Genomic DNA, 72089 nt, shown 5'->3' with positions numbered 1-72089 from the left:
AATGGTATGTGGATTAGCTGGCATTTAAGAGTTAATTAAATATCAACTTTGTGTTGTTATTCACTGTTTCCATTCAACTTACAACTGTCCAAATTTATAAAGTCGGCTTACGTAAAATGTATGGAGCTTTGTATAAGTTTTAACGAAAGTTTTCCGAGGAACAAATTACGTATTGACACTCCCTACCCGTGAGGCAATTCGTCCTCGTATTGCAGTAATAATTACACCATGAAAATTCTATATTCAATAATAATAATAATAATAATAATAATAATAATAATAATAATAATAATAATAATAATAATAATAATAATAATAATAATAATAATAATAATAATAATAATAATAATAATAATAATAATAATAATAATAATATTGTTATTATTATTATCATTATTATCATTATTATTATTATTATTATTATTATTATTATTATTATTATTATTATTATTATTATTATTATTATTATTATTATTATTATTATTATTATTACAAGTTTAGGGGCTATAAGTATTATATAGAAATCTAAAAACAATTCATTGAAGCTGTGGGACTTCTGAAAAAAAGGTGTTGTTACTCCTGAATGGTTGCCATGGAAACATCTCACATTAAAATGAGTGTGATTTTTTGGTGTGCTAACCAGAAAACCCCTTATTATCATTTTTTTACATCAATTAATAGTTCTTTAATAGGAATTAGGGAAAAAGTAACATTTTCAAACCCAAAATAGTTACTATGGCAACTCGAAACATTAAAATAAGTCTGGCATTTGTGTTTCTCTGACCCGAACTCCCCACTAGATAATTTTCATTTCAATCAAAGTAACTTTTCATGGGATATTAGAAAAACTGAAATTTTCAACCCCTAAAATGGTTACCATGGAAACATGGGGCAGTGAAATCGATATCATATTTGGTCTTTTCGACCCAAAATACCCTTATGGTGAAATTTTCACGGAAATTGAACCTATTATTATTCGTGTTATTATTTCTATATAATACTTTATTAATTATTATTATTATTATTATTATTATTATTATCCTTATAATATCTCTAACTGTCCCATCACAAAAAAACTTACAGTAAAAATTATTAAACTATGTCCATTACCAATAACCGGCAACAGTCGTACTTATATTTGATTCCATCACAGAAAATGTTGTTAATAATAATAGGCTTAATAAGAAAAAAACATATACTGATAAAAATAATCAAATACATGTGTGGCACCTAAATAAACTACTACACATTTATTCTTCTTCGTCTTCTACGTATATTTCTTGTTACACCTTAAAAATGAACTCATACTTCGCTCGATTTTAAATAAATTTTAGGAGGGGTATCGAATTGCCCGACGGCCTCCACTACAAATTCTAGATTTGAAGATTTTTCCGACTCCTTCATTTCAGTGAGTGGAATCTCTTCATCAACAAAATGAACGCATTTCCTTTTAGTCGCCTGAGCATGCAAAACTTGCGATATAGGTACAATATCGGTGTGCATGCTTTCGTGTAATGGAACAGATGTCGATTCTTTCGATTCTGTGGCTTGTTTAATATCAGGACTTAGAGAACGTCTACCGTGCTGCAATTGTACCTTTTGAAGCAGTGTTGGAATATTACGATATTCATGGTTTTTTTCAATCTTCATACTTCTCTCTTGCTTCTCAGCTAACTGTCGTTTTCCCTTATGACGTTTTCTTTTAACGGAAAAATGACCTCTTTCGATTTCGGTATGATAAAGGGTTGTATCGCTATCATACTTATGAGCAGGATCATTATAAGCAGAAGGTGTGTCCAAAAAAAATTTAAGTTGCATGATTATGTCTTGTAGTATTAACAACTCAGAATGAATTTTGTCCAACTTAGAAGACGCATGATCAGGAGAGGCTATAGGAACATCGGTATAGAGAGCGTCGTCAGAACGACCAGCTAAAAGTCTAATTCGAAGGCCTGGTTTCAACATTGTTAATATCTTCCGATAAGATAGGTAAGATAAAGGGATCCTTGGACGAAGTTCACATTGTACTTCAAAGAAGGGCGTGCGCTTGTCATTTTGACTTACAAGTAGAGGATCCCATTGCACACATAAATAATTCCTGCAACAAAAACTGGAAGAAACTTGCAGATCTCTGCTAGTTAAACTTGTCGTTCTTAGGGAGCATGGGCAGTAAATAACGTCCTGAACGAAAATAGTAATAGTTTTAGTATGAGTGGAAAGCTGGAGAAATAATTTCGTTTTAGGGGTTTTATCAAAAGGGTTTACCATTGCGGGGATAGAAGCGCACAATAAAGGAATTTCTATACGCTTACAGAATTTTAGGAATTTGTACAAAAGAAATAAAAGTAAGACGGCAACAACTATGGTGAAAAAGACGTCTATGCTAAAACTTTGAGAAATATCTTGCTTAAAAACGTCAGTAAAATTCTGAGGCATCTCGGTTATTGTGAGCTGCCTACTGGCTTGATTCGGAGTTAATTGGCCCTTAACAGTACTTAAAATTTGAAATAGTACAAACTCTTGTTGCAATTTCCCCACCTTAAGAATTATATAAATATTAATTGATAAGGATAATACAGCAATAACCCCTGTGGGTATGATTAAATGAAGAGAAAAACTAGAAGATAAAATATCATCCCAGTCATTCATGTCGGCAGCTTCATCTGTGGCGGAAATAAAAACACGCTCATGATAACCAAGCACATCGGCCGTCCTCTTTGTCTTTAGTTTTATAGCTTTGTCAACGGCCAATGAACGTTTCAAGCTCCTTTGTTTAAGTAAAGTGTCGCCGGGTATATGCGCCGACCAAGGGTGATCAATGGTAGTTTTTCCCGTAAAATCTGCAACATGCTTCAAAAAATACAGGGTTGTTAAATAGACTACATTTTTAGCAGCGTAAGTTGTTGACAGAGAAGAGTGTGGGTGACAATTGATAATGACAGGTGGTAGGAAAAGAACATCAGAATGAATTTCACAATCACACGGAACCTCGACTATGCAAAATTTGCATTGGGTTATAGGAATGGAAGACTTGTTACAACATCGAAGGTCCCAGTCGTATGTGGATTCTTGAACTAAGACTTTAGAATATGGCAAATGAATAATATCCGCACTGACATTAGGACTCAAACTTAACATAACAGGAAACACGACTCGAATGCTATCGGCACCATTTACACTCTTATAAGTTGTTCCTGAAACATCAGTTCTTTCATGTCTGACACATTGAGCATCTCTGAGTACTTGAACTGTCTCTCTTTGATAAGACTTAATAGACTGCCAATGAGTGGAACAAGCAGAGGATAATGGAGGGTTACTACAAGGATAGTTGGTCGGCATTTCTATTATAATTTTATTGAGACCGGTAAAGTGTAAGCGAGGAATTGTAAAAGTTACATGCCAATGAGAATTAGCTACTTCCAATAATCCTACAGGTACAAGCATAACTCCAAAATTCTGACAAATGACCATATCTGGATCTATTCTTTCACTGAGCACATGGGAACACAATAAAAGAACCAGGAGAACTTCTAAGCACAGGGGACCCTACAAAAAATAAAAAAGAGGAAAACTTCTCAATAACGACATCATGACTGTTACTTCCTCGATATATATTTATTTTCTGCATAAAATCAACTGTTCAAAGGTAAAGGCCGACATCTACCCTAACATACATCGGGCCTTCATCAGGATGAATCCTTTACAATTACTATGCAATTACAATTACTATGTCAATCATTCATCACTCTCATTCACATGACAGGAGGGAGGACCTCAACCGTTTTTGGTCTCTCCGAAATTGTGAATAGTACTGGCTTTCCTGATATTTTATTGGAACTTGCATAAGATATTCTCATATGCCATCATTCAAATTTTCCTCATCTTTCTTCATATTATTTTTAAAATAAGAGAAAATACCCTCCACGTCACCAAATATTGCAATGTATTATTTCTAAAGCGACATTTTAGGACTCTCTCTACTATGTAAGATGGTTCTCTGGTTTTTTCACTGACTAAGAAATTTGATCCTCGGTTACTCATCGAGACTCGAGGACTTCCATAGCAATTACTTAATCAAACAATTCTAAGCCACGATTTCGGCTTTTGCGTGTTTGCGTGTTGCAAAGGGAAGAGGAATTTAAAAATTAATTGGTAAGTGATTTCTGATAGGATTATATATATATATATATATATATATATATATATATATATATATATATATATATATATATATGGGTATTGCCCACATGTATTGAAATAATGATGAAATCTGCAATTTTGTATTTTGGAGGTAATTTTTGCCATTTTCGATCAAAAAAAATTGTTTCTCAAAAATTCTTGTCTTAAAGCTTTTCTATTTGGTATACATGTTTCGAAAGATTAATTTAACGTGATATATTAAAATAATGATGAAATCGGCAATTTTATATTTTTGTGGCAATTTTTGCCATTTTGGTAAAGAAAAGTTATTTCTCAAAGAGTTCTTGTCTGATTCTTTGATATTTGGTATACAGGTTCCCAGGAGTTAGTTGTACAATTGCGTAATGATGGCCGCGAGTCGGATGACTTGCTTTTCTCAAGCACGGCCGTACATGTTTAACTGCGGACATCTACAAGCTATATGACCCGGCTATTTACAATCATAACACATTCTTGGATTAAAATATCAATTGCATTACTATAGGATAGTATGGACCATCTAATCTATTTTTAAACACCGTTTGCAGCGTACCTTTGCGTTGTTCATAGCTCGGCCTCTATCGGTACGGGTTGGTACTCGCCATTTTGCTTCTCTGCGTTGATACTCCATTCGTTCTTGATGTTCTTGATGTCTTTCAGCTCTTCCTTCAGTCCGTTTAAATGTCCAAATTTGTATTTCGGTGATTTCCTGTGGCTCTTTTGGGACGTTGGTGACAACTAACACTCTTTTTGCATGTACGTCAGCAAAATCACCTGGTGTTTTCCAAGCGACAGAGGCTTTGATCTCAGGTCGCAACCAATTGATGAAAAAAGAAAAGAGACCATACTTTCCAAATGGAACCATGAAAGCAGTTTCTAAAGCCGCATAGTCTTTCTTTATAGCATCAGACAAGTTTTGGTACAATCTGTAAGCCTCGCAAGCTAAACACAGACCAGCCTCTTTTGTTTTCTTGTCAGCTGGCCAACCTCGGAAATAGGCGAAGGCGTTGTATCGCTGCAACCATCGCTTTACATTCTCGTCCTCCCGGCATTTGAAAGTACGGGGAGCCAACCTATCCGACGCATCTCCGAAGGCTTGATATATCTTTGCTTGTAGAGCGTAGACTCCTCTTTGCCACTCGTTTGCGGGGTTTCCTTGTATCTTCTAGCACTTCTTATTGTTATAAATCAAACAACAAGCTTATTTCGGTCACCATTCTGTTCTCGACCACCTATCACCACGAAATCTTCGATCTTCGTACGGGCAGGATACCAGAGATCAAACTTACTAGAGACTTGTGGATGACGAATAAAAATCTTTATTTCTTTGACAAAGATGCTTACAGAAGAGCCCGCTGATGATAAAATGTGGCTTTACCAAACCTACTAGCTAACTTTATACTTTCTTAATTCTAATTGCATATTTAACCCAACCCACTAAACTACCTCGAGGTAAAACTTTACCTTACATCAAGGCTAAAACAATCAGAGGGCAATAACTCACATATCTTCACCATCAGTGGGTAATGATTCACATACCTTTATTAGTGATAGAATGCATTACGCGACACTTCTGAAACTTCTAAATTAATTACACAGAGATATCATGAGAAACAGAAATTATTAGAAATGTCTACCCTTAACTTTCAGCTTGTTATGCTGACATTAGCATATGCTGACATCAGCTAATGCTGACTTCAGCTCTTGCTGACATCAGCTCGATGACTTTGTGAAAGTTCCCAATCGAATGTAGATACGCTGGCATTTAATGGCTAATTTACCACAACATCAACAATTCAAAGGAATCAACTGAAAAGAGCTTCACAAAATTCTGAAAACATAGCCAAAAAGATGTACTCCTGTTTGAGTTGAACGCTTGCTTGTTTCTTTCTTTCAATGTTATGGTACAAAACCAGTAGTAATCTGATTGTCCAATAAACCCAATTATTAGACCACAATTCAATTATAACAAAATGAATTGTCAGACAGAACTGAGTGTAAAATTAAGTGGAAAATTCAAGACCGGTACTATTTGTTTCTTCAGTCTACTTGTAAGGTGCAAGTGCACGCTAAAGCTTTACTTTGCCTGATTGTTGATCACTGTTGTTGATTTTTCGCATGTGTATCAATCTGATGATTGCTAAGGTAGCGTTGAGTTCGGCTCTGTTCAAATGAGTTTATTTCATTACTAATTGACTGAAAGTATTCCTCAACTGTTAGTCACGATATGTTAGAAACAATTTTAAAAAGAATACTTAGGGTTAGAAGTATCGTCGCCATTGTATAATACCCAGCCTCACTGTGACATTGCCATCTCAAAATCGATTGCTCTTTTCCGTTTATTGAAATTGGAATACCGCATAAAATGTATACCGTTGATTCAAAACTGTTGACCGATACAGCGTTGTTTTACTCCATCAAAACGATTTGCGCCACTATATTTGTTATATGTTTTATTTTGCCCCGTTCTCAGACTGCAGATCAAAGAAGGACGCCATTTCTAGGATTCTGTTTCTGTTCGATGTACAATTTACAAAAACTCCGAATTTTCGCTTCAAATGCAGTTCAAAATCTGAGGCAAGGTAGGTTACCGATGAATGGTGATTCAACTTAGTTTTATGAGAAAAAACTTAACTTACGTTCTCTATCGTATGCGGACTCGTAGTTAATGATGTCCGAAGGAAAATGACAAATTGGTATAAACTTTTCGCTTTTTGATGGATTTTGATCGCCATATTATATTTAATGTCAATCCTCATTTCGCAGTTAAAATTCACAATTGGAATCTAACAGTCAGACATCTTAAACTTATGCGGCTGTTTTTGAGCACCTACAGCGGTACGGAGGTCTCATGTGCTCCGTGCAGTTTGTGCGTGAAACTTGCAAATTTTTATATAACGTTAGGGAAAAGCGCAAAGTCTGTAGTTTTGGCGCCAAGCGTTGATTAAATGTGGACGTGTGACAAAATCACGGAGGAGTATATATAACTATCACTAAATAAAATGTATCAACGTGCTATTATGACTTCAAATTCACTGACCCGACGACCTGCTCAGTCGAGGCCATAAATCTTATTGATGTAATCTCTTAAGCCGTGCAAAGGATATTTTACAGGATATATCACATCAAGTATCGAAAGTAACCACTTGAATTACAGAATTCTTATTTAGGAAGCCTCGGATGACCTCACGATTTCACACATTGACCCTCAGTAAAACTCATACTTTACTCGCTGTTTAATACCGTCCCCAAATGTTCGTAGCATTACTGGGAGAAACTGTTTGAGGCAGAAAGCCGCGATAGATGAGGCCAAAGCCAACATTAGACAACTGTGATGTAAGTTCGACAGAATAATTAAGATTACGACGTATCCTGGCAACGGTCAAATTTGACCCGGTTGCCTTTAACTGTACGTTGCGCGTAAACTCCCATGGTCAGGACGACAGAAGAGAATAGCCAGCGTGAAAATCGTATACCAGGGACATAATATGCTAATTTCTGCCGGGACAGAGAGTAACCAATTGGAGTGACTTCAGGTGGTTTAAAACACCTTCCCTCTTAAAAAATCCGATTCATAAAAATACACTTCCTAATTAAACTTCAAAACCGGGAGTAGTTTTATTTGTCAGTGCACTATTGTCGGCTGAATTTTGTTCGCTTACTGAAAAACAAAATTGTAAGCGAGTGACACTTCATTCCTTCAAAGTTGAAGCATCAAGACCACTGCAGTGTACTTTTACTAAATATAATGGAAAACCTGTATGTCCTTAAACCTTGCCAGGAACATGTTATTACTATTTTTATATTAAAGGGTTTGCTATAGAAATATATCATTTAACGGGGGCAAACCTTGCACCCCCTTGCAAGCTGTAGGCTTGGCCTGACACCGAAATAATATTGTCCAATATAGTTGTACCTCCTACTTCTTTTGAGGAATATCTAATACACTTCAATCACTTGTAGTGACCACTTATATTTAAACGATTCTTTTGCTAAGTTTTTCCAATATAATAAATCTGAGCAGAAATCGAAAAAACGGAATTGTTTTAATGTACATTTTGCTCCACACAATCTGGCTTCTATGGTAGAAATGCTTTCAGTAACGTTTGATCTCGATGTCACTACTACAGTGTAAATTTTGGAAGCTGCTGTCTAAAATACAGAAAGTACGAAAGAAAAATATATTGCAGTCGTTCATGTTTATCATTGACGTGTGTCCTTACATTGATTTCCGCAGGTCTAGGCCTCGACTCAAAATAAGACAAAGGCAGAAAAAATATAGTCAGCCCTGTGCCAAAACAAGATAGCTGACGGAATTTTACAATGGAACTCTTTCTCAAGCTATATAAGGTTTGATCTTGATGTATCAGATATCAACCTGCAGTTGCCGCACAGTTAGGGGAGGTTGAATGTTAATTCTCAAAGCTACCCTTTTGTAAACAAAGGCACCAGACTGAAATATGGACTCTGAACTTCGGGTTAAATAGATTAGGCGAATTCATCACCAACCTGTCGTTGTAACGTTATTTTTAGATTCTACAACGCAACGCCGTCTACATAACCCAACCCTAAAGAAATTAACTCCCATTTTACTGAGGTATGTAGAATTGAGTTTTATGGTTAATAAAACAGATTGCTGTCATCTATCAGGCGATGTTTTCTCAAGTGCATAGTAGCACCACGTAGAGTGGTTGTGATGCGGGTAGTTATGGTCAGCTTTTATTAGCTGAGTAAAGTACAAATTACACGGCAAACGTTTATGACTTACACTAGTCTAACGAAAATCTAGTGTCGGTCACGGTCGAACGTCGTCTCGGGCTTCTCAACAGGTTCTACCTCTAACACACTAAAATGCACAGTTTAGATTGAGTGAGGATCTGACTTTAGTATGCGTACATAATGAAGAACCCCACTCAAATCTAAGTATAAGGTTAACAGGATGTGAGTATCTCTCAAAGCCGAGTATGGCTGAAACTATCTGTCAACATAGCGTCCGGTCAATGTTAATGACTTAAGCAGTTGTCAAAACAATTCATTCACTAAAAGAGGTCGGTTCTTCAGAGGTCACGAAAATAAACAAGGGAGAAGATTCTCTCGATGTACCACGGGCAGGGGGCCACTAATTTCAAGGGTAAAATTCTAAGCAATCGTCGGAATATAACACAGTAGAATGAAAAGGCAATGGGGAGGTTTACACTTAGATGGCAGAATCAAATTTCATCTGGTATAATGTAATAATAGATAATTTTTTCAAATATAGGTAAGGGTCTAACGCATTTCTGAATCTGAAACAGGTATGGTATATGGTTTTGTATGCCTTTGTTTAAAAATATGTAAGATGTTCATAAGTCGGTCGAATTGAAATGTTTTAACTATTTTCGATAGAACAATAAATGCTGTATTAAAATAATTGAGCTTGTATGAAAATATGTGTATGCCTATTTTTAAAAACCTGTAAGATTTTCAAAAGTTAGTCGATTTCGAAATTCTTAACTGTTTTTGATAGAACAATAAAAGTTCGTATTGAAATGTATTTAGGTTGTATGAAAATATGCAACGGGAGTAAAACGTTTCTTTTTTAACCAGAGTCTGTGACCTCTGCCCCCTAACGACCATATTGAAACGCTGGTAGGTTGTGTATGCCTATTTTTAAAAACCTGTAAGATGTTCATAAGTCGGTCGAATTGAAAATTCTGAATCGTTTTGAAAAGAGTAATTAAAGGAATATTGAAATAAATTCAGGTTGGATAAAAATATGCACCGGGAGCAGAATGCTCCCATTTTAATCCGAATTCATGACCTCTACCTAAAAAGGATATTGAAATGGTAGTAGGATGTGTATGCCTGCTTTTAAAAATCAATAAGATTTCAATAATCTGGTCGATCTGCAAATTTTTAACTATTTTCGATATAATAATGAATGGTGTATTGAAAATAATTGAGCTTGTATGAAAATATGCACCAGGAGTAGGATGTTTCTTTTTCAATCCCACTTTGTGACCTATCTAAACAAAGACCATACTGAAAGGCTGGTAGGTTGTGTACGCCTATTTTTAAAAACCTGTAAGATTTTCAAAAGTTAGTCGATTTCCAAATTCTTAACTATTTTTGATAGAACGAGAAATTTATTTAGGTTTTATGAAAATATGCAACAGGAGTAAAACGTTTCTTTTAAGCAGAGTCTGTGACCTCTGTCCCCTAACGACCACATTGAAACATTAGTGTGTTGTATATGCCTATGTTTGAAAAAGGTGAGATGTTCCTAAGTCTGCCGAATTGAAAATTCTGAATTTTTTTTAAGAATAATGAAAGAAGTATTGATAATAAATAAGTTTGTTTAAAAATATGCACCGAGAGCAGAGCTGCTCCTTTTTAATCCTATTTCGTGACCTCTACCTAAAAAGTATATTGAATTTGTACTTTATTTCATAGTGATATAACCATGCAAATTTCTCTGGTCTTGCCCAGGTTAAAATGCCTGTTTTTAATAATCAATAAGATTTCCATAAGCCGGTCGATTTGCAAATTCTTAACTATTTTCGATTTAACAATAAATGGTGTATTGAAAATGATTGAATTTTTATGAAAATATGCACCAGGAGTAGGATGTTTCTTTTTCAATCCGACTTCGTGACCTCTCTTAAAAGGACCATACTGAAAGGCTGGTAGGTTGTGTATGCCTATTTTTAGCTACTATTGACTCTAGTCTATAGAAGCGATTGGATGGGTATCCGTCTGGCGTCCGTCGTCAGTCTGTATGTATTATATATGTATGTCCGTTTGTGAGGCGTCCGTCCACTCACATATCTTGAGAACCGCAGTACTTACTGATTTGATATTTGTTGTGTAGATGAAAAATATGATTTTGAGAAACTTTTTTTTTTAAATTTGTGATATTGTTGAAAATATGCAAATTAGTGCCTAAAAAGGCGTTTTTGCTATAAAATCTTCTTCATAAACGCTGGTCAGACAGCTTTGTTATTTGGTATACAGGTCCCTAGGGATAACCCAACTTAGATTTGCTCAAATTGTGATGAAATATGCAAATCTTTATTTTTAAGGAATTTTTTTGTCATTTTGGGTCAAAACTTTATTTCATCAAAACGGCTCGTCTGACAGCTTTGATATTTGATATACAGGTTCCTACAGATGAACTTAATCTGATATATCGAATATATGGCGAAATCTGCAACTTTGCATTTTTGGCGCAATTTTTGCCGTTTTTGGAAAAAAATGTGTTTCTCAAAAACCACTTGTCTGATGCCTTTGATATGTTGTATACAGGTTCCTAGGGGTTGTCTTAGAGAGGTATATTGAAATTTGATGAAATCGTCAATTTTTTTATTTTGGGGTCAATCTTTGCTATTTTTGGTCAAACTATTTGTTTCTCAAAAGTTAATCAACTGATAGCTTTAATAGTGCGTATATAGGTTTCTTGGCTTTCTCTTAATGTAAAATATTGAAATTATGATGAAATCATCAATTTTGTATTTTTGCAGCTAATTTTGCCATGTTTGGTCAGGCCATCCTGAAATTAGCTATCAAAGATATCCACCTTCTTCATCAATACATGTGTCACAAAAAGTTATTCTCTACATAACACAGCAGAGCTCTGTCAACTGTGGGGTCACTTGTTTTTTCAAAACCGCTGGTCAGACAGCTTTAATATTTTGTTTACAGGTCACTAGGATGACCTTAGTGAGATAATTTCATACAGTCAGCAAATACTTAATTTTGTATCAAGTGTTTCCCCCAAATGCTCTATATTATTTTTGTTCATGAAGGTGAAATTGCAATTAAGTCGATGAATTTACTGTCATGAGAACGTGAAATTTATAATGGTCTTATACTGAGTAGATTGTACTGTACATCCATCATATTAATGTATCATTTCCATTTGATTGAAATATATTATTAACCTCTGACACTGATGCGCCAGCTTTAACTTGATCTTGTAATATTCGTAGAGGTACCTGTGGCATAGACAGACATTCAACAGGATTCACCGTTCAAATTCAAAGGCAGTAACGATATGTTATATCGCAGAATATTAAAACATTTGTCAAATTTTATACTGGAACATTACTGGTGAAATTTTACTTTGTTACACATGATATCATGATCTAGACTTACTTAATATAAAATACTGATATGTTTATAAGCATTCCTTTTTATGATAATGGTAAGTTTAAATTTCCATCTGATAACGATTCCATCGCCTTGCTGAGTTGTACTTTATTAATTGTAATATTTTGCATTGACAAGGTTACTGACATTGGATGAATGTATCTTGCAATATTAGATATATCCTTTGTATTTGCAGAGAATAGCAGATATAGGAGAATACGTATGATTAACAAAGCTCCATTGGTAAAAAGTAGATTCTGCTGAATTAATTTGCTGTTTCCTTCCACAGTTAATACTTTCGCAACTTATGATTCCGTTATTCATGTATGCTTCATGTATGCGTCATTTTATGAATTATGAATGATTATTGTAGTCTTATCTTTAAGTTTGCAGTTTGTCTCCATCAGGAGGTAATCATTAGGTCTAGAAACAAAACAACAAAAATGTCAACTTTATCAAAGTTCTATGCATATCCTCAGTTTCAGTAAAAATGACAAAATGATGCACTTCTTTCTGGATAGTGTTTCACTTGTCTCCTGCCACTCACCATTACCAGTAAGATCTACACTATCATATCATCTGTTTCAGTGCAAACCTTTCCAACAGAGAATACCCTGAATTGTTTTAGTGAAGAATTACTTTAGAAAACAGGCAATGAATAATATCGCGGAAAATGTAGGTCATTTATTAAAGAGAATTTTTACACAATTTTTGTAAGAGTTTTCATTTATTTCGAATCACCTACCATAATAAACTGTCTGAAGACAATGGTATAAAATATATGATCCAGTGAGTGTCTGTATTATGTAAATCATTTGTGTAGTGACTGCATAGCTTTTTGCAGCTAGCCGTTTCGACAATTGAGATGTTCTAGAATTTACTTGAATTTGCTGAAAGTTTACTTGAAACTGTAACAAAATCGTATTGCCTATCAATGTTAGTGACTTGCACTCATATTTCATCAAAATAACACGTACAGGTTGCACATTAAAAAGTACTGCATCAAATATATGTGTGGCGCTTTCATTGCAATGGCCATTCTCACCAAGGCTAAAAGTCGCTACAGTTTCAAGTACACTTATTCACATATTTCAATTAAACTTTGATCATACCGACTTTCAAGTCAATATTAAACATCTCACCTGTCTAAACAGATTGCTGCAATGATTTCTGTCGTTGCATGATAGGGCAGTTTGCTGTTCTTCAAGTGACATTGCCTTAATATTTTGTAAACATTCAATTTTATATGTATTGAAATCTGCTGCAGAGATGGCGACATTTGAACCTCTTCTTGTTCTTTATTGTTCCCACCTTGCTACATCAGACAAAAGCAGATCCCATTCAAATCTCTCACTTTTACAGGAATATAAAATGTATTAACAGGATGTTTCGCACTGCACTTCTCAATGATATATCTCCCGAGTATGTAGACGTGTGCACTGTCCAAATGATGTGGGAGCGGAGGTGTTCAAGGCCACCCCAACCGACAATCCTACCGAAAGAGTATAACCTCTGCAATTTTGACACCACCTTTTCTTCTGATAATGTACATATTCCCTGATTTTGACTCGAGCATGATATTTGAACCCACATTGGCACATTTACCTATAATTTGTACAAGTGGTTGACGAGCGTAAAGTTTGCTTCATCCCCATCCTCAGAACCAGCTTCCCGTGACTTCGGTTGCGACGTAATGGCTATGATTGTGTGAAAAATGCAATTCTTGAATCGGACGAGCAGGTACCAGAGGCTTACCAGCAAACGTTCAGAACTGTTCACAAACAAGGCGATCAAACTCATGTTGAATTTGACAAAGAAAGGGAAAGATAAATCGATAAATGGTTGCAGGCGAAACGAATAAATCGGAATTATGATAAACTAATTAGGAAGCTAATATTGGATGAAGAGTTTAAACGATGTGTACATGTTGATATAACAAGTCACTTGGATGAACACAAAGTTTGAAATTTGCAAGAAGCTGCCACAGTGAATGGCTGATTATTATTCTTTGACCTACAAACCGAGCTTTAATTGAAGCAGTCAAAGCGATCAAATCCTTGTCAAGTGATTTTCTATTTCAAAATCAATATAAAAATCTAAATACAATTCTCTATCTTATCATAAAGTCAAGGAAGAATACTAATTTCCATGTAAAAGGTAATGTTCGGATCTTAAAGACTACCTGTGCCTGATGAAAAAAGAAAGGCCATGTCATTTCACGATGGTGGGTTTTGAAAAGACAGGTAATTAAAGTAAACATTGAACTGACTGCTTACACCATTGCAGGGAGACTTCCAAAAATATCCAGAGTGTTTAAAGTTGGAAATTTGTTGAAAGGTCAAAGTCGGATGTGATAGACAATTTTAAACCCTTTGTCTTTGAGGGATTTTTATTCTTAATTAGGGATGAAACTAATCAACGACCCATAAAGATACTGCGTGACACAGCAGCGTCACAAACTTTATTATTATAGAGTGTGTTACCTTTGTCTGGAATGAACTCTGCTAAAGTTGATGTGTAAATAAAAATTGTAGAATTGGGTTATATGAATGTTGATGTGTAAATAAAAATTGTAGAATTGGGTTATATGAATGTTAAATTGCATTCGATAAATTTACAGTCAGACTTAGTTTCATAACCTGTTACAGTGTGAGTACGACCCACTCTACCTGTTGAAGGTATTTCTATGTTACTAAGAAATGATTTGGCTGGAGGAAAAGTGTTCCCCAATGCAATTGTAACTGAGAAACCTAATTTGATGACGGGCGTTGTGATCATGAAACCGAAATATTTGCCGTTTGTGTTGTAACTAGGGCCATAGGTCAAAAGGACTCATTTCATAGTAAAGATGTGACAGATAGATTTAATGATGATGTTGATATAGGACTAGATGACACCTTCTTTTCTCGACTTCATGAGAGTCACTCTACTGTTAATAACGGCAAAGATGTCTCCAATGTCAGTAATAAAATGCATTCTAAAATGAGGACTCTATCAAGCAAAATTTCAGTCGTAACAGACTTATTACAGAACAGCAAAAGGATCCTGAAATTGTGAATTTAAGGGAAAGGTCATTGTCCCTCAGTGAAATTATAATAAGTACCAGTATATTTCTATACAAAAAAATGGCAAACTTATAGGATACTGACGGCTACCTGATGCATCAGCTGAAGATAAACGAGGAATTGTTGATCAAATAGTTGTGCCTTAATTATCTCGTACAAATATAATTAGTTGAGCCCACGACAATCTATGAGTGGGCATCTTGGAATAAATAAAACTCATAATAAAATTACGACAACAATTTCTACCGGTCAAACGAGACGGGATGTGAGTAGATGTTGTAAATCATGTCAAATGGTAGGCAAAAAAGATCGAAAGATTCAAGTTGCCTCCAGCCTATACCCGCTTTTTTCTGAACCATTGTAGTCAAGCTTTGATAGATGACTACAGCTGCTAACTATGTCAGGTTTGACTGAGTGCTTGTTTCATACTCTAGAACCTTGACAACCAAACAACTTTCAGGCCCAATGAAAGCCAAAAGGAGGAGAAGACGAAAGTGCTGATTCCAAGATGTTAATTAAATGAAATCCTAGTCAAGAGAACATACAATTGTGTTCCGATGTTGCTCAACAAGGAAATAGCTGCCAGGTATTGCTTATGGCCAATGCCTTAATTGTAGTATATATGAACGTAATGAGTTATGATTGTATGGCTACAATGAGAGTTTATATACATCGGGTGTTGGGGTCGCAGTCAGAAAAATTTAACAACTTAGTTCAGTTATTGAACCAATCTTTTTAAGTTTGGGGATTTGGCCGAGCGATTCTGTCTGGGGCTTCTACGCTAGGTTACTGGGTACCGTACGTTGTGAGTTCAAATCCGATTGAAACAACCGTAATTACTTCAAGTAGTGTCGTAAATATTGCGAAGTCATCTCTACTAAATTATAGGAGCTTAGGTAGTAATGTACGGGTTTACAGAGGTTTCACACGTAATTTACTGCGACCCTTGTTGTAATAATAACTTATTCTGCCATTAAAAATAAAATTTAAATATCAAATCCGCTCTGACATGAAAGAGCTCTATTATAGTAAGTGTTTGAGAGGAAACATCATTCTCTATCTTTGCTGTAATAAACAAGTTACCAGTAATGCTCAGTAGACACCATGGCTAGTCTGCATGATGTTTGTTTTTCTTGTCACTTGTCTACTTCGATGTTTCAACCGTGAAGGAAAGCATACTACCAAATAACATTAGCTTCCTGTGACGTATGTGTGCAGACATTCCATTCGACCAGTCGAAGCACACTTTGGGCGCCATTTATTCGTGGTGAAAGGAGAATCGCGCAACTTACATGATGCCCGACTTGGAGCTGTAAATAGTTGCTTGAAAAGAAACTATATACCAACATCACTTTTCTGTAAGTATCAATCAAGATTTTAATTCACTTAGTTTGTATTGCACTGGCATGTTCCAAACAAATTTAAATTCAAAAGAGAAAAAAAAGACAGCTGTACGTAGACCATTGACTGCCAGGTCTGATTTACCATGAGGAGTGGGCACATTCCAGTATTCGATTCATGTTGCTGATGAGGAATCGTAACCTATCGCTTAACGTTAACGCATTTGTAAAATTACTCCAAAAAACAGCACTTTGCAAGCTAATGTAAAACTTACAAGTCTTTATGCCTTGTCCATCTGGACTTGCCACGTTCTCATGCTTTTGGCGGCAATACAAAATTTGGCGGGAAATACTGCCCGCCATTTCAACACTGGTACAGGTTGACCCATTAAGATGTGTCAACAAACGAGACAGACAGTGTTACATGCATCTTCACCTTAATGAATCAAAAAAACCTCGGTCCAGCGATTAAGATTGGATGGGCAGCAGGAATTGGGGCAATGCCGGTGTGCTTTTCAAAAATGTATCCTTTCCCCGTCCCGTTTTCAAAGTTAGACTCTCTATTTTATCTGAAGCTGTTAAACTTGATCCGACTCTCACAAATAGGGATGAATGTACAAATACAGCCAATCAGACACATGCACAATGCCTCAGTGGGAGTAGTTCGATTTCAATTGCCTTGGCTTTGGGGAAAGATTACATTTAAAGAGACGCCTTATCGAGAGGTATCTTTGTGTGTCACCGTTGGAATCCGTTAGCATCTGTCGTCAGTAGATTTTTATTTATCTTTCAACTACCCTCCGGACAACTGCCCCCCCCCCCGACCATAAGTGTCATCGCGCAAGTGGCGGTTTTTAATTTTGTGGACAGTTTAACAGCTCCGTGATTGCCAAAACTGGGCCATTTTGAAGGGCGCTTAACATAATACAGCAATTTTATTGATAATTTGATTTTTACCGATATCCTCCCAATGTCTCTTTTAGTAGCATCGTAAAGTAAGTTGCGTAGACAGAGAATGCCCATGCTAGGAGTGAGAATCCAATATGCCAGCTCTCAAATAAGACGTGGTGATGGTGGGGAGGTGGTGGAATCCGGGATGATTTGAAATTTCTTGGGATAGTAAGGGGCATCTGTAAACCGTCTGCACTTGTTCATGGGGGTTCTGAAAATATGTTGGTTCCTATTTTTACATCTTCAGATTCCACTGTTTGGTAGGAATTTCAATTAAAAATGAACGAATATTACACACTGTCAAGTCATCCAATGGCTCTAATGTTAATAATAATTAAACAAATTATGGAATCATTATGTATCGTTTCATGACAGCTGATTATAAATATTCTAAAATAGTATGAACACAAATGAATTTTAAAGTAACAATGGACAGAAGCTGAAGCTGCTGAATGATCAGTAATTATATTAAACTTAATATTTAATATTTTTCTCATTTCAATATTTTCATTGTATTTCAGATGGTTTTGTTTTACTGAATTGTTTAAAATCGTGTTGAAATGCCTATGTTTATTAATACAGCTTGAGTATGAATATGCTGTGTTGTAATTAACAATTTCGAATTTTAATTTAAGACTGGACTGACATGCAACTACCTTCAATACGAGAGTACACAATAATGATGAAAGCTCATTGATCATCTGAATCGTGAATATCTCAACATGATAGGGTGTAAAACGACAGATCAGGGTTGATACAAAGTGTTAAAATAGAAAACAAAGATACATGTATTCAGAGTAATTTCAAACCCTAAGGTTATCAAACTGCATTTTACGCATATGTACTAAACAGACCTTCCATAAAATATTGTAACCTAGATTATGTTTGCATACGTTTATAATATGTGGACACTTTTTCAGCATTCCCGCTCTTTTCACAGGTTACCTCAAAATCCGACTCTTGCAACGTTGCTGAAGAAAATGGACTCGTCTACCGTAGATGCTCTTGAACATCCGGACAAAGTGAGTTGACATCACCTTCATATTATAAGAATACAAATCAAATCAAGTCATGATGATGGCGTTCCAAAATGTACAAAGCCGTCACTCAAGATGAGTTCGAGGCGTAAAATTGTAAGGTTCTAGAATTTTTCTCAGGAGCCATTTACTCATGTATACGATGGCCAGATGTCTCGTGCAAGAGTAACAAAGTTAAGGCACTAATATGTACTTCTCTTCGAGGACGCATTCCATCTCAAGGACTTTTAACACTATGAACCATACCGTGTTACTTTTTCCAACACAATGGCAAACGAGGATTGTCAGAATATCAGTCACTTACAATGTTATTTTATTCATACAGAGAATAAGATGGCGACAAAGATCTAGAAGAGAAAAGAGTCTGAAACGGCTGAGAAACAAGAAGAATAAAAAGAAGAGGGTGGAAACACCTGTCATGAACATGGAAGGATCACCAAGTGCTCCGAACTATCGTCGTACAAATTTAGAGCCCGGACATAGTCAAAAAGATGTTCCTCAAAGCTATGCATACGTGCTCCTGGAAAAAATACAAAAGTTGGAAGAACAGCTTGCAAGCTCTGCAGATTATAGAAATACCGCTGGATATCCCAAAGCATCTGAGATAGATAACAACATACGTTCGAAAATTGCTCGCATGACGAGTGGTGTTCCATATCAATATGCTCAACTACTCGTACAAAAGGTACAAAACCTCAAAAGACAAGTTGCAATATCATCATCAGTCTCAGATATAGATCACACTGTGGATGGACAATGTACGAGATCATCAGCAGGTCTTGATAGTAATCAAGTACAAAATATGACTGAACCATACGGAGATAGATTAACACTTTCAACCAGCATGCAGACTTCGGACATAAAACTTGCAAAATCTTCATCGTTTTCAAATGCCAGTCCAAATATTGAAGACTTAAATTTCTCTGACATTTCAGACGTTACTTCTGACATTGTATCTACTTTCGACATTGATACATCACCTGCAAGATTCTATAACAAACAGTGTAACAAAGACAGCTATCAAGTGAAAATATTAGCAAAGAGATTCGAAAACAAAATAGCGAGGTTAAAAATTTTCTGGAAAAACTTGCTATTTTCAGAAACTGATCGTAAAGCTATAATGGTAAGGGAAGCTTGCAGAAAGCGACTCGCCTATACAAATGCAGACCTATATAAACATTAAGATGTTTACGACGATTGCTGTAATTCACACTCTAATATTCACATTTATAGTATATCTTGGTTCAGGGCAATTACCACTGTCATTCACACATTAATATTCAAATCTGTGGTATAGCTTGATTCAGGGCAATTACCACTGTCATTCACACATTAATATTCAAATCTGTGGTATAGCTTGATTCAGGGCAATCACCACAGTCATTCACGTATTAATATTCATATTTGTGGTACAGCTTGATTAAGGGCCATCACCACTGTCATTCACGTATTTATATTCATATTTGTGGTGCAACTTGATTTGGGGCCATCACCACAGTCATTCACACATTAATATTCAAATCTGTGGTATAGCTTGATTCAGGGCAATCACCACTGTCATTCACACATTAATATTCAAATCTGTGGTGTAGCTTGATTCAGGGCAATTACCACTGTCATTCACACATTAATATTCAAATCTGTGGTATAGCTTGATTCAGAGCAATCACCACTGTCATTCACACATTAATATTCAAATCTGTGGTATAGCTTGATTCAGGGCAATCACCACTGTCATTCACGCATTAATATTCAAATCTGTGGTATAGCTTGATTCAGGGCAATTACCACTGTCATTCACACATTAATATTCAAATCTGTGGTATAGCTTGATTCAGGGCAATCACCACTGTCATTCACACATTAATATTCAAATCTGTGGTATAGCTTGATTCAGGGCAATTACCACTGTCATTCACACATTAATATTCATATTTGTGGTATAGCTTGATTCAGGGCAATCATCACTGTCATTCACACGTTAATATTCAAATCTGTGGTATAGCTTGATTCAGGGCAATCACCACTGTCATTCACACATTAATATTCAAATCTGTGGTATAGCTTGATTCAGGGCAATCACCACTGTCATTCACGTATTAATATTCAAATATGTGGTATAGCTTGATTCAGAGCAATCATCACTGTCATTCACACATTAATATTCAAATCTGTGGTATAGCTTGATTCAGGGCAATTACCACTGTCATTCACACATTAATATTCATATTTGTGGTATAGCTTGATTCAGGGCAATCATCACTGTCATTCACACGTTAATATTCAAATCTGTGGTATAGCTTGATTCAGGGCAATCACCACTGTCATTCACGCATTAATATTCAAATATGTGGTATAGCTTGATTCAGAGCAATCATCACTGTCATTCACACATTAATATTCAAATCTGTGATATTGCTTGATTCAGGGCAATCACCACTGTCATTCACGTATTAATATTCAAATCAGTGGTATAGCTTGATTCAGGGCAATTACCACTGTCATTCACACATTAATATTCAAATCTGTGGTATATCTTGATTCAGGGCAATTACCACTGTCATTCACGTATTAATATTTATATGTGTGGTATAGCTTGATTCAGGGCCGTTACCACTGTCATTCACACATTAATATTCAAATCTGTGGTATAGCTTGATTCAGGGCAATCACCACTGTCATTCACATATTAATATTCAAATCTTTGGTATAGCTTGATTCAGGGCAATTACCACTGTCATTCACACATTAATATTCAAATATGTGGTATAGCTTGATTCAGGGCAATCACCACTGTCATTCACGTATTAATATTTATATGTGTGGTATAGCATGTTCCAGGGCCGTTACCACTGTCATTCATACAATAATATTCACATTTATGGTATAGCTTGATCCAGGGTAATTACCACTGTCATTCACACATTAATTTTGATATTTCCGGTATAGCTTGATAAAGGGCAATTACTTTTTGTCATCGACTCATAAATAGATGTGACAAACTTCAGGAATACATTTAGAAATCAACCAGAAACCTAACTAGGTTTAAATTGACATAGGTTTATAATTAGTCGTTTTTTTATTTTGCAAACGTTGTCGTATATAGTTAGCTGTCAGTTTTGTAGATTAAAAAAATGCAGAAACTAACAACTATGGCTCCATATGTGCGTATATATCGTCTTCTTACTATCCCTTCGCCTAGCCTACTAATAGGTCACCAGGTCAGCAAAGTCAGTTAACTTTTGATATCTAAGTTTGGCGGGCAAAACAGGTAGAGTTCCAGCTCGACCATTACTCCGCGGAACTTGTCTGCAAATTGAAAGCGTTTTACAGGGCGCAAACTGTACAGTGAGTACAATGCAGAACTGTGTTTTACCGTGGACCGACGGCCCTAACACGCAGTGATTAATAACTCATAGTCAAAGGTGAGACCTCAAGGCTAGGGGTCACACACAAGATGTTTGAATGGTTATTCTGTAGCTGTTATTATGCGGGGGTAATCATGAATTTAAACTGTGAAATAATGTATGTATTTGTGATACAGATGTCAAATGTATCCGAATGTCCAAACTTAACACTAAATTCATCGTTTTCGTTTATACATCCTTTAAAGAGTCTAAGCAGAATGACAGAAAGCTGCAATACACTATTCTCAGTGTTGTATTGGCCTAGATTGGGCCGTTAACCCAAGCAGAACTTCGCCGTCAGGTATCTTTAAGTCAGAACCCTTACGGGGCCCCTCAGCTGTGTACTATTACTTGGGCAGGCTACCACTTCGGCTATCACTGTCTTAAGTCCTGTACAAACCTGTGTCACAACACGGAGGCCAGCAGAAAGAAAAAGCGTCCCTTTAATATGAGTTCGCAAAATACCACAGCACAATATATCACATATTTACCTTAAAGACAATAATACACAAATATATCAACAAAAAGCAGAATATTTATGGTTTTTTGTTGATTTTACCAAAGCTTTTGATTCGGTATGGAGAGTTGGTGTTTTTCATAAAGTTCTCAAAAATAATATTAATGGCAAATTATACAGCCTTATTAAACACATGTACACTAACACAAAATTACATATCAAAACAAACAATTTTGTCTCGCCCAGCTTGAAAGTTGAAAAAAGGACTGTGTTTTAAGTTCTAGTCTGTTCAATTTATATGTCAATGACTTGTAAAATAAATCTGGACAATCTATCAGTTACAAGGTGAGAAAAAAAATACTCACAAAACTACGCATATGCAGTCATGATCTAGCAACTCCAAAAAAGGGAGATACACTGTTTCAAAAACCCAAATTACTGAAAGATACTGCAATCATCATTTATAAAAATTACATTATTGAAACATAGTGATGAAAATCTGTCACTGAGGCGCTGCGAAGCTCAAAGCTAGTTGCAACAATGAGCTAAACCACTAGTGTAGCAGCAATTTCATAATAAGGTGAATCCTGTATGCTTACCAGCTTTATTCATACAAAGATCTCGCATTTGTTTTAGAGAACCATGGGGATAGACAATATTACACAAATAGGTCATATTCAGTAACCCTTAGGCCCTATTTCGTATTCGTTGACCTCTCAGTAAGCAGATCTGACATGGGCACTGGTACCGAAACAAAACTACATACACGAAGCTTTTTCCTAACGAGTTGATTTATTTTTGAAAAGCACCAGAGCACAATTGCAGTGTTTGGAAAGATAATTAGTGTGAAATAGTTGAAGCGGTGCAAAATAGAGACATAGACGAGCGACAAGGAATTATGGTACTATGTAGATGTGGCAGGGTCCCTTTTCGACTTAGGTAGTTGATTCAACTATAAAGCGCGAGATGGCGCTCGCATACCCGTTCTTGAAGCATTCAGCTAATAAAAGATGGCGGCACGGTGAAAATTTGTAAACACAGACGACGACGCCGTTACTTTCGTTAAATTACGTACGTACGACGAAATTGTTCTCTCAAGTTATCATATCTTAGTAGTTCCATCGGGTTATTTTTACTGGCATTCAATTCAGCGTCCTAAATTATGATCATATTGGTTATATGAAATACGCGAAGAGCAGATACGAGGGAATCGACCATTCCGTCCAACGATTCTCTGATTTATTGATTTCGAAACATGTCTCAAGGAAGCCACATGTCTAATAAGCAACAATAATCGCTAAGGAATATAATTACTCGTTTTTGCTAAAAGTATTCCGCTAGCATGAACTGTTTGGATTGTCAGTTTTGTTACCCCACAAAACTAGTACCCCATATACTTGTTTATTCCTGACAATTGTAAACAAAAACATTATTAATTATTCATGAGTAACGGGAACCCCACAAGGAAAATGTGAGTACCCCGGAGGGTATATCTCCACCTTACAGAATTACCCCATATACAGGGACCCCAGGTTCCGTATTTGTGCGTATGTGTGTGTGTGTGTGTGTGTGTGTATAATTTGTGTGTGTAATACCACAAAATACTTAAACCCAAAAGATACACCTCAACGTAAGTTTAACTTAATAAATGAGTACCGTATAATCTTCTGGAAAGCGAGATAGAAGGCCAAAGCATAGTCATTTGACCAACAACGATAAATTTCCTTCATCACACAAATTATTCCGTTGTTTCTCGATCGGAATCAAACCCGTAAGGCGGTAGTCTTCAGCTGTCGAACTGTAGCTAAACTCTAAAGTGCAGCGCTGTAGAATCCGATGTATTTGGAAAGTTGACTCGGACAACACTCACAACAGAACATACCTGTCAAGTAACAAAATTGGGATGTACCTACTGGCGATATATGTGTCACAGCAACATTAAAGTCCGTAAGACGAAAACATTGCCGACTGCGATGGCCACCGGCGGAGACCGGTGACGGCAGTGCTGAGCCTACTACAAGCGTACACTCTGTGTGTCATCGATCGGAATCTTGCAGGCTCGCCAAGATCGTAAATTTGTGATATTTTAAAAGCCACGGCATCTCTAAGAATGATAACTACTGTTTCGATCGTGTCGTTTCAATAACTTCATAAATATAATTGTAAATTGCCTAAATAACTCAACATACTATGGCTATCCGTCGCTAGCGCGGTGAAAACTATGTCCGCCAATGGCCGACTTGCCTTAGCATCGGTCCAGCGCGAGACAATGATTGACACGCACACGTGACCGAATCCGTATGTCTGATTAGTGGAGATACCATTTGATGTATCAAAATTTCAGCTTAATAGAATGAATGAATGAATGAATGAAAGTATACCTGTAAACATTTGCACATTTCCTGGGTGACGGGCCGCTTTACTCATTAAATGAAAGTAATGCACGTAAATTAAAACGCAAAATCGCGATAACAATCATGCAATTTGTTACAATAATTTGATCCATCAACGTCAAAAAAATTAGAAGAGAGTTTATGTGATAAATATATAATCCCATGGAATTTTTCAATGGAATATATATATATATATATATATATATATATATATATATATATATATATATATATATATATATATTATATATATATATATTTATCACATACATAGACCCAGTTATCCCTATAGTGTGCATCACACTATAGGTATACGGTTTACAGGATTTCCGTATTCCCCTACTTCTGACGTCAGAAGTAGGGGTATACGGGGTCGGCACTTTTTTTCTACTGAAACTGTTTGTAAGCATTCTCGTGCAGATGAAAATTGAGTGGGCACAAAGGTGTTTACTGAAAAATGCGGTAAGGTTATAAATAGCGAAAACGTCAAGGCTTTTGGTAGCGATTGTGAAAGTTTGTCTGTTTTTTTTTTTCTACTGGGGAAAACGAGAGCGTTCACTGTCGTCTGCTCCCTACGTTTGCTACTATACCACTGTACTATGCTATTTCGTCACGAGCCGTATCAGCCGAGTCATCGCACAAAATCGACCACTTTATCACCGAACAAGAATCCAGCATATAATATGATGTATCAAAATCAACATCTCATCCTGTCAGGTGACTGGTTAAATTTTTAGCATCGGCAAGTGTTGTAGTGCTGTTGAACTTCTGCGGTAGGCTGTAATAAAGCGAGAATGATTACTGCAGTAACGTACGGCAAACGCGGTTTTCAGAAGCTTGTACCACTTCGTCGACAGCTCGATAGGAGCTGCGGCCACAATGAAGTGTTTTCATCAGACACCAGGAAAATCGAGATCAAATGAACATTACATGCCAAATGTTACAAGTTTCTTTTTGCGCTTTGTTTACTGTGATTGTTTATTATTTTAGTTTTATTCATAATTACAACGAACGATAATACACTTTTCCTCTCAATTTCAAACAACGTCCAAGGCGTTGAGAATATGCGAACGTACGATCTTTATATGTCATCGTACTCCTGCAGTCCTCGCCAGTACCGAGCAATATAACTTTCCTAGGTACAGTGTGGTTGCATAAACGACCAACAAGAACGATGTGATACAGTTCAATTGTGGTTTTATTCATATATTATGACCGAAGTCAGGAACTGACAGCAGTAAAAATGACGACTGCAGCATTGCACAGCGTGTTCGTTCGAATCGTACAGTGTAAACAACGTATAAGCACCGCTATGAACAGCAAGACAAGGTTAAATTTCGATGCATTATTTACATTATTACTTTACCTTCAAAATAATACAAAATAATACATCAGATGAATGAAGATACTATATCGTCCTCCTTTCCCTTGTCCTCGCTGATAACGGCTATATCCATTCAAGTTTTGCGCAAAAATCCGAGAGAAAAAGACTACTCTGACGCATCGAAACGAATGTGCGTCTGCATGTGACCTGAATCAGCTGGAGCCGAACAACTTCATCCGCCACGCTAACATAATAAAGGTCCAAATTACATTGCGCGGGAAAGTGAAAATAAAAAAGTGGGTCTATGCATGTGATAAATATATAATCTCCCAGTATTTCTCACTCATGTGACGTCATCGAAGACTCGGGTTTCCCCCAACATAGCTGTATCCCTCCTCGCCTACGGCTCGGAGGGATACTGTCGCTATGTTTGGGGAAACCCTCGTCTTCGATGACGTCACACTCGTTCGAAATACTGGAGATTATATATATTTATATATATATATATATATATATATATATATATATATATATATATATTATATATATTATATATATACATATGTGTGTGTGTGTGTGTGTATGTATATATAATTTGTGTGTGTATACCACAAAATACTTAAGGTACAAAGTAATAATATATTTTTAATTAAGTTCCATGAAAGACAGTCGGACTGACGATGATGATGATGATGCATCCTACAATCATCTGCAGGATGTAGACCTTTTCTTTGCTGACTCCCGTTGTTACCTTTGCCTTGTGAACGACACCTTTGACCTGACAGTCAGATTTCAATGGGCTTGTCCCGGAAATTGCAATCACTGATAACACCTTGAAGACGCGCATTGCTAATCAAATGCAATCGTTGCGCAACAAGAAATACAGGAATAGTACAGAGATGTCAAAGTTTGTTTGGTCTTTAAAAGACAAGACAAGATCTTTGACGTCTTGTGGTCCATCATTGACAAGGCGTAGAGTTACTCTAACATAAGCAAGCAATGCAATCTTTGTATATCAGAAAAGCTACACATTATCAATGCTGACAAATCTACGCTGTTAAGCAAACATTTGAGTTGGTTTCAAATTTCGCCACTAAAGCAACACCAACGAGAAACAGAATGGTAAGCCCGAACCAATCTGAAGATTGCAGAATGAATGAAACTTAAGTAACTGTTACATTGGGTGTGACAGTCGTTATATTGTTCAGGTTTTGAATCGCTCATGTCACCTTTCTTATGCATAAATCTAAGCGCTCCATTTACTTCTCAATATACTTCTCCAGACAGGACCGACTGTGCTGTTCGTCAACAGAACATTCAGTGTGAGCGAATTTGCAAACACAGAACGGGGTCATTGATCTGCGACTGTGGTGGTGATGGACGTATTCCAGACATCAAATGTGCAGGTACGGAAACTGCCGTTTGCATGATGTCTATGTCTGTGAACTATATTTTATATTTCTGATGCTTGAATGTATTAACATAAATTTCACTAACTTTCAATTAATGCCGATGTCGACCATCTGTCCCTTGTTTGTTAATCATTTTGTTTCTATTTACATGTTTTTTTTTCACTGTTGTGGAATTGTGTTTTTGTTTAAATGTATGTACATGTTATGAGCCTATATTTGAAAAAAATCACTGTCTCATTTGATTGACACCAGATCATTTAGATCTGCATCATTATGTTTTATTGTTTTCTTCCAACCTAATCGTCATCATCTCCGGGGAATTGAAGTTAGAAAAGAGATTAACCGTGAATTCAAACACGGAAGGTTTCGGCAAGAGATAGCCGGGTTTGTTGAGACTGAAACTCGAAACCTTTTTGTCAGTAGAAAATATAATCGTTATACGTCAGGCATTACATGTAAATTGTTGAAGTAACCCGTCAGTAGGCTACGCTTTTGGTGTAAACCTGCGAAACTACAACCGACCTGACTTTAGATTAGTCCTCGTCAAGAACGTTGGCCTGAAAACAAATGGCAATAACTCATGGATGATCACGGAATTCCGAAGTGTTTCGTCGCTGAGTCTGACACACGCTCCGGAAAATGCCACATTTCAGTTTTCCCCGGCCGCAAAAACGCAAGACAGACTGCCAAGCGATCAGCGCGAAGTTGCTGCCGATCGAACTCTGTGGTTATATCTGGTGTCCATATAGTTTTAAATATTCACTGGTTAGTAGTACTATTTTCCTCTGAAAAAATTGCATTTTCGGTACGATACAATTAGTACATTCATTTTGTGTGGATAATAACGTTTTCTATGAAATACTCAATAGACAATTTTACTAATCATCATTTGCAGGAAACGAATAAATTTATGCATAGTTTGAGGAAACTTTAAAGGGCCTTTGACATGATTTCCAAAGTTTTTATTTTTTTTTCCCTTCAAAAACTCAGCTAGGGGACCTGTCTATGGATTGCATATTGTGTCAGTTCGGAAAGATGTGCGCGAAGGGCGAAATTTGACTCCCTTTTTCTTGCTTGGTGATCAGGGGGTCTCTTCGCACCCGAGCCAGGCAGCGGTATTTGCATATTGACAAACATGTAGAATTGACGTCATTTGTACGACGCTATTGTCACGAAAGTGTATTTAGGGGTCCTTGTATAAATTAGACCACGAACAAAGTCAGCTATATAAACAGTGCTCACGGACGCCCAGTAAACACTGACAAGAAAGCCACACCGGCGGTCCAGCTGCGGGGACTTATCAATTTGCTTCCAGCGAGGACTGTGTTGACCAGAATTCAGAAAGTGATTTTGAGGGGAATTAGCTTAAAGACACATAGGCAACCCCAGGCATCCGGGACGAGTGGTTCCAAATCAGAGTCAGATTCTGACTCGGAATGACAAAGCGCGAGTGGACAAAGCAATGGAATGCTCGGAACAGATTTGACAGTACGACGAGCCTACTTTTCATTTCTTTGTATGAAATAAGACAGTATCAGTCTTAGTTTGAACTTTTCACGGTTGAATTTATTTTATAAAATGTGGAGCAATCCCGCGCCTGAGTATTTCGATTCAATGCATTGCATGTTGTAGCTGCAGTAGGCCTACAGTACACTCAGTGTGCAGTTTTCGGACGACCTCAGTTTTCGGACATGCAATCACATTCTGTTCGTCGGACTCACTTCGCTCCGTAATGATAGCGTTTTACAAGTTGTGTGACCTCATATTAAGTGAAGTGATACTGCTGTCCCGTTTTTGATAGTTTGTTAGTAGAAGCTATTTCGGGCTATATAAATTCGGCAATGTTAGCCAGATCATACGATAAAAGGTGCCGATAAAAGCAACACACAGAGACAGCCCATAGGTAAGCGCCAAACACGTCGAAATATGGTTATGTCGTATATTAAACGTAACTAATTATCACGAAATATTTACATTCAGCTTTTTCAACACATGGGGTTTTGAAGTTTCAAATTATCAACATTTAGCCCCTACTCACTTTCCAAATACGACGTCCGCTCATTGCGATAGCAGTCCGATTACGACGCACTCAACACGGGGCCAAAATTTTGCAACGACCCCTATATACCACTTCCGTCGTGTTAACACTTTGACGATAAACACAAAAGGTATGGCACAGTCCCTCCACAAAATGAGGGACTGTGGGTATGGTAAAAGGAATTCGTAGTGCTCGTCATTTATGAAACGACTTTGGTTCGGCGAAATTCACTACCCTTTCCGAAAACTATCACTCTGAGTGTAGCTGTGTTGGACGTCGACCTTTGACAGAACTATCATTTCCTTGGAGCACGAGGCAAATGGTGCAATCAACCCATGTTCCCATGCATTTTCCGAGCAAACGAACCCAGCAAAAAATGATGCGTTAGGCCTATTTTGTACATGTTTTGATGAAGAAAAACAAAGAAAGCTTGTCGCCGCATTGTCGGGTCGCCATTTTGAATCGCCGTCTTCACCGTTCACAATTGTGTAGAGACGGGAAGCTTCCTGGCTCGCAAATGTTTCCCGATGAAATTTCCCATATTTGGCACGAAAGCATAGTACACCTAATCAGATACCCTGACAAGTCATTTTAATTTCAGTCATTTTAATTTACTCGATCGGCGCGGCGATCGGCCGTACGCGACATGTGACCGTTGGTAATCTCCTGAAAAGACCATGTCACTATAGCAAACTAAACACTAAGCTTACAATGTTCTCTCGTGCGTTGCGCGCCTGGTGTACGTTCTGAGCAAAGGAAGCCCTTGCCTCACACCCTTACGGACATGAGATTGCGGAGGTGTGAAAGACTGTTTGCCCGTATTAAGATAAGTCGTCGGCTCAACTTCGAAAAGCCGAAAAAAGTCGAACAAGTTGGGCTAGGGGTACACGCCCACCCGTAACTTTTACTTGCGTTTTATCTGGACAAGGGGGGCGATACGCAATGCAAGACAGTGACATAGGCTAACTTCAAGACCCAAAGAGTGATTTTACGTTTGGTTGTATGGGCATGTCATAGGCCCTTTAAAGCCGCACCTTTCAATCCCAGGTTCTCGCATTAGTGGAGTTCTCCTCCCAGTCAAACTTTTGGCCAGTACGATGTTTGATTTCTATAACATTAATTACTAAAACTGATCTGAACCTTTTGTCACCTTTTGCTAGTCCTACAAACAGAGTTTATACAAGCTTTTGATTGACGGTCGGTTCGAATCACCAATGGTCATTGATTCCCCACCACGAACGCTCAAAGTTCCTAAAAGAGTTTCTTTCGGTCGCGTTAGGCTTTGAATATAACCACAGAGTTCGATCGGCAGCAACTTCGCACTGACCGCTTGGCTATCTGTCTGCGTTTGTGGCCGGGCAAAACTAAAAAAAGTGGCATTTTCTGAAGCGTGTGCCCGCATGTTGCCTGTTTGGTGTCCACTTACACAATGAACGCTGCCATGATAGCTTTTCGTCCTTTTAAAGGGGGCTCCGCCTTTAAATGCATCTTAATAACAAATTTGTTTTCAGAAATAATGAATTGCATAGAAAAAGGCACTGTGGACAGTAGCTGTGACAGAATATGTGTAACTGAGACAGGCAACGATAGATGCTATTGCGACTCAGAGTCACAAGATGAGGATGCATAGGTAAGTTGAAAAATGCACACGTCCTTCATTTACCAAACTTTGATTCATCATCAGTCAGTATTTTTAAGTAAGTATGCGCCTTGCAAGTGAAATTCTTAAACTTTTGTTCTAATATTCCTAAATGAAACTTTCAACAACACTCCTGTTGAATCAAAAATAAAAATCAAGGGTTACCGTGCTAAGTTTGATAAAACAAGTGAGCTCAGGATTTACCGATATTACAAATACAAAATGGCTGCCATCCCTGTGTTAACTCATCGGGGAAAAACTAAAAAGTTCAATTTTCGGAAAACCAAGACTGTAAGAATTTTTTTTACTCCATGGGTTTTAAAATGGGCCCCGGGAGTCAAAATAGCTGTCCCCGAGGCGCATTCTACGTGAAACTAATGTTCATGACCATTTTCTTAAATATGTTAACATAGATGATGAAGTAATGTATAAGACGAGTAAAATTAATAATACTACCACTAGTATATATTATTGCCTGAATACATGGGTTTATGTGCCCGAGAGCAGGTGACAATTTGCCCGACGCCAGGAGGGCAAATTGTCTCCTGCTGCGAGGGCACATAAACCCATGTATTCAGGCAATAATATTTTTATTAGATGCCTCTTCACAGTTAATGCTATATGACATTTGGTTAACATGCAGGCATTTTCAAACAATTTTACCATGATTATCCACCTGCATCAAACAGATTTTAACGAAAGTCAAAATATTAGTTCGCGCATGGATGTTTTACATCTAGCGTTAAGCGTCTATGTTGACGTCGAAAACGTCGAAAGGCTTCACTGGACCGGGTAACCATGGAAACCGGTCCGTACATTATTCTCCGGCCCGCTAACATCCCGGATGTTCCTATTCAAATCAATGCACTGATTTACAGTCACATCGAGGCATGTAATAACTCATATGATATGTCGACGAAATGCAATATACCACATCACTTTGATTCTTTCCCAACAAGATGATCCATAATCCATCCTATCGTTTCCAATATGTGATATGGTATCGATAGACAAATAAACATTTAGGGTCTCCATGCGTACTTGTCATAATGACCGTTGACATTCCTTTACCTTAGTCTACATGGTACACGATTGTCTATCACTCAGGCCTATCACCATTACATAAAAGGCCAATTCGCTGTATCTTTTTGCATTTATTTCAATAATACGGTTTGACATGAAGTACAGCTTATGTAAAAGTTGCTACGTAAGTGTTACCATAAAATATTTTTCAACATTTGCATTAATATACAATTTAGATTTTGACAACTAAATAATTTCGAGTTGCAACTCGAATATGGCCGCCTCGTACATGAACGCTCTCAGCACCTGAATTCAATCGACCAACTCCACCAACAAAGATTGAAATAATGACACTTTTATGGACATCACAGCTTAATAACGAAAATTGAAAAACATCTCACCGAATATTGGGTGACATAATTTTAGTAAGCAAACGGAGGGCTGGCTTTAAAACAATAATGGCCATTTCTCGTATTATTACCAGTATATTCGTCAAAGTGTGGCTTCAATGAAATTCTGGATCTCAATCATTTGGACATTGGTTTGATAACATTTAAACCATCGGGTACTCTTCGCTGTGAATGGGATGTAAACGTTCCAAAAGGTATGTATCAAGATATCATATTTGAAGAGAGCTCAACAATGCTATTCATTCGCGTATTAATTAGAGGCTCCTCGACATCATCTGATGACATCGGACAGTTACTGCCAAGGGCCCCTTGGCAGTAACTGTCCGATGTCAATATTCAAGGCACCATGAAATGAAATGAAAAGGAACTGCATGAGCTTAAATAATCATTCGTGTGATCATCTTAATACAGCAGCTAAGTACGGTTAGGGTATACCGTATAGGTTCAAGGTCACGTGTGTTCAAGTGTGCTCCACACAATGCATGGCCGCGGCCGACGCCGCGCAGTTGTCGAAGTTTCGTACGTTTGTCGAAGTAGAAGTCGATGCAATTTCAAATCTTGTTCTTGACAATATCCGGTATCAATATTTTCGGGCTTCTCTGTATTATGAATTGAGTTTAAAGTCAACATATTTCTCTGCAGGCATGCTCCTCTGACTCCGAAAATTGTAAGTGCAATATTCAGTCCCGTATGAACTTGTCCGTGTAACTGTTTTGCCATGGACGTTTAAAAAAGACGTCCATGGTTTTAGAATAGCAATCTGGCTACAGACAAACATGTATCGGTAGTAACAGAGGATCACATAAAACGTCTGATTTTAAATGTTTTTCTAGAGAGAACTGGAAGACATTGAATGAAAATATGGATGTGATATATGAAGTGCTTAAAGTGCATACAATATTTACTTTATCCTTTTATTGTGGGACTTTTTTCTGATGCTATGGAGTGACATGAGTATTGCATAATTAACATAAAAATTACATGGTTATTGTTATGCAAATTAGTCGATCCTGTTTCAGAAATTTCCGGGGAGAACACTGCAAGGGGTATCAGAAAGGTTTAGTCTGTGGATTGTTAGACTAAAAAACTGGACATACATACATACATACATACATACATACATACACACATACATACATACATACATACACATATCTACCTATACCTATCTACCTTCCTACTTACCTACCTACGTACCTACCCAGCTACACATACATACTTACATCATATAGCGATACAAACATACACAATATATATATATATATATATATATATATATATATATATATATATATATATATATATATATATATATATATATATCTTATATATTTTCATCGATTTCGCTATAAAGACAATAGCATCTATCGTTCACTTTTTCACTATTGATAAAGCAGATTTTATATGCAGTATTAGCGAAAATTGTGAGAATAAATCCCGGTAAGTAATACATTTACAGTGTTCGTGTCATTCAATCATTCATCTCTTCCTCAATTTCGTTTTGAATAATTGGATGTTTCTTTGTATGTTTGAATGTTTTAATACAGGCAAAGTTCTAGACATTATTGTTCAGTATAACAACGTCGTAGGTGACTGTGACCAACCACGCTGTGCTGTTGATTACTTAGAGATATATGATACGAAACATGATACACATGACAAACTTGCTAACGTATGTGGAGATATTACTGAACCACCAGAGGTGAGTTAGCTAACTAAATATCGTGTTACAACTATTAAATGGTTTTGAATATTTGAATTTACATACATACCCCATGCCTATAAGATACATACCTTTAAGGTCATAGTCGAATCTTTCTAGCAATGTCGCTCTAGTAGGTCTTCCGAAACTAGACGGAAAACGGTCAAAAACTTGCGCGTAAAATATAGGAAAATTAGGACATGCGCAACTGATGACCTTCGCCCTTACATAATGTTTTATTCAACATGAGTTTTTTCTGACCGGTATTGGAATTCCGTATGCGTGTTCAGAGATATCTGACGATCCAATTGCTTTGCAAATTCAACTATGCCACTTACGAATTAATGCACACTGTGATTTCATTAATTTCAACTACTTAATATTATATTTCAGATTCTTTACACCAGTGGTTCTTCTTTACATGCCCACGTGACCAAGGATATGTTATACCTGCAGAATTTGTTCCAACTAGTAATATTACCAAGAGGTAAAGACTTTCTTTCCTGTTTTTCATCGCATATGTTTTCTGAAGATCTGTCCGTCTTCCATTCTAAAAAGTGATATTAGGACCGTATTTGTTGCTGAGACCTCTTGAAATTAACTCAGAGAAACACGGGGACAGGGAGAATGTCGCTGTATAAAAGTTACTTTTGTTCATGGCCATGTACATTTTCATTTGCTTATTTATTCAGGTTTTTTGGGGGGTTTCAAGAAAGATAATTGTCCTGTCCCCGATAGGAATGCCACTCTCTGCTTGTCAATGCATTTGGATAAAAATTGTTAGGAAATTAAAAAAAAACAAACATTCGATTTCCAAGTTGCATACGTGTTCTCTGTTAATTTGATTAAGTCAGAAGTACTTATATGTTTAATGCAACTATTTAATCTGGTGCAAGATAGCAATCACAAACTACAGTATTTCTATAATTGTACGGCAACGTTAATATATCTTTAAGGTCATATTTGAGGCGATGCAACGTACACAAAACTCAAACTCGTATTCTTCTCGTAGCGATGCACCTTGCCCATAAAAGGATTGTTTTCTCGCAAAACGTTGTCATAATAGAAAGGAAGATTATTACAATTAACTATATGGCTTTCAGGCCACCAAGTTGGCGCCACAAATTAGGCTATATTAGCGTTGAAGATACTAGGGGATGAAATGTGAGTTAATTACTAATTTGCATATTTAATGAATTTTCTTAATTAGGGATATATATCTGGATTGACTTTATCAAAGTTTTCAAAACTTGCTATATACATCGAAGATACTATGATTTAACATTATTGAAAGCCATTAAGCATTTAACCACAGGTTGTTGCAGGTTTGACAAATTGTCATAACTCGCTAATTGTCCTAAATAGAATATGTACGAAACTTTGTTTTCTCATTACATATACTAGAACACATTATTGAAGGTCGAAACGTGCAATGTACAATGAAAATACGATGATATAACAATAATGAAAGTTGTTCAGCATTTTGAGATCAGCTTATTACTAATTTGCGTATTTTACGAACTTTCCCATTTAGGCATATATATCTTAATTAACTGGATCAAAGTTTACAAAATTGTGTATGTAATTCGGAAATCCTATAATATAACATTAGCGAAAATCTTTTAGTATTTTAACTACAGGTAATTACTAATTTCTATATTTGACAAGTTGTCCTAATTAGGTACAAAGTATACGAAACTTGCTGTTTACATTACAGATACTATGACATAACATTATTGAAAGTAATTAAGCATAATTACTTCAGCTATTAGCAATTTGCATGTTCACCGAACTTTCCTAATTAAGAAATATACATTTGAATATACTATCAAATTGATGAAACCTGCTCTGTACATCAGAGATACTAAAATATAGTATTCATGAAACTTGTGTTAGTATTTTTAAACCACCAGGTTACTAATTTGCATATTTAACTATTTCCAAAATAGGAACATAAGACTGGAAGGACTACGTAAGTTTATGAATCTTGCTATTTATGCTGATGAGACAATCATATTGAACCAGTGAAAGACATTTTGCATTTTCTAGTCATCTTTTTCATGATTTGCAAAGCTAATGTGCTTTCACAATGTGGCATATCAATCTTGAGCGAAGGACTTATCGGAAGACAATCACCTTTGCTATATAAAGTGGTTATACAATGACAGCAGTCAAAGAATTTAGTGTTTTTGTTATAAGTATATATATATATATATTTATCACATACATAGACCCAGTTATCCCTATAGTGTGACATCACACTATAGGTATACGGTTTACAGGATTTCCGTATACCCCTACTTCTGACGTCAGAAGTAGGGGTATACGGGGTCGGCACTTTTTTTTCTACTGAAACTGTTTATGTAAGCATTCTCGTGCAGATGAAAATTTAGTGGGCACAAGGTGTTTACTGAAAATGCGGTAAAGGTAATAAATAGCGAAAACGTCAAGGCTTTTGGTAGCAATTGTGAAAGTTTGTCTGTTTTTTTCCTACTGGGAAAACGAGAGCGTTCACTGTCGTCTGCTCCCTACGTTTGCTACTATACCACTGTACTGTGCTATCTCATCACGAGCCGTAACAGCCTAGTCATCGCTCAAAATCGACCATTTATCACCGAACAAGAATCCAACATATAATATGATGTATCAAAATCAACATCAACATCTCATCCTGTCAGGTGACGGGTTAAATTTTTAGCATCGGCAAAGTGTTGTTTTGCTGTTGGACTTCTGCGGTAGGCTGTAATAAAGCAAGAATGTTTACTGCAGTAACGTACGGCAAACGCGGTTTTCAGAAGCTTGTGCCACTTCGTCGACAGCTCGATAGGAGCCGCGGCCACAATGAAGTGTTTTCATAAGACACCAGTAAAATCTAGATCGAATGAACATTACATGCCAAATGTTAAAAGTTTCTTTTTGCGCTTTGTTTACTGTGATTGTTTATGATTTTAGTTTCATTCATAATTACAACGAACGATGATACACTTTTCCTCTCGATTTCAAACAACGTTCAAGGCGTTGAGAATATGCGAACGTACGATCTTCATAGGGCATCGTACTCCTCCAGTCCTCGTCAGTTTCGAGCAATATAACTTTCCTAGGTACAGTGTGGTTGCATAAATGACCAACAAGAACGATGTGATACAGTTCAATTGTGGTTTTATTCATATATTATGACCGAAGTTAGGAACTGACAGCAGTAAAAAGGACGACTGCAGCATTGCACAGCGTGTTCGTTCGAATCGTACAGTGTAAACAACGTGTAAGCACCGCTATGAACAGCAAGACAAGTTTAATTTCGATGCATTATTTACATTATTACTTTACCTTCAAACAAAATAATACATCTGAAGATACTATATCGTCCTCCTTTCCCTTGTCCTCGCTGATAACGGCTATATCCATTCAAGTTTTGCGCGGAAAATACGACAGCGAGAGACTACTCTGACGGATCGAGAAGAACGTGCGTCTGAATGTGAACGGAATCAGCTGGAGCCGTACCACTTCATCCGCCACGCCGACATAATAAAGGTCCAAATTACATCGCGCGGGAAAGTGAAAATAAAAGAAAAGTGGGTCTATGCATGTGATAAATATATAATCTCCCAGTATTTCTCACTCATGTGACGTCATCGAAGACTCGGGTTTCCCCCAACATAGCTGTATCCCTCCTCGCCTACCGGCTCGGAGGGATACTGCCGCTATGTTGGGGGAAACCCTCGTCTTCGATGACGTCACACTCGTTCGAAATACTGGGAGATTATATATAAATATATATATATATATATATATATATATATATATATATATATATATATATATATATATACGTAATGACCTTTGGCATTAGTCTGTGGTGAATATTGTTCATTTATAATGTTAATCATAACACTAGTTTCAATGAAGTTGCAAACTTTTGGCAACAGTTTCAATTTACAGACAACTGCAATGTACAACTGTACTGACACACGTGAGCATTTTCATTTCATATCTGGTATTATACTGTATGCAGACAATAACATCTGACCTGGTTGAACTCCTCTTTATGCCAATTATAATTCTTCTGATGATTTACCGAGGGTCACGGTACTTCGCAGTGATATTTGGGGAAATGCTTGCATGATGGTAAGAGTAAAGAACGGCATTATCTCCCTCGTAGAATACGCAAAAATGACGGTTGTCCCGCCATATGTCAATCTGGTAGTGTATATTAAGAGTAGAAATCGCATCATATGACAAAGTATGCATTCCAATAAGCCTTAACCCACTGAGTGTTGCAATCTTTCCACCAAAATTTTAGCGCAACATTTTACTATGTATGTTGACAATTTTTCAGTATTTTTAGACAATTTGGACCAAATCACACTTTTTCAGGGCAAAATTGTTTGTCTAAATTATGGCAAAAAGTCTGAAAAACATTGACTGGGGAATATTCTATGACAGCGATAAAAATTGACTTGGCGCTCAAAGGGTTAATTGAATTTGCTTTCATGTAATTCAACGAGCATGCAATGATAAAAGTAAAGTTAAATCATTCATATTGTTTTTGGATAATAGATATTTTGCAGTGCCCGGACTCGATTGGACGCACTCATATTGACCACGGTTATTTCATAGAACGACATGGTCCCCAAGTTATCATCGATAAAACATTGAAATTACCGTGCGGTGGAAAGATCAGGCAATGGCGTTTGAATATGCCATGGACAGACGGAACATCAGTCACCGTATATCCGGGAATTTACCGTCGGGAAAGCAGTGATGAGTTTACCCTTATTGGACAAAATGATATCACTCTAGAAAATACAACATCTGGTGAAACAGTCATTGACATTCCACAGGAGGATATGCTTATATTTCAACCTGGAGACTTTATAGGTAAGCTTCGTCTTGTCGGCCAGAGGAAAACATTTTTTCTTTGGTGAGTGATAATTTATACTTTCTTCTGAACCAGCAAAGTCTTTCATTTTCGAGGAGCACAGTAGTTACCTTAATAACTATTTGTCCCTGTTTTTAAGAGGATCAATATGTACTCCCTCGGATTGTAACTTTCTCAATGTAGCAACAATTTCCAGGAATCCTATATTTTCCTGTTATTTTGTCACTTTACTTTGATGTCAATTTTCATTCGTCATCAAATGGACTGAGAATCGAATCCAAGAAAGCATCTACACACAAACGAAAAAATATTGCAAGGGCAACGAAGCTGATACAATCATTTAGGTTGCGATAAATTCACTCCTTTGGAAATGAAAAGTAGCTGAAATTTCAAGAAAAGAATTACACATTTTCTATTTTTAATATCGCCCGTATAGATGTAATGATTGTTCTTAAGAGAATCATAGCCTTGGGTCGATTTCACCCACAATTTTCGGATATACAATTTTTTGCAAAATAAATATTGATCAGATAAACGACAACATTTATCTAATTTCTATTGTGTCGTGTGGTGTACCAGCATTTCGTATAAAAGTAGTATAAGCCAAACTTGCGTTGGTTATCGAGGCCATACTGACAGAATATTTTCCAACATATTCCCTACAGGCTTGTATTCCGAATCTTCACTCTACCTCCTGGGCACGAAGGATGGCTGTTACACGAACTGTACGCAGTGTTCGATGAACAATATCGTGGACGCGGCGACATCTAAAGAACTAGCCGTCGGTGAAATAATTACAGTTCATGATGTTGAAGGCGTGGTTCGACTGCCCGTAGAAGTTAAGCTCAAACCATGTAAGTTTAACAACATATTAAAAATCTGCCATGTGGGAACTCGTCAACGGTTACACATTACCAATTAGCCCCATTGCAATGTATTGTTAATGGGAATACAGAGAATGTTATACATCTTGGGTTATAATCTATGCAATGAATAAAACTACGATTTTAGGTTTAGCTCTTGGGAAGCCAAAACAACGAGTACGGACCTAGTTTAAATCTTGAGTATCGCGAAGAAAGTCTAAAAGATATAGTGAAAAGCATTGAACAATATAATTGAGAGTCAGAGCTTTAATAATATTCTTAAAGCTCATACTTATTTTGTTACCTAAGCTAACCATCAACAAATCATGAAAGCTTAAAGAAAAGTACATTGCACCAAATGTATCGTTAGTTCATTAGAAATACACTCCGTTGTTCCGTCCAAATACAAGATAAAATGGTGATAAAGTATCACTCGCAACTTCCAAAAATGTGTGGTTGAATTTTGTAGATAAAGGTTCATCAAAAAGAGCCTTTGATATGTTGTCTTCAGATTGCGACAAGGAAGAATGTTCGGGCTGTGGATCTCCTAGTATTCTAACGGACGCCACTGGATCCATATTCAGTACCAACTTCCTGACGGGAGATGAGCAATACTACCCCGAGAGTTACTGCATGTGGACCATTATTGCACCAGTCGGTCGATATATCCACCTGAACTTTCACTCCTTCGACGTGCCCGGACGCACGTACGGTGACCAGATAAAATGTACCAGTTACCTAGCATTTTACAACGGCTCAGAAGTGAACGATGATCAACGGCTTGCTCAATTTTGTGGGTCTCAGATACCACTTCTTTCATCTACCTCCAACGAGTTGACTGTAGTGTTTTCAACTAGTAGATCGGGTGATGGAAGAGGGTTCAATGCAACCTACTACACGACAGGTAAGGAATATTTTCCTTACGTCAGCAGATAGTATAAAGGATTCAATTAAAGACACTAAATCTTTTGGCTGACTACCTGAATGGCTACCCGTTACCAGCGAGTGAAACAGGGGTAGGTTAATGCCAACTGCCAAACACTGAAGTAACTCCTACTAGTTGAAAAAACATTTCCAGTGGTACCTGATGCAGTATGTATGGGCAGTAAGTTATCTTGATAGGCACTCGTCCAGGTAAGACACTGGGCGTTGTTCTCGTGTTCCTTTTGCTTGTACGACAGTGGCAGTGTTGCAAATTGTGACTGTCAAATGTGTGGATGCAGTGTATCTAAGTCTCCATGCATGCATTGACATTCTGACACGGAGGGAAAGAGGTTCGCCGCGACCTACTAATATTAGCTAGATTATCGAGGGCGTTTGTTATGGTTTGTTCAAGATGGCATAATTATGAATGTCCTTGCTCAGTGCATTTCTTTCGAAATGTAAGAGCTTAAAACATTTTGTATGTTGATGAAGTATGCGCTTTTCCTATCTTGTAGATGCTACATCTGAATCAAGAAAAATGCCCACCTTGTTTACGTTAGCTTTGACACAGTCCGAACATTTATTTTTGCCCTTACTAAATTTTAGACATTTATCAGTATGTTAACATGTATGTTGTTCATTTGAAGTTTACTGTTGGTTTGGTCAGAGTTATCGACCCTGTACAAGAACTGTAAACTAAATCACGAAAGACCGTGATGTCGACTGTTCCTCGACACTTTGGCTGCAATCACTCCTTCTGTCATAGAGTCTTGCATCTACATATGTTTCATCATTTCAGGCTGTATGCTGTCAGAGTGTGGACACGACACATATCTCAATTCAGAGTGTGGATACATAAATACTCTTGGCTATCCAAATCCGTATCCTCCTCAGTCAAAATGCAGTTGGAATATCCAGGTGGAGGACGGTGACGTCATTCACATGGAATTCTTTGATTTCGATGTCGGTGACTCGGATACCATCTGTAGCAGTGATTTTGTACGAGTTTCCGAGGCCAACAGATCCACAACATTCTGCGGACATGATAACCCTGGATATTTTATATCGGCCACTTCACAACTGCACATAGAATTCCAAAGCGGGCAAGCTGGAGTACGGGGTTATACAGGCTTTATGGCCAAGTACTCGGCTGTTCCTTATCAACGTAAGTGGTGATTTTAAACGTGCCATTATCGTATCGGACAAAGTTCAGCATGGACGCGCAATCTCTCTCTCTCTCTCTCTCTCTCTCTCCTCTCTCTCTCTCTCTCTCTCTCTCTCTCTCTCTCTCTCTCTCTCTCTCTCTCTCTCTCTCTCTCTCTCTCTCCTCTCTCTCTCTCTCTCTCTCTCTCTCCTCTCTCTCTCTCTCTCTCTCTCTCTCTCTCTCTCCTCTCTCTCTCTCTCTCTCTCTCTCTCTCTCTCTCTCTCTCTCTCTCTCTCTCTCTCTCTCTCTCTCTCTCAAAGTTAAAACCAAACTCTATCACAACTACTTACAAGCGATTGTCACTCGTTAATGCAAACCTACACACTATAATTAGCACAACTTTTATCAAAGTGGACATTGTTTTTATCTTAACCTTTGTGTCAGTCTAACGAGAGAATCCAGTTTTGAAAAAGCAAGTAGTGTAACTTAAGTTGTAGTTTCTTACTGAGGTTGAAGAGTACTGTCATTAGCCTGTTTGTCTCATTAATTCGATACAGCTCCATTAGTTGCAAGTTTTTCGACGTTTTTCCCATTACTTTTCATCTGTTTGTAAACTAAAAATCCCTAGTTCTACTCCCACAATTATGTCTAAATGCGTATTGATCAACATTTAAATACATCCTCCGTATGTGTAATCCCCTAAATAATAGTTGCTGACTGTATTAAGCATAGGCGCACGACGAATTTTAAAATCACTTATCTGAATTTTAATGTAACTTGAAACATGCATTTTATTAACAAATGTGCAAACGGAAATCGTGCGACCAGATTTTGAGGCATACAGTGAACAGTGCCCATCAGTGCAGTGCACGGCTGTGGCCGTTTAGCTCTGCTGTTACTTATACACTCGGCGAATTTTAAAACCACTTGTCTGTAATTGAATGGTGAAACATGCATTTTATTAACAACTGTGCAAACAGAAATCATGCGGACAGCTTTTGAGACATACTGTGAGCAGCGCCCAGAACACGGCTGTGGCCGCTCGGCTGTCTTGTACACATTACTCTAAAGGTACGAAACTATTGGGAAAATAATTTAAATAAAATCCGTAAAATAAAACGTTGTTGGCATTCCTGGGGATTCAAACTTCTCTGTGTTGTCGCATGCGTGGTACTAAATCGATCGACTTGGTTCTTGAAACAGAAAAACTGCACCGGGCCATGTAATTGCTGGTAAGTCGCTAAATTTTACCTCCGGACAACTCCCGTGACACCGCCATTTTGAAGGCTCCCATATCAGTACGAATAACAATGACGTATTGGTTTAAAAGGAAAGTATGCGCATGCGTCAACTTCAAGCTGCACACTTTGAAAATGGCGCTGGCACGGGACTTGTCCGTAAAAAAAACATTGCGCTAATTATCAGCCGTAGATAGGGCCGATGTTGACTTTACAAGTTAGGAAGCCGATCGATCGATTTTTGTAAGTATTCCCTTGATTAAGTTGAAGTTTGAATCTCGAGGATAGCCAATAACCGTTAATTTTGTCTAATTTAAAAATTATTTTCCCAATACTTTCGTACCTTTAGAGTAATGTGTACAAGACAGCCGAGCGGCCACAGCCGTGTTCTTGGCGCTGCTCACTGTATGTCTCAAAAGCTGCCTGCATGATATTCGTTCGCACAGTTATAAATAAAATGCATGTTTCAACATTAAAAATTGTAGACAAATGATTTTAAATTCGCCGTTTGTATAAAGTTAGGAACGTGAACAGTAGAGCTTAGCGGCCACAGCCGTGCACGGGGCACTGTTCACTGTATGTCTCAATAGCTGCCCGCACGATTTCCGTTTGCACAGATTTTAATAAAATGCATGTTTCAACAGTAAAATTACAGAGAATTGATTTCAAAAGACGTCGTGCGCCTGTGTATTAAAGTGCAGACAGACTACGTAGAATTCACCTTTGGGGCAGATATTCGGACTCTCCACATTTTCACATCATTTTCTTTTTTGTGATCTAAAATTTGTGAGCTTGTTTCTTAAGCTCAGTGAGAGCTGACGTTTTGAACGTCTTATATCTGAGAAAATCAAAAATTTAGTGTTTTGGTATAGTTATCAAGGAATGGCAGCCATTTTGAATTTCAAATATCGGTAGATTCAAGGCAGTTTGTTTATCTGGTGCTAACAGTTGCATCCTGCATATATTGCTGATTTTGAAAGAAAATGTTTAGGAAAGTTAAAGCAAAAGTTTGTCTTTCTCTTTTGTGGCCCATACTACCTAATTATGATATTGCACACTGTACACAAATTGCTATGTTCCATGGCTCATACTTTATGTCATAGTCTCCGCATATGTCAGTTTGTCTTCTGTATGAAGATTGGTTGAAAACCTTTGGTTGTATTTTAGACAACGAGTGTGAAAACGATTGGGCTCAGTTTGGAAAATACTGCTACAGGTTCAGTCAGGAGGAGACTGGACTGACATGGAACCAAGCCGAAGGTAAATGTCGCCAAGTTGGCGCCAATCTGGTCAGCATTCTGAACCGCGAAGAGTCGAACTTTATTATCTATTCACTGTCAAGGGTTTGGTTACATGGCGACAGCAAAACTTACATAGGTAAGAATTGACAAGCGATTATTGAGTTTGAAGGCACATATAAGATCAGTAATTCTGACACCGTGAAATTCCTTTCTGTCATTAATACACTATCAAAGGATAGGTTCAAGATATAGGTTAAAATTCTTCAAATAGAGAATTGGTAGAAATCGTGGAGGCCCAACTTATGCACCAGGCAGTCGCTCTTCTCAAGACAGATCTTAACGGAACCATTTTCAGAAAAGTATGATATTATTTGCAGCAAGCAGCTCAAATTATGAAAATTATGCGATACGTTTGTGTGTAGTGCGTTATTTGTCACACTCACCACTGAATAATAAACCTTATTTTAGATAGTATGCGCCTTTGAGACACATATTAAGACCCTCAAACTTGTAGGGGCTAATTTTGAAATTCACGGAGATACAACTAAACAGTACCTTGGAACACTATACTCTATTTTTGATTGTTTTCTAAACATAGATTTCGTATGCTGGAAGCATTATATTCTTGAGTGTATTTCAGATTATTTTATTGGCTGTTTAGGTTTGTCAGACGAAGTCCAAAGTGGTAAATATAGATGGACAGATGGAATCCAATGAGTTATTCCGACTGGTATGTACATTTGCAGTACCTTACTATCTTCAATTGATAATCATACCTTGTCCCAGTTCTAAAGTCCAAGTTGGAGGACCCGCCTCTCCCCAACGCTGTGTCGCCCACGGCCGGCTTCGACGGTGTCCAACACGTATCTCCCGCCGAGCCTCTGACAATTGCCGTAGTCTCGGCTTCCCATTGTCTCGAATAGAGTGCATGAAACACTGGACCTGATAAAATCATAATTACTAATTTAGAGGCAGTTCCTTCAAAACTTCATTGACAAATGGAAGTGGACTAATTTAACAAGGTTCTTTGAATCTATAATCGTCTACCTTTCTGCAGATTTTATGCTACTTAAAAATTGAAAGATAAAATGCGGTTCAGAGACAGATATTCGGTCTCTCAAACTTTGACAACACTATTTTGGCCTGCCGCTTGTGCAGGCTTCTGTTGAAGCTTATTGAGTAAACAAAATATCCATTGGCATAGAATCCTTGGCACAATTCGGCCAACCAATAAACCAATTTGCATTTTCAAAAAAGAAAATCGAAGTGGAGCTAATTTTAAATTTTCAAATGGTTTTATCATCTTGATTATTAACTTTTAGGCCTATTTCTAAATTTAAAGTCTTTGGGCTGAGATTGAAATATAGGAAGCAGGTGTATACTGCTGTGAGGATGGCACTTTACGGCCATTCAAATTTCCCTCTGACAAACTCTATTTCCCACAATTCGTATTTCCGTTTTTTCAATTTCCAATATACAAACATTTTCCCATTTCATTTGGGGCGTGGCAGCTGATAGTATCTATCTTTGGCCTAGGAATGCATCAAATTGTGACAGTTGTTTGCGCGGGCAAGTCGTTCAACGGATAGAGTAACGAACAAACAAAGGACAATAGTGTTGCGGCCGCCGGAAAGGAAAGTCCGATATAATCAGTTTGACCTGACCTGCTGAAGTTTTGCGCGCTTCCCGTCAACGTCGCAAACTGGAACATTGTGTAAATTGTGACAGTCATCAGCCCAATCAGAGCGCGGCATAAACATTTAATTTTATCTGATCAATTTATTCAGCTGTCAATCTTTGTACGTAATGATGTTCTCCTCATGATGATCTAAGTAACCAATCATAGTTTTAATTCGTATGCCGGCTCACTTTATAAATTGCACCTGTTCCAACCCGATCAAAATCTTGACCTTAAAGGCGTTTGATATCATGTTTGAGACATCATCGTCTAACAGTTCGTTCAGAGATACCACTTGTTGCCCTGGGCAAAACATTTTGGAGATGAACACCTATTTCGCGGTGACTTCTTCCTTTTTCACCCATTTCTTGAATTTCTTGCGGCTGAAGTGCACGCGCAGTCTACCATCCAAAGAACAGTTTTTTTCTTGTCTTCCAGTATGTGAGACGATGTTAGGGACTGGCCAGTTTGTTCAGCCTCGCGCGCTCTGTACGTACGTGTGTAGTACACACACTCCAGAGCTTGCAGAAGCCGTCTGAGATAGCGTTCTACATTTGCACTATAAATCGGAAGAAACAATGTTGACATTGCACTAAAACGGTCACTACTCTGACAATTTGTAGCTGTGGAAAAGCAGTTATTGTTGGCATGGTAGCGTGCGCCGCTATGCGGGTCATCAAAAGGCGGGGTTGACCTTTTGATGACCTGCATAGCCACGCATTCTATCCCGCCTACAGATATCTGCACAGCTAGACAATTTGATGTCCCAGTGAAGAATGTAAGATGTATAATAATAAGATTATCACGAAAATACCGCAAAGGATGCACTATGACATCGGCGCCGCCGTGCATCACCCTCCGCTTTGCGTCGAGCGATACGCTACGCCAATGTCCTCGTGCATCCTTTGCGGTATTTCCGTAATAACCTCATAATAGTAAAGTTGCGCGCCCAAAGGGCGCGCCGAAAATTGAAACTGAATGATGAAATTCATGACTAGTACGATGCATTTTAGGCAAGTATGAGCCCGTGTCGAAATTTAAAAACACACTGACCCCCTAATTGGGCGTTACCGAAGAAACTGACCAGTCCCTCATTCCCGCTAATTTTTAAAGTATCTTGTTCTAATTGTCGTAAGCCCCGCCCCTGTACATTTGGTCACACTGAGATAAATGTTACACCTTAATTCCAATTCGATACAATTATTTCCGCCATAGTATGAACAGATACTGGGCCACGCCCCAAATGAAATGGGAAAATCGGACATTTGGTATATTGGAAATTGAAAAAACGGAAATACGAATTGTGGGAAATAGAGTTTGTTAGAGGGAAATTTGAATGGCCGTAAAGTGCCACGGATTCTCACAGCAGCATATACCTGTTTCCTATATTTCAATCTCAGCCCAAAGATTTTAAATTTAGAAATAGGCCTAAAAGTTAATAATCAAGATGATAAAACCTTTTGAAAATTTAAAATTAGCTCCACTTCGATTTTCTTTTTTGAAAATGCAAATTAGTTTATTGGTTGGCCGAATTGTGCCACGGATTGCATAGCTATGTTAAAATCAGGAATTTTATTTTCCATCATAGACATAACACAGGCATGAGGCCATCCCAATTTAATAAGGCAGCAATAACCACCAATGCAAAAAGGAAAATTACAACACGTAGGTTTGTAAGAGGACTACAAATTTAGTGAAACTACCCTGAAAGTCATCGCAAGCGATTCTGTTATTAAGAGCATTTATCAATCACCCCGTAGAAAATATATGTGGTATTAAATTGTTTGTTTGTTTGATTAGGGCAAAGGCCAGATATGATGACGATTACAACCAACCGGATGGCGCTAGATTTGAAGCGTGTTCTGTAATTGATATGGCTGATTTCCATCGCACCGATCAGTGGCATGATGTTCCGTGTTTTTTAAATACAGTTAAACAGTTTATTTGTAAAAAAAAAACTCCGCGGTTTCCGGAAAACCAGATGGTGACTCGTATGTCGGTGTATCTCACTACGGCAAGTATTAATTTTGCTACTTTTGATAACCGTGGTTTTCGTTATAATAATTGCATGCATTTAAAATGTTTCAAACATAAAAAGGTCACTTGATTTGCCTACATTTATCCAATCGCAATTTTGAGTTATCATTTTCCGTTTGCTTATGTGCCACCCGCAACTTTCAATCATGATAGTAACGTTTTGCAATACATCCAAAAAGTAATTCATTTCGTTGTCAGAAATTGAAGATTTCTTAGCAAAACAATGCAAGAATCTTTTGAATGATATAAGACTCTTAAATGAACGACAGATTACCAGAATATTTTATAATACGGGTGTCATACAAAACTCTGTTACTTGACATTAATGGCAGGACTACAATCAAGGGAATGACAAAACCCATCGTCAATACACCGTATGAATGTAAATACATGTACGTATATGTTCATTAAATGTCTGTGACGTAATTTTTCACAGCTTGTAATGATACTTCTTGGGGAAGACACGGAAACATTTGTTTCAAACTAGAACAAAGAAACATTGGAGTAGGGGAACAGTGCTCAAATCTCAACACTGATTTTAAGGATATAAAACGACTAGAACTACAGACTATATCCTACTATCTCACCACGTCTGGTCTATAAACGTAACTGGGTATATACTGCTTGTGAAAGATATCGCGGTAAACGATGATGTCATCGAACTGATCGGAGGTGACTGTGCAACCGCCGCAGACAACAAGACTGGATGTTACATCGGTGTCAACAAAGATAAGCCAATCACTGATATCGACAATTCCAGAGCATGTCTGGGCATGGATGCATCTGATTGGACAGTTGGATTAATGGATTGTGAGGAGGACATTGCTTTAGAGATGTGTATGACACAGGCATCAGGTAACCATTTTTTCTTAATTCCATTTACGTCTTAGGTATTTGTAAACACGGCAGATCGTGTGAAAGACTCGTTTAAGTTGTTTTTCATTGAAATTGCATCGTTTGTAAATGAAATACGAGAAACAAACGGTTTTTTCATCTTTATAACATTTTCCTGTATAAAATGTAGAGTATATGAGTTTACTTTTTTCTCAGTTTTAAACATGTTATGTCTTTTAACAGAGCACATTGGTTTAACATTCAATGCCTGTGTTGGTCGCCGACTATCTTGATTTAACTCCGCAGTAACTTGTACTTATTTGCAGTGACGACACACACGTGCGGCGTCCAGGCGTTTGAATGTGCAAGCCATGAGTGCATTCATCCTGTTTATGTATGCGATGGAAACTCTGATTGTACCAATGGCTCTGATGAGATCGGATGCAGTAAGTGAAGATAGACCTCCTCTTCTTTAGTTGATAAAACGTATGCAATGTACAAGAAGTGAGAAGAAACTAAAGAATCACCATCTTAAACCTTTAGTTAATTTTGTAAAATTTTTCTTTGGGCTGCTTTTTTCTCACTACTTTGAAATGGTGACGCTTTATCACGTGCTACTTGAATACTGACAATGCACAATGGTGTAATTGATGGCAATTCATATTTGTTCTGCAGATATGGCGGTAGCTTGCCCAACGAATACCTTCCAATGTGAAAATGGAAAATGTGTGTCGATGACGTTTTACTGTGATTTCATCGACCACTGTGGCGACAACAGTGATGAAGAAAATTGTGGTAATGTATGGTAGTTTTCACTCAATGTGTGTTCTATTAAAAAGATAACAATCGAAAACATATCAATATTTATATTCTTTGTCATCACAATGACAGCTTCTACACGATTTCATGGCGTTTGTACACTATTCAGTGCTACAACCTCTAAAACTATTGGCATTCTTGATCCACTTCCAAACCTCAGGAATTGCTAAAAGAAAATTGTCCGAAAGCATTGTCGTCACGTAGCGCTTAGGTAAATTACACATAAGTCGTGTGTTCCCTATCCATTGAGACGATATTAGTGGGGTTCTGCAAGGTGAACGGGCAAGGAAATGCAATTCATGATCAAACTACATATTTTTTTCCAGTGTTTGCAAACTGCACAGTGGATCAGTTCAAATGTGACAACAACCAATGTGTGGATAAGTCAAAGTATTGCGATCTTATGGAGGACTGTTACGATGGATCTGATGAAAAGTATTGCGGTAATGTCATACCATACGATTTCTTAATATTGAGCTTGAATGAAAACTACACATGGATAATCAATACGTGTCCAAAAGAATTGTAGTCACGTAGCACTTGGGTAAATTACACATAACTCGTGTATACTCCATTCCATTTAGACGCAATTAAAGGGGTTCTACGAAGTCGACGGGCAATGCAATGCAATTTATGATTAAACTAACTATTGAACGTAAGGATAAAACCATGCGCCTGTGTATTTTACCTCTTGCTGGCACATTTTCCAAATATTAACTTACATTAATAGGACAGTCGAAAATTTAAAGAAAAACTCATACAGGCTGATGATACTGAGATACTAACAGTTTCTCTAATTTCCCAAAAAGAAACTTGAAGGTAGACAGATATTTAGACTCAAACAATTTTATAAGTCGTAGTTTTTTCTACCACTTTTGGGGCTCCTTTTGAAGCCCATGGAGTAACAGAAGTATTAATCAGCATATTTGTATGAGAATCAGAAATGTCATTTACCCGAACGAGTTAATACGGGCATTGCCTCCGTTTTGAACTTCGAGTACCTGGAAATATTTGGTAACTAGCCTCTCTAGTTCCGAATTTTACAAAATGAACCCTGGTTGTTTTCTTTGATTTCGAAATGGAATGTCTTCAAGTTCTACATAGAATGTTTCCGCGTTTGGCCGTAATAAATTCACTTAACGATATCACTTAGCTACCCTAGTTTTACTACTCAACCTTTACAGATGTGTGTAAGGGATTCCAATGTTACTACGTTGACTGTATACCCGAACATGCGCAGTGCGACGGAGAGTTAGACTGCGCAGGCTGCAAACGGGAGGACGAAACGGATTGTGACTACGGTGGTACTGTCTCTAGCTCATCGGAAGACGTTGAAATGCCAATTCTGAGTTGTAGTGTTGAAGAATTCAGATGTCTTAATGGTCCATGCGTGGACCGCAAGTGGATGTGTATCTACGATTTTGATCAGTATGGGTATCAAAGGGGATGCCGTGACGTCACTCATCTCAGGAATTGTGGTATGCTTTCGATGACTCTTAAAAAACTCATTATTTATTGATCTATTAATTTAATAAATTATTTATTTATCAATATGTATTCTGTTAATTTAATATTTTGTTTTGTGGGATCTATTTATTAATTTGATTTATTTTATTATGTATTTTGTTTATTTTTGTTTGTTGTTTGTTTTGTTCGTTTGTCTGTTTGTTTTACGGTTGGGTTACTCATCAGATTATATAAGAAGGGCTTTAAGGTGGTTGGAAAGGCTATTTTTGCACCAATTCTTTTCTCAGAGTTAATGTCAAATTTCAAGTGTTAGAATCAAGATATTTAGTTCAAATTTTCAGGATAACTCCCTTAGTTAATATTTTTCCAGAGAATATAAAAATTTTATATTTGCAGCCATGATTTTGAAATGTGACACCAGTAAATATTAAAATTTAATTTTTCATATTTTTTTTACATATTTGAATTTTATAATAATTGGATAGTATTAATATTACCAAATTAGTTATAAATATGTTGACACTATTTATTGTAAGATTTGTACGGCAGGATTTGTAAATAAAATTTGTTTTCATGATTTTATATGGGTTTATATATAAAAAAATTATTAAAAATTCTTTCAAATTTCAAAATGTGATTTTTCAAAAAGTACTACAAATACAGAAAAATTGTGCCGTACAAATCTTATCTGTAACCTTGTTAATAGGCTGTATAAATTCCATGTCCATATCTCATTTCAAAGTTGGATTAAATTGGTATACAATTATGTAGGAAAACTGTTATCCTGTCAAAAATGTTGAAAACAAGCCATATTTGCACCCCTCTTTTGAAGTCATAGAGCAGTTTTTTGGTTAATCTCACTTTTGACACCTCTTTGACACTCAAAGAATCTAAAAATGCATTTACAATAGCAGTCACTCACTCTGAATGCCAGCACCGCCTTGTCAAACTTTCCTGAAAAACAGCAAATAATGACTTTCCCTTTTCAAACATTTTATTAAAAGCTAGGGGACCTCTACCATAGTTAATACACTAAGGACTCCCCAACTTCTTCTTATTTGGTCAGTTTTTCAGAAAGTTTTAACAGGCTATAACTCTGCAATGCCTTTGTGCCCAAATGTCTAGTTTTTTTTTATTCCACAGAGAATGTTGACTACTTTTATATTTTAATAGTTTTGTTGAAATTTATAACTGACGCTCTAGCCTTTCCAACCACCTTAACAGCTCTATAACTTCTACTCTTGATTTATCTTCCATAATTTGTCTTTGCGTTGTTTCATTCTCATCAAAGTTTGTCAAAATATCGCCTGTTTTCCATTTTTCAGCACAGCCTATACGTTAGTAACGCTCAACGTTATAAATTTATACTAGTCCTGACTATAATTTCTTTGTCAAGTGTTACATTTATTAAGTATTACGTTCATGTTGTTCACAAAGTATTAAGTTCAAGGCCGACACTTTTCATTCGAACGTAGTTAAATTATAACAAGGGAAAACTTTGTTAAAATTGCATTAAGGTATGCAGCTATTGTTCCATAACTGTCTTCCTCACAACAAAAGAAGAACATATGATTCGAAGCAAAGTGAACGCCTAGAAAAATAAATTGCCTGTCAATCTTTACAATTGATTTTCAGAACTTTTTAATTGTCGTGATGATATGTTTAAGTGTCCTGATGCCTACTGTATACCGCTCCATAGGCGATGTGATGGTATTTTTGACTGTCCACGGGGCTCTGATGAAGAGAACTGCGGTAAGTGACGCAAAGTTGAAGTGGAAATCACGATATCATTTGAATTGTGTCATGTGACGAGACCGATTTCCGTCGACCAAAATACCACAAATTATTTAAGGTAGTATGCACCTCGAAAGTGAAAGACTAAACTTTTGCTCTAACTTTCCTAAAGGAATCTTTCAATCATTCTCTTTCATAATCAAGAATAAAATAGGGGGTCACAGTGCAAAATTTGGTACTAGAGAAAGAAATTACGCAAGATTTACCGATATTTGAAATTCAAATGGCCGCCATCCCTGTGTTAACTCTATGGAGAAAAATACAAATTTTCGAATTTCGAAAAACTAAGCCGGTGAAAAGTTTTCTTTCACCAAAAGCTTTAAAATGAACCCCCACATGTGGTATATCAGAAGAGAATTGTAAAAGTTTGAGAGTCCGAATGTCTGTCCCCGAGGTGCGTTCTACCTTAATGCGATCGCGTCAACTTTTCAGTGTGAGATTCCTTATTTTTCCTGTGAGACGAGTATCAGTAGTTGATTTACTGTTTTATTCCCGAAAGAGATTAGAATTCTTGCAATTTTTGTTGTGAGCGTACATTTAACTTTCTGGTTTCAGTTTTTTACTTCACTGTTGTTGAAACCTTCTACTCATGATTTATGTATAATGTTACCTATTGAATATCAAATGGTTCTATTGTCTTAATTCATGCACCCCTATATTAAGTTCTATCTATGAAAATAGATAAATTTTCCGAGAGATGAACTGCAACAAAGTAAGTTATTTTGCGACTAACACGAATGGAATTAGACAAACAAACGTAAGACGTCATCTAAAAGAGAGCAAGATGCGCGGAAATTGATGATGTATTAATTATGTTTTTCTTCCGTCATCTTAGCCATTATAACCTTATCAAAATATACAGTCGCACAAGCCTTAACGAGTTTGTTTTCCTTTGTGAACGCAGGAGTTTACCAGTGCCCAGGACATATCGTTGTCATGGAGAGCAAAACTGTATACCGGTATCTCAGAAATGTGATGGTGTCAAACAGTGTCGGCACGGAGATGATGAGCTGCTATGTGGTAAGGGGCGAAAACTTTGTCCTATCGAAGGGAAGGGAAGAGGCCTGAGTAGGCCAGACACGCCTAGTAGTCTTTTCAACTAAGAGCAGTGCAGATCGCAATGCAGATCTCCAATCGGATGAGATTCCTGTACACTTCAATGTCACAAAATGTTTCAATTTTCCATTACAAATGTGACATTTCCCCTTTTTTCAGGTCTTATCTGCCCTCGGATTGTACTTGTCATGGATCTGTTATTGATTGTGCATACCAGTCGATGACTTCCTTTCCATTGTTTAATGGTCAGGACATCAAGAAACTGTGAGTCTCCATACCCTTGCACCGTTCTTCTAGGCAACATTAATCAAGTTATTGTTACTTCATTAATTACCTCAAGCCCTTTGTCGATGGATCAATTTTGACTCGTTATTTTCGTGAAATAATCAGCCTAACTTTTTTTTGTGAAAATCAATAGCGCAAGAGGGAGGTAATTTTTGTACATACTATTCCAACAACTGTGCTCATGCCGTGTTACAACCAACGAATCTGATCTTTAAAGAAAGTTGCATCATTAAATTATCATACATTGATATGTACTGTCTTTTGCCACCAGGAATATGATCGGAAATGACGTTGATGTTACGCAAGTCGATTTCCGCTATTTTCAATTACTAGGAGAACTGTAAGTAGTGTATAGTCTACTTATTACATTTCTATATCATCCCCCATGTTTTCAGATCACCATAATTTCGAATCACCTTGCCTTCAAATCTCTGTTTTGGGATAACCTTTTCTTTCAAATCATCATATTCAAGTTTTCAAATCACCATATAAACTGAATTCACAATGTCATCATGTTTTCAAATCATCGTGTTTTCGAATCATCAGGTTTTCAAATCACCTGTTTTCAAATAACCATATTTTGATCTAGCCAAGTTGTCAAATCACCAGGATTTCAGATCACTATATTTTCAAGTTACCATGTGTTGAAGTCACCATGTTTTCAAATGACATGCTTTTAAGTCACAATTTGAAGTATTATTCCTTGTTTAATCTACTGCCTGTGAATTACTCCAGCCAAAGCCGACATGCATTAATTTGCCCGGAAACGGAAGTGATGACCTTTTGACTAGAGGAAGGTATAACGAGAAAGTAGGATGAAATTATTTATTTGTAATATGCAAGTTGTGTCTTTCTAAACTTTTTCAGAGATCTTTCTAGTAATTCAATAATTGAGATACGCCCAAGACAATTTGAATTCCTGAAAAACCTGTACTTGTTGTAAGTATGCCCTTTGATAGGTAGCACAACATTTCGACTTCTGAACTTACATTAGCTAAATGAGTACTTATTGATTGACAAAAGTGGTAACGTTTTAGGACATTTTCATCACTTTTCAGCTTTATCAAATAGGTGCATACTGTCATTGCTTTCCCTATATGTTGAAGTAAACAGTAGAAGCATGACAAACCTGTTACATGCTCTGTTATTGTCAACACATAAATTATTATCCCTGCTGTACAGACACACAGACTGTGTTGAAAAGTTGAATCCATATAAATATATATTTATATATAATCCTATGGTATATCCGAGTGTTTTTCGCGGAGCCGTACAACTTCGAGCCGAAGGCGAGAAGTTGTGCAGCTCCGCGAAAAACACGAGTATACGATGACGTCAACAGAGAAAAATTCCATGGGATTATATATTTATCACATGAACAGTCTTCTTATTTTTCTTTGATGTGGATGGATCAAAATTATTGTAACAAATTGCATGATTTTTATCGCGATTTTGTGTTTTATTTACGCGGATTACTTACATTTAATGAGTAAAGCGGTCCGTCACCCAGGAGATGTGCAAATGTTTACAGGTATACTTTCATTCATAAATCCCATTAAGCTAAAAATTTGATACATGGAATGGTATCTCCACCAATCAGACATACGGATTCGGTCACGTGCGCGTGTCAATCATTGTCTCGCACTGGAGCGATGCCAAGCAAGTCTGCCATCGGTGGACATAGCTTTCACCGCGCTGGCGACGGATAACGATAGTATTTTGAGTTATTTAGAATATTTACAATATTTATAAAGCGAATGCAACGGCACGATCGAAACAGTAGTGATCATTCTTAGAGATGCTGTGGCAATTTTGTTACTTGACGGGAACTCTGTTCTGTTGTGAGTGTTGTCCGAGTCAACTTTCGAAATGCATCGGATTCTACAGCGCTGCACTGCAGAGTTTACGCTACAGGTCGACAGCTTAGGTTTGATTCCGATCGAGAAAAAACGGAATAATTTGTGTGATGAAGGAAATTTATCGTTGTTCGTCGATATTTGTGCCTTCTATGTCGCTTTCCCGAAGTTTATACGGAATTCATTTATTAAGTTGAACTTTCGTTGAGGTGTGTCTTTCGAGTTTATCGCCAACCGGGATCGCCAGGTACGACGTCGCTTGGCGATCGCCAGGTATAGTACGACGCGACGACGTCCACGTCCACATTGAGCCTTGCGACTGGAGCCGTGACGTTACTGAGCCAAACGATCGACGGTATCCTCATTCGATTCTTTGGGATAGCTAAAGCTTTAGCGACTCGAAATTTCGTTGGGCATGCCTTCTATGTTTCCGTATCTGGATTTGTCGGGTCACCTTTTTGTCAAAATGCCATGAGAGCACGGTATCGATCACGACAAATCGGTCTGTGTCGCGACGTGCATGTACGAACGGTGCCATTGCAGGAAAAAAGTTCCGGTTGATGACGTACAACAGCAGTAATATGGATTTCTTATCCGTGCTGGTGTACGTCACACAGGTGGAGATACGGGCCAGTTCATGTGATATATATATATATATATATATATATATTATATATATATATATATATATATATATATATATATATATATATATATATATTGTTCAATACTTGGAAGAGAACAAGAAAGAATACATAACAAACAGAACATAAAATGTTAAGGTACATCATTTACATACCACTAAAGGTTAATGAGAAGGACATTAAACATGTATTTCCTAGTTTCTGTCGGTATGGATTAATCTAAATTTACGTCACTTCCATCTAAGATTCTCCCTTGTGCATAATTTCGCGTGTGGTGTTATAGTAATAATATTAGAGCGAATTATCGTCAATGGTGTGGCTACATCTACAATTCTTCTTTGGTGTAAATTTTGGATATCAAGACATGATTATTGGTTAATCATCACAAGCGACCATACAACTTTGATTTCAATTAACCACTCTTGCCAACTCTGTCCTTAATTTTCATCAATTTTAGAAACCTTGGAGCTAACAGAATACATACTATCGAAGCAAATGCATTTTACGGACTGCAAAATCTTCGAATACTGTAAGTATAGAGTCGAGTAAGCCGTTTCGTTCTCAATAAATTTAGATTTTAGCCTAGAGTTAAAGACGTCCATTCGCCGGGTTTTAAGATAACTTTGTGATTGAAAACCTGGTTTTCTTGAAGGAATTGTAGTAGCTTACATCAGGCGCCACTTACGACATGTCAAATTCTATAAACATCCCTGGCAATAATTCTTTGAATGAGAAATAGAAAACTATTAACTGATGGAGAATTTTTAGCCAAAAGCCTTCTGAGAAACTTTTACCCGTTTTCTGTAGTAACAAAGAATACAAATTTAGTCAGCACAAACAGTAGATCAACAAAGTGTTGTAGACATTTTACTTTCTCAGTACATGTCCCCAGGGCAAATTCTGCCCAGAAGGCATTGACAGGGTAACGCAGTCTCAAAACTCTGGTTGTTTATCATTGCTACGAAGCAAACAAATGGCACGAATGTGAGCCCCTTGATGTAGACGACATATTTGCACCATTACATGATCCATTATGGCAAGTGGCAAGAGAACATCTAATTATACGTAATTGCATTTTTTTCGCAGAATTTTATCTGGAAACAACATTGTTTTTATTAACGATGAGGCGTTTACAGGTGTATATAATCTTCACACACTGTAAGTATAAAGGTCATCATCTATAGTGTTGCTTCAAAATATACTTTTACGATATGATTACACTATTTTCTTGTCAATAGTAAAAGATCATTAGTATTAGTTTTAATACTAATATTAACATGTTCAAGTGAGAGTCTTAAAAATCAAGCATCAAGCAATCCCTACACTGTCATGATAAGTAATTCATAATTTTTATTGCGATATTTAAAAAATAAGAATCGAGTGTATCAAAGCATTTAATTGTAACTTAAGATGTTAATTCACATAATTTTGAACCTACACTTCAACAAATGATATTATCAGTTTATATATGACCAAGTAAAGTTGTCAACTGATAATTAAATGTTTTCAGAGCGTTAAGGTTCACACATCTACAATGTCTCCCTTTTACAGGCATATGACAGGAAATTTATTCCAAACTGAAAGTTCTGAGCTGTTTGCACCGTTGACAGGACTCGCTGCAATGTAGGTATCATGTCGATACTCTAAATGCAGTCATTCTGCCATAATCCTGGTTTTTAATTGTTTTTATCTCACGTGTTGACAAATGTGAGCTAATGTCATGCGATGTCTGTCTGTGTGTCTGTCCGTGTGTGTGTGTATGAGCATGTGTGTGTGTGTGTGTGTGTCTGTCTGTCTGTCTGTTTACACAATAACTTAAAAACGCCTGAACGAATTCAAGTCAGATTTGGTATACAGATACCAAATGCTACTTGCAAGAACTCTTTACATTTTGGTAAGTGTGGCTTGCATACTTATGAAGTTCTGCAATATCGTTTGTTTTCATATAATGGTTTCCCTTTGGAGACAACAATGACAGTGTCGACATATATCAAGAAAAACAGCACAAATTTCATGAAACTTTTCACAGATGACAATCTCGGAGCATTATGATGATACTGTGAGCGTCATGTAAATTATCTGCTCATTTGCATATTTAATGAACTTTTGTAATAGGTGACATGACTCTGAAATTCCTGCGGCAAATTTGATGATACATACAACATATTGATATTGTCAAGTTCATGAGTAGCTCAATTGCACATTTATGAAGTTTTGTAATTAGTCATATAACTCAAAAATAACTGGACCAAATTTGATGAAATCAGCTGCAGATACTGATCCGATAGATAACTAACTGTGGTGTAAAGCATTGAGTAGTGTGAAGTTAATTAAGGGTTCATGTGCATATTTAATGAACTTTGTAATTAAGTGTATAACTCTGAAATTATGGCACCCAATTTGGTGAAACCTGCTACAGATATTGAGCTGATAAATATCTAATTGTACTGAAAGGCATTGGGCAGTGTCAAGTTAATAAATAGCTCATTTGCAAATTTTATGAAGTTTTGTAATTAGTCATATAACTCTAAAATAAATGCACCAAATTTCATATTATGTGCTGCAGATATTGGTCCGACAGATATCTGACTGTGTTGTAAAGAATTTAGAAGTGTGAAGTTTATTAAGGATTCATTTACATATTTAATGAGCTTTGTAATTAGGTATATAACACTAAATTTCAGCAACAATTTGATGAAACATGCTACAGATATTGATCTGATACATATCTAACTGTGCCATGAAACATCGACCAGTGACAAGTTTATCAAATGTTAATTTACATATTTAATGAAGTTTTGTAATTAGTGATATTACTCTAAAATTACAGCATTGAATTTGATGAAGAATGCTACAGATATTCATCTGATACATATCTATTGTAGAGAAAAGCATCGGGCAGTGTCAAGTTAATAAATTGCTCATTTGCATTATGTTGCGAAGTTTTGAAATTAGTCATATAACTCCGAAATAAATGCACAAAATTTGATGAAAGCTGCAGATACTGATCCGACAGATATCTGTGTTGTAAAGCATTTAGTAGTGTGAAGTTTATTAGAGGTTCATTTACATATTTAATGAACGTTTTTATGAGGTATATAACTCTCAAATTACGGTACCAAATTTGGTTAAACCTGCTGCAGATATTGATCTGATAAATATCTAATTGCGCTTTGAAACATTGAGCATTGTCAACTTAATTAAGGGTTCCATTGCATATTTAATGAACTTTGTAATTAGTGATATTACTCAAAATTACAGCATTTAATATGATGAAACGTGCTACATATGTTGATCTGATAGATATCTAATTGTCCCATGAAGAATTGAGCAGTGTCAAGTTAACAAACAGCTCATAAATAAGTTTTGCAATGAGTGATTTAACTCAGAGTACTGTGCGAAAATTGATGAAACCTGCGACATATAATGATATAACAGATATCTCATTGTTCTATGAAGCATACTACTATTATATAATGAACCTGTTGTAAAACACGTGAGCTTATTCAGTTCACATTTGGTTATTGAAAGTCAGTAAGAATAAAGGACAAGCATCAATTTTGGGCGCAATTTAGGGCAAGGACGTAATTATTTTTCTTTCTTGACGATGATAGGCATTGTTTTTGTGAACATGTTCAGCAAATAGTCTTTGTAACCCAGATGCCACTCTAAGGTCAAAATTACATCAAATATCAGTAACCGCGTTCTGATAAAAGCATTCACCACCACCAAACTGTCAGCCTATGACAATAGTTTACAATAAAATTGTGCAATAGGCGGAACTAAATGTTAGCTGTGACGAGAACACTTCAAGTGCGCCGGCGCTGCTTTAATACAGATCTAGATGTCGTACTGTTTCTGTCATAATAGCCTAATTTTGAGTCTTGATGGCGTCTGCCTTTAGGTGTGTGTAACCTTGATAACCTCAATATCATATATTGTTCGTTTTGAAATGTTCATTCGCCATCGCTTTCTCATGAAATACTTTTATTATTTGTATATCTTTTATACATTTTCAGATATACCGATGCTTATAAATACTGTTGCATGGTCAGAAAACACCAAGAAGTTCAGGTATGCTCACCGTCTGCTGATGCATTCTCATCATGTGGGGACCTCATGGCCAATCAAGTTTTAAGATGGTCTATCTGGATGCTGGGAATAGCGGCCTTTTTCGGCAACTTCTTCGTCATCGTTTGGCGAATCAAAGAGAAAGACTTGGAAAAGTCCAGACCTTCCTCATTTGGAACCTGGCTGTAGCTGATTTCTTGATGGGGATATTCATGTTGATAATTGCTTCAGTTGATATGCATTACCGTGGTGTTTACGTCACCTATGACGCCTTCTGGAGAAGCAGCCCATTGTGTAATTTTGCTGGTTTCCTTGCATCGCTGTCGAGTGAGATGTCCGTCTTTTCCCTGACAGCTATTACCTTGGACCGCTTTCTTTCGATAGTTTTTCCTCTGAAATTTATTCGGATACACCTAAAAACTGTCATCGTAATTGTGGTTGTTGGTTGGATAGCCGTTGCATTTCTTAGCTCCCTGCCTCTTGTAGGTATCCGTACTTCGGCGATAGCTTCTACAGTCGTTCTCCAGTCTGCCTATCTCTTCACCTAACCAACGAAAAAACACCCGGATGGGTATACTCAGTTGTCATTTTCATCTTCCTGAACTTCCTGTCCTTCATTGCTATATCAATTCTGTATCTGACCATGTACCTAGCTATACGACGCACAACTTTGGCCACTGGTGTTCAACTACCACAGACAGCAAGAGAAACCGCAGCCATCGCAAAACGAATGACGCTGATAGTGCTGACTGACTTCTTCTGCTGGGTTCCAATCGCTGTGATGGGTATGCTGGCAATGACTGATACAGTCACAATTCCAGGATCTGTTTATGCTTGGACTGCAGTTTTCATCTTGCCTATCAACTCAGCCATTAACCCTTTCCTCTACACCATATCAGTCTTAAAGATGAAGAAAAAGCCACAGCAATCGGCGGCCAATACAAATATAGAGCTAAGGAATACGACAAATGGGTGAGTACATTTTAGGAACTAATTTTTTGCTAACGTGTTCACACAATTGAACATATGTCGCAATGATGTCTGTCTGTCTGTGTGTGTGTGTGTGTCTGTCTGTCTGTCCGTCCGTCCGTCCGTCCGTCTGTCTCTCTGTCTGTGTGCTCGATATCTCAAAAACGGCTCATCACATCAGAATCCAATCTGGTATGTAGATTATTTTGCAAATGGCAAGAACTGATTAGTTTTTGGTGGTTTGGCTTGCTTACTTTTTGCTCATTTGCATAATTAATGATCCTAGAAAAAACAACCCAAATATATATTGACAACGACAGCACAATGTTTTGATGAGATTTGCTACAGATGTTGATCACACCAAGATATATCAGGTGTGAAAGATATTAAGGGTGACATAAAAGGTAATGGATAGTTTGCATAATTAGTGAACCTTCCTAATTAGGAAAATATATCTGATTTGAATTGATCAAAATAGACTAAACGTGGTATGTGTATTGAAGATACTATGATTTAACATTATTGAAAGTCATTAAAGCATTTTTACTTCATCAAACTCTTAATTTGCATATTTAATGAACTTTTGAAGTTAGGGATACTTATTTGAATTGACTTGACCAAAAATGATGAAAGTTGCTATGTACATTAAAGATACTATGAAATAACATTGTTGAAAGTCATTAAACATTTTTACTTCAGCCAATGCCTTATTTGCATATTTAATAAACTTTCTTAATTAGATATATATATCTGAATTGACTTGACCAAAGTTGATGAAATTCGTTATGTACATTGAAGATACTATGATATAACATAATTGAAAATCATTAAGCAGTTTTACTTCAGCCAATTCCTTATTTACATATTTAATGAACTTCACTAATTAGGGATATATATTTGAATTGACTCGATCGAAGTTGATGAATCATGCACCATATATTGAAGATACTATAAAACAACATGATTAAAGTCAGTAAACTGTTTTACTTCAGCCAATTCCTAATTTGCATATTTGATAAACTTTCCTAATAAAGGAATATTATTCTTTATTGACTAGACAAATTTGATGAAACTTGCTATGTACATTAAAGATACTCTTATACAACATTGTAAGTCATTAAGCATTTATTACTTTAGCCAATTACTTATTTGCAAATTTAATGTACTTTCCTAATTAAGGATATTTTCTGTCTTGACTAGACCAAAGCTGACGAATTGCTTTGTACATTAAAGGTACTATTATACGATATTATAAAAGTCATTTAACAATATTTCTTTCATGATTTACATTTTTAATGAGAACATTTCAGTCAATTCCTTATTTGCAATTTTAATAAACTTTCCTGATTCGGGAGATGTACTTGGATTGATAATTAATCTGTGATGAATATTATTCATTACGTTGATCATAAGACTTTCATTGAAGTTGCAAACATTTGGCAAAGCTTCAAATTCACACATAACTGCAATATATAATGAAACACGTGAGCATTTTCAGTTCATATCTGGTTAGTTATAGTACATAAGTCAACGAGTACCTGGTGAAGTGTAAGTGATCGGCTGATGCTTCAGTAATCATAAGTACAGACACGATATGAAAATGAAAATAATAAAAATTATAGTGTTTCCTTAACGAAAATACTTATTAAGTTGCAGAAAACATTTTCAGCGTATTATACGTTTATAATCCCGGTCTAAGTTTTGCGTCATTGTATAAGGCTATCATTGTACACATATCTTATGATGCAATAAATGTCAGACTTGTGACCAACTTGTGAAAACTTTACACTATAATGATCACCTGAAAAAGGCACTTGGAATCGACTTTGGCCTATTTCAAAATGTCATTATGTATGCGAATAAACAAATGCTTACTTTGTCACGCCTATAAAAGTTTCAATATACAACACAATCTGGTCTTACTCTGTAAATTCAGTTTTCGCATAAAGCCTAAAAAATTCACCAATGTTCAATTGACTTCATACTTAGTATGATGCATCCTTCATGTTTTCAACTAAACCTAAGTACGACCACTGCACCTAAGAAATCCGATACATTTAGCGATCAGGTCAGATATGTGGCCTAATTACAAACGTCCATGTATATGCAATATAAATTTTACTATAACCCAAACGGGATTCGAACCCCCACACATTCACGGCAATATCGCCTAGCTGCTAAGCCTCACACAAAACCAGACGGCCACCGCTTCCGACAAAAAAGAGTTGGTTACAGTAACCGACTTAGATGTTACAATTCTGTGAGCGACCGAGCAACATAGTGTGCATGGAGCAGACGACACACAGACACAGTACACACACATATAGTAATCGGAAAAGCACGAAGCTTTTTACTGAGCTATCAGACAGACTCGGGGACAAGTAAATATCCACCAGCAGAACTGTCCACTCAGGTTAAAGAAATATAAAGTTTTACAGTAACTCAAACGGGATATGCAAATGATGAGTCAATTGCCATTGATCACACTTATTTTACTTTAAAGCTTGTGTCGCACATACAGCGACAGTACGGAAACAGTTCCCCACAAGTCGTATTAAATTCAGTGAAAACAGCTTTGATATATAACCTTATTACATATAAAATGCAAATGAAGTGATAATCAGAATGTCCTTGTCATCAACTTTTCGCTATAAGAAACACTAATGACAAATGTATCCAGAAAGTTCAATCAAATTAAGCGTACTCAGCTTTCATATATGACCTACTTAAAGAAGTTCATTTACTATACAATTGAGCTAACAGTCAAACTCAACAAACTTTCCTCACATCCACAAATAATGACCAAGCTTCCTAAGAAGTCCGATCAAATTATGTGCATTGAGCGTTAATATAAAGCCCAATTACAGGAGTTATTATATATGCAAATGAGCTAATAATCATTATATCATACGTATCATACTTGATATGCATATACTATGTAATACACTTTACCTTAAAAGTGCGTCTAATTTCAGTATATCAGTACAAGCAGTTTTTGTCATTAATTATGTAAATAAGTATTCATCAGTATGACACTCATATGATTAGTGTACCTCAAAGTCATATTGGATGATATGCAGTGCATTCAGTTTGATATATATTGCCTAAATGATCTCATTTCTTGCTGTGACATTACTGTTGAGTCTACCATTATTGTAAAGTTCATTAGATTTCATCCATTAATTCTTAAGATATCGACTGTATGCCCATAGAATTACATGTACAATTTTTCTTTGTTTGACATAACCTCCGGGGAAGTTTTCACACCAAATCAGTTCATGAAACTACCACGGAAAAACATTCCCTCTTTCCGTTTGAACCTTTAGTTATGTGTAGAACAAATATTGATAGTCACGGTAACATACAAAAATACAGCAACATGGACAGTTTAGACAAGAGTCATAACATTGACCAACTTAGTGTAATGTACACGGGCCAAAAATAATACACTCTTATTATATATATACAAGTGTTCACACACATGAGCTAATCTCGCATCGATGTGTGTTTATCTGTACGATTGTCAGTGTGTTTTTCCGTGTGTCAGTCTGTCTGTTGGCATCTCAAAAACTGCTGACAGGATTGGTATGGAATCTGTCACATACATTGTTTGTAAATGACAAGCACAGGTTAGTTTTGTTGGGTGTGACTTTCCTATGCTAATTTGTATGACAATGATTTTAGGAAGAAATGGATACATAAAAAACAGGTGCACAGATCTGGTCACACTTGGATATATCAACCATGAAAGTTAATTGCTAATTTGCATATTTGATGTTCTTTGATTATTAGGGATATACGTATTGATTAGATGGACCAACTTTTACGAAACCTGCTCTTTTCCTTAAAGATATAAAAATATAAAATTAGTGAAATTTGTTAATTATTTTGATCGGCTTATTAAACTAATTTGCATGATAGACAACTGTATTAACCCGATCAAAGGTGAAGAAACTTGCTATGTTCAGTGGAGATTCTATGATAAAACATTAATGAAAGTCGTTCAGCATTTTTACATCAACCAGTCACCAATTTGCAAATTGAAGGAACATTCCCAATGGGACATATAAGACTATTTAGACTTTACCAAACTCTATGAGACTTATTATGGATATTTATGAGGAATTGATATTGCAAAGTGAAAGAAATTTTACATTTTCATATCACCTAATTGATATTTTGCTTTTTTTAATGAACATACTAAATCAGGCACATTAAACTGAAAAGCTGATGAAATTTGCTGTGTCAGCTGTTTGGTAATTTGTAAATGTAATGAACTTTTCAAATTAGTGATAACTGGAGAATTTGACCAAACTTGATGAAAGTGCTATGTATACTAATGATAACGTTATATAAAAGTAATGAAATACATTTTATTTATTTTATTTTATAAGCTCATTAATAATTTGCATATTGAATAAACTTTTAAAGTTGTACATGTAAAGCTCGAAGGACTTGACCGAAAGCATTTTACAGTTAAAATATAAAGTGGTGATACAATGAGAGCAGTCAATGAAAATTTGTATTTTCATTTTACCTAATTACATAGTTGTATACCTAATGATTTTTTGGAATTTACGTACGATGATTATTGTTCGTGACGTTAATCATAACAATTTCAGTGAAGTTGCAAACTTGTGGCAAAAGTTTCAATGCACAGACAACTGCATTATATATATTGAAACACGGGAGCATTTTAGTTCAATCTTGTCAATGATGAACTATGACCTCTATATCTTGAAATAAGGCTGATAGGATTAAACTGCGTCATCTTGTGAATCGTATTTTTTAAAAATATACATCATCTGTTTTTACCCATTTTGTCTTTCCAGTGTTATTTAGACACGAAAACATGAAAGTAAGAGGACTCATCCCGGATGATTAACTTGAGACGTAATTAGACATGGACAGACATGAAGTCAATTTATGTAGACTGCCAATCTGAGAATGTCGTGTTCGTGCGTCCCATGATGCTTCGCTTCGTTGACTCGTGCAAGAACTGTTCATTGGTGTTGTTACTCGCATTCGGCGGACCTGAATACATGAGGAGGATTCTGACATCGTTGGAGGCGTTGCTATCCAAACCCTCGAATAGTTTTGAGACGCCGAATAATTTCCTATAATTTCCCGGCTGCACAGGTTGTTTATGAACTTGAGAAATCCCAAACGTCAGTTGCTTATAAAAAGATGAAGAAAATCGCGGTCATTATATATATATATATATTATATATATATATATATATATATATATATATATATATATATATATATATATATATATATATATTATATATATATATATATATATATATATATATATACGAAAATGGTTTGCTTGTCAATGCAGGCAAAGTATAGTGCTCAATGCATGAAACAGCCTGTAGAGTGACAACTACAAGTTCCTAGATTCTCAGTATATTATATATATATATATATATATATATATATATATATATATATATATATATATATATTATTAATGTTTGTCAGTGTTTGTTATTTTAGTACATTAAATATCCGAAAACCACAAAGAGCAAAGTCTCTAAATTCAAATTTTGGGTATTGGATTTATAATTGTATTATATATCATCGTTTAGGTACTTGCTTATCTTGAGTCTCATACATCTGTAACAACAAAGGGATATATATATATATATATATATATATATATATATATATATATATATATATATATATATATATATATATATATATATATATATAATATGTCATTTAATGTATCTGAAAAGTAAATACTACAAGATAAAATATGATGATGCCAAAGGAGAGTTCATTGTGTACTTAGCAAGTTTCGAATACCGCATGTAAACTCAGCATAAAATAATTGTATTTATTAGAAAAGAATTTAGCGTCGATAGTTCAAAAAGTAAAAATATTCTAAGAGAACATTCTTTGAAAATTCAATCCAGACGTCTTGCAATGTTACATTAAGAAAACTGAATTTCGTAATGTAGAACACAAGTTTGAAATACCTGTTGTTCACAATTAGTTGATGAAAATGTAGAGATCGACAGCATTTCGACTAACTCTTGATGTTTTTCTTCCGATAAGGGTATATCTGAAGACACGATTTGATAACAACTCGTGTATAGCCAAGTTTTTCACGTACAAACAACATCAAATGTTTTGAAATCTTCAAGAAGTCATTACTAAGTAAGCCTTGCACATTCCATGAAATGAATCGCTTACTCTTCACAAAGAGTTTTTCTTGACTTGGCCATATCTTGGACAGTCTTCTGTGACCAACTCATCTTTCATTTAATCATGTCTACAAAATACCTTGGCTACGATGCATAGGCCAGCTTATTGATCAAATTGTAAATTTAGATTGATGAGATTGTAAGTTTTTTTCTTGAACGATGACCATCGTCCTATCTTGGATGGTGTTTTAATCACATCTCTAAATTAATTTGGTCCCTTGCTCATAAGCCAGAAGTATATTGTAATTTACAAAGTTTTTAAGGCTTTTGTCACTTCACCAGTTCTTTACACTAACCGAAAACATTCTTCTTCAACTTCAATGAATATTTTCGGCAGAACATTACACAGACAATGACTTCTTACATAGCATCTCATTAATCGGATGTAGTGTTCACTCATTATTTATCACTCACCATGATTATTGTTCGATATCACGCTACAAAGAATTTCGTGCAAAAGACATCATGCACAGGCTGAGAAGATCAAGTTTTGTTGATTTCTTTCGTCTCTGTCTGTCACCACAAGGAAAATGTCAAAGTTTTAAAAATCACACATTTGTGGCTGCTTTTTGTTTCGAATATTATAGAAATAGATTTGGTCAAAATGATGAGACACTGTAAAGGCTGTCTATTACATTTCTGTCAAATTAAAATGGCATTTAATTGCCGTTCATTCGTTTTCTCCAATAATGGTCAATTTTTACCCAAGCTCTTCAGATATATAAAGAACACTTACATAAAATGTACTCATTAAAGGGAATTAATAAACAAATTTTTTGTGACAATTGCATTATTAATTTAAAGGCCTGGTTTGGCACCAGTTTGTCTCATCAGAAAGATTACCAAGCAGCTTAAAATTGCAATGGAAAACAAAAGGCTATCACACATCCATAATCTTTTTACCGACTAAAACAAAGGCGATCCCAGGGATTGCGAACAGTGCCTTTAAAAGATTTCCTATAAACCCACTGTCGGGGGGGGGGGGAATATTTGGTGCCACTTAACAAATTTCGTTGTGAAATTAATTGAAATGGTAACTACAGTGTCAATTGATACATAGGAAATCGTTCAAAAACGAGGAACGTCTCTGTCCGGTCTTTGCCCTGGCTTCATGTGAACATTAAAAAGAAGCTCCAATAATCAAGTGCGTACCTCAAAACACAACAGATTGTACAATAATATCTTCCATCCTACAAGTCGCCAATGTTTCCCTTGAAGCTCATCGGTGTTACAGCAAGTTCTGTGAATCAGGAGATAACAAATGCCATACACAGAATTTTAAATTCATTTAATAATAGTTTATTTATAAAGTGTCAATATCCACAACAAGGTTATCAGGGACGCTGTGATAAAATTTACATATCACAAAAAGCAATTAAAACAGTAAAAAAACTACAATAAAACCATCTAAAACCTAAGTCAAAAAAGCAGATTTAAAAAGGAAAGTTTTAACTTAGTTTCAAAAAATTGACAGGCTAGGAGAACGCCGAATATCTCATGGAAGACTGTTCCAGAGTACGGGAGCTGCTGCACTTAACGAACGATCTCCATACTTCTTTGTGCGCGATCGCACCGGACAAAGTCTGAACTGGTCAGCTGACCTCAAGTTACGACATGGAACATAGAGTGAGATCATATTTGAAAGATAAGTAGGAGCAAGCCCGTGACACTTAAAAGTCAGGACTAACATCTTAAATACAATGCGCTGTGTCACCGGTAACCAATGTACAGAACAGGGATGATATGAAGAGAGATTTTTGAACGAGTTACAATTCTTGTAGCCATGTTTTGAATACGTTGAATCTGAATGATTAAATTATTCGGAAGTCCATACAACAGAGAGTTACAGAAATCAATACGAGATGTGATACTATATATTATTGCCTGAATACATGGGTTTATGTGCCCGAGAGCAGGTGACAATTTGCCCGACGCCAGGAGGGCAAATTGTCTCCTGCTGCGAGGGCACATAAACCCATGTATTCAGGCAATAATATTTTTATTACATGCCTCCTCACAGTTAACGCTATATGACATTTAGTTTCATGCAGGGTATTTTGAAACAATTTTAACATTATCAATCAGCATCAAACAGATTTTAACGAAAGTCAAAATACCCATGCGCGCATTGATATTTTACAACTAGCGTGAAGCGCCTATCGTGACTTTGAAGGTATTTCCATCATGGCTGACAACACTGTAGCAGACGATCACGACGGTGAAATGATAGAGTGGCTAATGTCACTTGGAGCTGATAAACTCGACGAACTTTTGGGACCAGTGCCCGAAGATAGTGTGCCCGATGAAGTTGACGATTTTATACGAGCCCATCAGAAGGAGAGTACGGTTAAGTCTACGGAACGTGATGTCCGTAGATGTACCGAATGGTTGGCGCAAAATTGCAGTGAAACACGTCGGCTGGAGAGCATTGAACCGACCAAGCTAAATGAATTACTTAGTAAGTTTTTCATTTCGATAAGAAAGATGGATGGCACTGAATATGAACCCTCGACCCTGACCAACATGAAGTGCAGCCTAGAGCGATACCTTCGTAGTAAGAATTACTCAGCAAGTTTGAACGACTGTGTATTTCATAAACTGAACCAAGCGATAAGAGCGAAACAGGTTGATTTGAAAGGCCAAGGTAAAGGAAGAAAGGAGCTGAGGTCGGAAGAAATTTCGGCAGAAGAGGAAGAAACTATGTGGCAGGCCGGAGTACTGGGAATTAATAATCCACAGAGCGCGAATTTCACCATGTTCTTTTTATTCGGGAAACACTTTGGAATGAGAGGTAGAAACGAGCATCGGCAACTAAAGTTTGGTGACATCGTGACCGGCCGCGATACCGAAGGCACTGAATATCTAGAGTTTCACGAGAGATGTACAAAAACAAGAGATGGAACTACAACAACTGCACGAGAATTCGCCCCAAAATGTTTGCCACGCCAGGAAATCCTAAGCGAGATCCCGTAGCGCTATATCGTGAGTACGTGAAACATCGACCGGAAGAAAGTTTTGAATCCGAGTTTGACTTTTACCTCACGCCTCTCCAACCTCACATGATCACGTCTGACGTCTGGTTTCATGCAAGGCCACTGGGTAAGAACACTCTCGGAAATTTGATGGCAAATGCAACGCGTGAAGCTGGTATATCGGGTCGAAAAACAAACCATTCAGTGCGTAAAACTTGTGTCAAGCGTTTATCGTCTGCCGGTGTTGCTCCTCACAAAATTGCGAAGCTGACAGGTCATCAGAATGCGGCTAGCCTCCAGCATTATGACCACGGACTCGATCTCAGTGAGCAGAACAAATGTCTCATATTCTTAGCGACAGCAGCAATAGAGGTAAGACATGTAAAATCGGAACACTCGTTCAGCCAGAACCAGCACGGGAAAGTTTTGAGTCATCACCTGCACCGAAGCCGTCGCTAAAAACCGAAAACACGAAAGTTCAGCAAATGTTCGCCGGCGCCATAATGAATAACTGCACGCTGAATATCAACTTACCGTCGTCGACGCAAGAAAACTTGTCACCAACGTATAATTCCCAGTTTAATTTCAACAAA

General features: G+C 36.7%; 4 protein-coding genes and 1 long non-coding RNA gene across 5 annotated transcripts; all 5 read left to right on the top strand.

The window, feature by feature from the left end:
- The first annotated feature begins 16612 nt into the window (after window positions 1-16612).
- LOC139134954 (uncharacterized) lies at window positions 16613-21262 on the top strand. The gene is made up of 3 exons (XR_011552910.1): window positions 16613-16729; window positions 18603-18684; window positions 19025-21262. It is a non-coding gene; the product is annotated as an uncharacterized lncRNA (long non-coding RNA).
- A 10905-nt stretch (window positions 21263-32167) lies between these two features.
- On the top strand, window positions 32168-39429 carry LOC139143614 (uncharacterized). Its single transcript, XM_070714083.1, has 5 exons — window positions 32168-32261; window positions 32877-32996; window positions 34350-34504; window positions 34898-34991; window positions 39062-39429. The coding sequence occupies exons 1-5, from the start codon at window positions 32168-32170 to the stop codon at window positions 39427-39429; spliced, it is 831 nt and encodes a 276-aa protein (XP_070570184.1).
- A 633-nt stretch (window positions 39430-40062) lies between these two features.
- On the top strand, window positions 40063-48470 carry LOC139133480 (tolloid-like protein 2). The gene is made up of 6 exons (XM_070700099.1): window positions 40063-40237; window positions 40758-41150; window positions 41970-42335; window positions 44720-44929; window positions 45455-45523; window positions 48272-48470. Exons 1-5 carry the CDS (start codon window positions 40123-40125, stop codon window positions 45508-45510), a joined length of 1140 nt encoding a protein of 379 aa, XP_070556200.1. The 5' UTR covers window positions 40063-40122; the 3' UTR covers window positions 45511-45523; window positions 48272-48470.
- A 479-nt stretch (window positions 48471-48949) lies between these two features.
- LOC139133487 (very low-density lipoprotein receptor-like) lies at window positions 48950-67386 on the top strand. Its single transcript, XM_070700112.1, has 15 exons — window positions 48950-49363; window positions 49669-49788; window positions 50018-50137; window positions 50488-50604; window positions 51346-51639; window positions 53264-53380; window positions 54327-54442; window positions 54638-54742; window positions 55035-55103; window positions 55631-55702; window positions 57721-57792; window positions 58350-58421; window positions 58815-58886; window positions 61283-62306; window positions 67136-67386. Exons 1-8 carry the CDS (start codon window positions 49282-49284, stop codon window positions 54680-54682), a joined length of 1011 nt encoding a protein of 336 aa, XP_070556213.1. The 5' UTR covers window positions 48950-49281; the 3' UTR covers window positions 54683-54742; window positions 55035-55103; window positions 55631-55702; window positions 57721-57792; window positions 58350-58421; window positions 58815-58886; window positions 61283-62306; window positions 67136-67386.
- Window positions 67387-70708: 3322 nt separating this feature from the next.
- On the top strand, window positions 70709-71497 carry LOC139143605 (uncharacterized protein KIAA1958-like). The gene has a single exon (XM_070714074.1). The coding sequence runs from the start codon at window positions 70709-70711 to the stop codon at window positions 71495-71497; it is 789 nt and encodes a 262-aa protein (XP_070570175.1).
- Window positions 71498-72089: the final 592 nt, after the last annotated feature.

The sequence above is a fragment of the Ptychodera flava genome, chromosome 1 (genome assembly GCF_041260155.1).
Source record: "Ptychodera flava strain L36383 chromosome 1, AS_Pfla_20210202, whole genome shotgun sequence".
In the NCBI taxonomy this organism is placed as follows: Eukaryota; Metazoa; Hemichordata; class Enteropneusta; family Ptychoderidae; genus Ptychodera; species Ptychodera flava.
Note: the sequence above shows the minus strand (reverse complement) of the source record. Positions and strands in the feature narration are given on the sequence as shown.

What these genes read in the sequence shown, in the direction of transcription:
- LOC139143614 (XM_070714083.1), top strand. Translation starts at nt 32,168, where the DNA reads ATGGAAACCGGTCCGTACATTATTCTCCGGCCCGCTAACATCCCGGAT. An exon ending in ATATTACTGAACCACCAGAG is followed by an intron (nt 34,505 to 34,897) that starts GTGAGTTAGCTA and finishes ATTATATTTCAG; the next exon opens with ATTCTTTACACCAGTGGTTC. An exon ending in ACTAGTAATATTACCAAGAG is followed by an intron (nt 34,992 to 39,061) that starts GTAAAGACTTTC and finishes TTTGGATAATAG; the next exon opens with ATATTTTGCAGTGCCCGGAC.
- LOC139133480 (XM_070700099.1), top strand. Translation starts at nt 40,123, where the DNA reads ATGAACAATATCGTGGACGCGGCGACATCTAAAGAACTAGCCGTCGGT. An exon ending in AGAAGTTAAGCTCAAACCAT is followed by an intron (nt 40,238 to 40,757) that starts GTAAGTTTAACA and finishes TGTTGTCTTCAG; the next exon opens with ATTGCGACAAGGAAGAATGT. An exon ending in TGCAACCTACTACACGACAG is followed by an intron (nt 41,151 to 41,969) that starts GTAAGGAATATT and finishes TCATCATTTCAG; the next exon opens with GCTGTATGCTGTCAGAGTGT.
- LOC139133487 (XM_070700112.1), top strand. Translation starts at nt 49,282, where the DNA reads ATGGATGCATCTGATTGGACAGTTGGATTAATGGATTGTGAGGAGGAC. An exon ending in ATCTGATGAAAAGTATTGCG is followed by an intron (nt 50,605 to 51,345) that starts GTAATGTCATAC and finishes CAACCTTTACAG; the next exon opens with ATGTGTGTAAGGGATTCCAA. An exon ending in AGATGATGAGCTGCTATGTG is followed by an intron (nt 54,443 to 54,637) that starts GTAAGGGGCGAA and finishes CCCTTTTTTCAG; the next exon opens with GTCTTATCTGCCCTCGGATT.
- LOC139143605 (XM_070714074.1), top strand. Translation starts at nt 70,709, where the DNA reads ATGGCTGACAACACTGTAGCAGACGATCACGACGGTGAAATGATAGAG.